General features: G+C 42.9%; 1 pseudogene; it reads right to left on the bottom strand.

The window, feature by feature from the left end:
* Positions 1 to 33,027: 33,027 nt before the first annotated feature.
* Positions 33,028 to 33,727, bottom strand: LOC134574591 (SOSS complex subunit B1-A-like; annotated as a pseudogene).
* Between the last annotated feature and the right edge of the window lie 19,047 nt (positions 33,728 to 52,774).

Genomic DNA, 52,774 nt, shown 5'->3' with positions numbered 1-52,774 from the left:
CGTGCCGTCGTGTAGCCGATTTCAGTTCCAGAGATTTGATGGCACACACCGCTGACCGCGTTCAACAGAATTAAAATGGCCACCGCCACGTATTCGTTTGTCGAATGACGGCCACTTCGACTACTTCAGCACTTCGGCTGTTTTCGAAGTGCCATATAAAAAGTACCAATCCTTTCCCAAAGCATCTAAAGGGCCAGAAACCGTCCATGAGCCCAAATTAATGTTTTAAAAGGGCCATAGTCCTGAGGCAAGAGGGGCAAGCAGGCTTTTCCATAACCCTGGAGAACAGAGCAGTTTGGCACATAGAAAGCCAGTGGCAATTGGTCACACTGGGTTTTTTTTGTTACAGGCTGGTTCCACCCATCCTGACCAAACCTTGAGTTGTTTTTTCAACTTGGGTTATTTATTTTTTTTCATTAATTTTGTTTTTTCATTTTTATTAATCAACATAAAAACTGTTTTAATTTTAAAGGAACACAGTCAGGTCCTCCGGCATTCTCTTGCTGTACACTACCCTTTAAATGTTAACTGTCATCATATTTTTCCATTCTTGTTTTTAAAAGTTTACTCTATTTAATGAAACAACGTTTTCACTTTCTTAAATTATGCATATTGATTTTTGTTGCAAACATTTCAAATTCTATTTATCTGACTGAGCATCCATGTTTATTCAGATTCTACTGATGTCTGACCAACTGCTGCTAAGTTTAACTTTCTTGCTGTTGCAATTGCTCTGTGTGTACCTTCATGCAACAGGCATGCTAGCTTGAGCAGCATTTAGTCAGATAACAGTAGTCCGACAGTAAAGTCTGACTTAACACCACTGCTCATTCTGATAATAAAAATTTTATTTTCTTAACAAAATCAATGTAGATCATTAACCCCTTAAGGTGACATGTCATGATTCCCTTTTATTCCAGAAGTTTGGTCCTTAAGGGGTTAAAAGAAAAAATTACATTTCATTAAATGTAATTAACTTTTTAAGAATTGAGAAGTGACATTCGATGTCAATGCCCTTCCCGGACTGAAGAGCATATTGTTCTGCTGGCTGAAGACTGTTGTTGTCATGGAATGCTAGGAAAAAAATTTAGGTTTCCTTTAATGGCAGTGCTTAGGTAGTGATGGCTAAGGGACACGAGTATTTCTTAAATCACCTTTTGTTAGATACTGAAAAAAATCACATAGTGGAGATAAAATGATTTGAAATATATCTTGTTGTACATCACATAATATTGAAGTAATTTGCCTGTTAAATTTGGACAGTATTACAATTGTATTTCTATTACAGTGAAAACAAATATGCACAAGACTAAACTACAAAGAAATGACCAATGGACATAAAATCCAGAGGACAAAGTAAAGTCCCTATATGAATATAATGTAATTAAAACTAAATTTATTCATGTAGGTTTAAAAAGGAACAGAAATTGAACCAAAAAGACAAAAAAAACCCCCCACTATAAATAAGGAAACTTACAAACCCCAAATAAAGGGGAGCTCATAAGCTCTAAGTAAGAAATGGGGTAGAAGGGGTTAAGGAGCAATGGAGGCTGCTTGTGAAAGGAAGGGTAAGATAGAGACAATTATGAATCCTAATCGTATATAGGTTACAAGGTAGTTGTGAGTAAAAAATATACTACTAGAGAGTTTGAACAATATAATACCTCTAGGATAGTACATCAAGGTAATATATAAAATGTAGCAATGAAATCATATAACCTAAGGATAGCAGAGGGGTATTGCCTCTGAAATACATTATATAGCTAAGTCTTCATTGAACTTGCTAAACAATGAATCGACTTCAAGGTCGCTGTCTGAAAAAATAATGTAATGAAGGCAAAAGGCTAGGTTGATTGTAAAACAGAGACAAGTATAAAGTAAATCAGTCTGTTATCAGGTAGTTGTGTTGAGTAGAAAAAATATACTCACAGAGAGGTTGAACCCAATAGCTTATTTGCTAAGCAGTATAATACCTATGAAATGATGCCTCAAGGGAATATATACAATGTTGCAAAAAATTATATAACCAAAAAATTGCAAATGGACACTGTCTCTAAAGAGAGTTTGTAGTTGAGCCTTCATTAAACTTGCTAAATGTTTAGTCGACGTCAAGATCGCTGTCTGAAAAAATAATGCAAAGAGGGCTAAACGTAAAAGGAAGCAAAAAAATGCTTTAAACAAAAGGCAAACCTTCCATGCTAACTAAAGAATTGCCCTAATAATAAACCCCATTTAGGAGAGTTACCCCTCTAGACATTTCTACCAAAACTTTCACCAGCTAACCATAGTGGTAACAAAAATCGTGCTGTGAGCTGAAAATAAAAATAGAGTAAGCCTGACGCGCATTTCGGCGCTGCTACTACCCCATTTCTTACTTAGAACTTATGAGCTCCCCTTTATTCTGTGTTTGTAAGTTTCCTTTTTTAATGTGTGTTTTTTTTGTCTTTTTGGTTCAATTACTGTTCCTTTTTAAACCTATATAAATAAATTAAGTTTTAATTACCGTATATACTCGAGTATAAGCAGAGTTTTTCAGCACATTTTTTTGTGCTGAAAAACCCCAACTCGGCTTATACTCGAGTTACTGTCTGTATTATGGCAATTTACATTGCCATAATACAGACAGGGGCTGTGGGGGCTGCAGAGCGTTTACTTACCTCTCCTGCAGCTCCTGTCAGCTCCCTTCTCCGCGCCGGTCCGGTCAGCACCTCTGTCAGCTCCCAGTGTAAGTCTCGCGAGAGCCGCGGGGTCAGAGTGCGGCTCTCGCGAGACTTACAGTGTGAGCTGACAGAGGTGCTGACCGGACCGGCGCGGAGGAGGAGGGAGCTGACAGGAGCTGCAGGAGAGGTAAGTAAGAGCTCCCTGCTGCCCCCTCATCCACAGTGCCCATCCACTGGACCACCAGGGAGTGAGAGCCCCCCCTCCCTGCTATGTATCAAGCAGGGAGGGGGGACGAATTTTTTAAAATAATAATAAAAAAAAATAATAATAATAATTAAATAATAATTAAATAAAATAAAAAAGAATAATAAAAAAATATTAAAATAATTAAAAGAAAATAATAATAAAATTGCCCACCCCCCACCAAGGCTCTGCAACACATACACACGCTGCACTCATACACACGCTGCACTCATACACACGCTGCCCTCATACACACGCTGCACTCATACACACGCTGCACTCATACACACGCTGCACTCATACACACGCTGCACTCATACACACGCTGCACTCATACACACGCTGCACTCATACACACGCTGCACTCATACACACACGCTGCACTCATACACACACGCTGCACTCATACACACACACTGCATTCATACACACACTGCATTCATTATATACACACACTGTAAATAAATATTCAATTAATATAATTTTTTTAGGATCTAATTTTATTTAGAAATTTACCAGTAGCTGCTGCATTTCCCACCCTAGTCTTATACTCGAGTCAATAAGTTTTCCCATTTTTTGGGGGTAAAATTAGGGGCCTCAGCTTATATTCGTGTCGGCTTATACTCGAGTATATACGGTACTTTTTATTCATATAGGGACTTTACTTTGTCCACTGGATTTTATGTCCATTGGTCATTTCTTTGTGTTTTATGTATTTCTAGGGTTACCCCCTATTAAGTTCCCTTTACACACTCTAGACCCCTTTAGGGTGTCGTCCCTCTTTTTTTCTTTGTGTTTTTAGTACATGACAAAACTACACACATGTTAACATTGTAATGTGTTTAAGCAATTCACAAAATTCACATACATGAAAATCATGTACATCATATCTTTAAGTTCTGTTTTGTAGTGTCTATGAAAATGTAGTTTCTATGAATATTTTTTGTAAACTGAAATAAGTCTTATATGAGATGTAAAAATTTAAAAATTATATACATTTACTTTGGAAAGAAATATTTAGGGGCATGATCATGAGAAATTATGAGTATGAAATTAAGGCCAGATTAAATCATACATCAGTACGTGCATTTATACGCTTTTCTTTTGTTGCATGCATAAATTAAGAAGACATTTTAGAAAGTGCGGGATTTAGGAATGAAAGAAATAAAGAAGATTTCACAGATAGTAACCTTTTACCAAGTTGATTTCGTAGTGACTCTCTTCATATCACTTTGAAAAGAGTCAATAAGGAGCATATACTTTATGAAAGCACTTTACTGAGTTTTATATGTCTGTGCTTGCACCAAACTGACTGGCAGCAGAGTCAGTATGTGCAATATCCTGACATAAGTCTTGCCTAAATTGGCTATACTAAAAAAAATATTAATTAGATTTTGGGTTTCTATTACGTTGCTATGGTAGGTATGTTGAAGTGGATCATCCGTTTGCTTGTACTGTTGGACCATAGGTCGAAACATAGTCTAAGTTGATGTCTGGCTTACACATGTAGTATGCTTGTCTAAGCCAGACATCAACCATCCAAATGTTTGACATTTTCTAGTTTCTGGGCTCTGATACATAATGCTTTATTAAAATATAATTTGGGATCTTATGTACACACCAGATGGACGACTATCTAAACTGTGACACAAATCCTTGCTACCTCAACAGTAAATACATCATTGACCCACAAGCCCAGCCTCTACGTATTATTATTCACTTGCAATGATAGGTTGGCAAACAAAGTAATAAATTCAGTTGGTTACTAAGAAAATTAATTCTGCCATATTCAGATACCAGAGATTTAGTTAGCATGTAATTGCCTTCAATAGCATGTATGTGTGTTACAGTGCGTTGTTGAAAGGAGTTGAGAAAGCCTTCATACTTCACCTCTTAGCCATATCCATAATGATACAGCACAATCATTAGCAATATTGGGCAATAATAGTTTTCAATGTTGTTTTATCTCTGTGCTTAAAGTGTCACTTGTAGGATTTCTGTGTTTAGATTAATCCTTTCTTGTCCATCTATTTTACTTTATTTTTATTTTTTTAATTTACCTTATTTTTTTTAGTTACTAATACTAAAACAAAAGGACTACGATTTCTTAAAAGGGAGGAAGCGGTGTGATCTTTGGCAGTGGGCGGATGTGATGACATAAAACGCGCATGATGTACGGTGGGGCTTGGCCGAGAAGGCAGCCGTGGGGGAGGATGAAGGTCACTTATTGGTAACCACTCTATACATTACCAGGCCTTGTCTCTAATCTACACAAGGTCGCAAAAAAGGAAGCAGCAGAACTGAGAGGGGAAGGTGTAGGAGTGAGAAAAAGGAGATGTTTGTATTAACAAGAGAGTAACAAGTGCGAGAAGAGGGAAGTGCAAGTGGGAAAGGTAATGTTTAACGCAAAATTGCAAGGGGAAACTATTGCAACCTTGTGTTTCTGATACATGGAACCATGTGCACATATTCCAAATTTCCCACTGTTCATTATTTACACCAGCTAGGTTTCTACGTAATTTGAAACTGCAACTAGCATAGTCGGATTCAATCCATCACTGCATTATATATCCAGATGGTGAAGCTATTAAAAAGTACAAACATGTGGACATCAAATTGGACACCTTTCATTCCCCTACAACGATAAAGAGATAAAATATTTCTAATACAGTTTTGTTTTTTTTACCAAAGGAAAAGTGGGTTACCTCTAGGAAAATTGTATATTGTAAATAGACTTTTTTTTTTATTTGCAACTGGATGAAAGCAATTACAAACTAACATTAAAGGTGTCCAGTTCTCTGAAAGCGGTGCAGCGAGCTTTTGTGATGCTCCCGAAGGACTTGCTGCCCAATTATAACATGGTCTCAAAAAAAGATGGTAAGAAATAAAAGGCACAAAGCCGGAAAAAGTTATGTCTGGATTCTTTACCCCAACATCTAATGAGAGCTCTATGGAGAAAGATGTATCTGAAATTTCATTATTGACAACAGAAATTAAGAAATTAATCAAGTTGGCCCTGACAGAAGAAAACAGTGACAACCTTAAAGATTTTATAAAACAATGCTCAAACTCTCAAATCCAAACAATAATGATGGAGACAAACAATAGCTCTACAGACATTAAGCAGGATAGAAACATCATGAAAGACAGATAGAAACATAGAATGTGACGGCAGATAAGAACCATTCGGCCCATCTAGTCTGCCCAATTTTCTAAATACTTTCAGATTAATGACTGTAGAAGAAAAAATGAAACCACATAAACTTCAAATATAAAAAATATGTTAGAAAATGTGAAACATTTAGAAATAAACACAAAGAAATTGGAGCTCAAGATAAATGATCTGAAAGATAGCACCAGGAGTCAAATATCAAGTTTAAAAATATTTGTCAGGATCCTATCCTGAGAAACAAGACTTTTGTCTCTTTTATTTCTGTTCCTTTAAAACAAGTTCCTGCTCTGATTAATTTCTACCACAAGTGGCCTCACTTGCCTCTAGTTCTGAAAACTCACCTGCTTATCTTTGATTACTTCAGCTACAAAAGGCTACACCCAACTAACCTCATGGCCTTTACATTGAAGTTGGTGATTTACCTGAAACACTTCATATCCTGGCTCCTGTGAACCTGCTCCAGACTTACCTTCAAACCTGCTCCTAACAATAACCTGCTCCACCCTTACGTATACTTCAGACCAGTCTGCCTCTGTTACCAGCCTTCCACTGTTACCAACCTGCCTTTGTTAAAACCCTTCCTGGAAATTGCAGACATTCGTTATTATTTGCAAGTATCCTGTTTTGTGGCATATTGCCTAATTTCTCTTTTCCTTCAAGTTTCATATGTCTAAAATCACTAATAAAGTATCTATAGTCAACCCTGGCATAAGTCTCCTATCTGACCTGCTCAACATCATGACAGAATGTAAAGCCTTAAACCAGAGACCACAGGCTTAACCAACGTTCTAACAATCATTGCTGAAAGTCTCTTAGAACTATGCAAAACTGTTTCTTACTTGCTGCAATCAAGCTCCTGCATGTAACCTGAGATAAAGAAAAAGTTAACCTCACCTTCCAGGAAAAGCAAGAAAAGAGAACCGCTAACCAAACTTGAACTAGAAAAGAGATGACAGGATGATTTATGTTATTATTGTGGTAATACAGGATATCGAATTACGTATTGTCCAAGAAGACCTCCTAAACCTTCTGTAACTGATGACCCAAATCTACAGACCTCCGAAACAATCTCACCAATAACCAAAGACAATAGCTACGATACATCTGATCTCTACGAAGCAGATATACCTACCGATCCTCCCTCAGATGATTCTCAAAAATCTCATGATTCAGATGAGGGATCCATGGAGATGGACTGTGGTGCTCCACCTTCAGATAGCAGGGGTTCAGAGGATGAATTCATGAGCGGTCCAGAACCTATGGCTGCTGCTATATCTATTACTCCCATCATCCAATCCTCAAAAAAGCTGAATACGGCAAAACCTCCATTTGGTGCCCCTGATCTTGAAAAAGCCAGTGATGGTACTATCTTGACAAAGAAAGAACTGAGGGATTCTGAAAACCTTCTTAAAACGATGGGGTATGTGAATGGAAAACCCCCTAAGGACACCTTCAATCAAGTGTCAACCTGCTCTTCTTCACAACCAGTTATCTCAGGTACACTAATGCCCACCTTGAAAAACCTTCTATACCTCTGACTCTCAAATCAGGGTTAATGAAGAGAAATAACGAACCCACGTCTACACTAAGGGTAAAGGAAAATACCGTAACTGAAGAGATACAACCTGTGTGTCAAAGCCTCAAATGGTACTATTGTTCGTCTAAAGGACCTAACCATGTTTGAGGAGTTGTTGAAAAACAAAGAGAAGAAGAAAGCCAAGAGCAAGAAATAATGCTTTCCTGTTTTCATTTTGTTGTTTATTGGTCTGTATGTTCCTTTAACTGACATCCTTTTCAGTTCCTCCAGAGACCTTCGCATCCGGAGTCCGCTCTTTAAGGAGGGGATTGTGTCAGGATCCTATCCTGACAAACAAGACTTTTGTTCCTTTTATTTCTGTTCCTTTAAAACAAGTTCCTGCTCTGATTAATTTCTACCACAAGTGGCCTCACTTGCCTCTAGTTCTGAATACTCACCTGCTTATCTTTGATTACTTCAGCTACAAAAGGCTACACCCAACTAACCTCATGGCCTTTACATTGAAGTTGGTGATTTACCTGAAACACTTCATATCCTGGCTCCTGTGAACCTGCTCCAGACTTACCTTCAAACCTGCTCCTAACAATAACCTGCTCCACCCTTACGTATACTTCAGACCAGTCTGCCTCTGTTACCAGCCTTCCACTGTTACCAGCCTGCCTTTGATACCAACCTGCCTTTGTTACAACCCTACCTAGAAATTACAAACATTCTTTATTATTTGCAAGTTACCTGTTCTGTGGCAAGTATCCTGTTTTGTGGCATATTGCCTAAATTCTGTTTTCCCTCAAGTTTCATAATATGTTTAAGATCACTAATAAAGTACCTGAAGTCAACCCTGGCATAAGTCTCCTATCTGACCTGCTCAAGTTCATGACAATATTCCAGAAGTGGACGATGACAATTAAGAAGGTTTTTCTCATTAGTTTTCTGAAGGATTGATCTCTGAACACTGACACATTTGAATGCAAGATAGAAAGATTAGACTGGCTACAGAAACCAAAAGGAATACCAAAGACAATGCCAAGAGATGTGATGGTTACATTCTTAGTATATGATTTTAAAGAGAAATTGATAGGATAACAATAGGATTGTGACATTCCCAGCACCTTGGTGTTTTTACCTGGATGGATACTTTAATTTGCAGCCAGACACCTTAACACCGATTAATAAAAAGCAGTAATAATACATAGTTTCCGGGCCCACACCCCAAACAAATGGTGTTCCTGGAAAGCTTTCTTCAGAGTCACACTCTGTCCAAAAAAACGATCAGATCTGAAGTGGGTAGCCCGATTTAGATGGACGTTTTCGTCTATCCTCCGATCTGGGGCAGAGTTCCAGGATGCTGGGAGGAAATTCCCAGTCACCGAAAACCACAAGGCCTTTTGTGGGTACATGGAGCTCCCTCAAGTCCAGGGTGTTGTTGTATACCTCACCACCTCCTCTACATAGGCGTGCGCAGCCTATTGCATTAGGGTGTGCACCCTAAAGCACAAACACGCCGCATGTGTATATATTTATTCTATTTTTATTTTTCTATTTTTACTATATATATATATATATATATATATATATGTGTGTGTGTGTGTGTGTGTGTGTGTGCTGCTAGTGTGCTGTGTGAGGGTGGTGTTAGTGGGATGTGTGGGTGAGGGTGCTGGTAGTGTGCTATGTGGGTAAGGGTGTTTGTGTGGGTGCTGTTTGTGTGTGAGGGTGCTGGTAGTGTGCTGTGTGAGGGTGCTGGTAGTGTGCTGTGTGAGGGTGTTTGTGTGTTTGTTAGGGTCCTGTTACTGTGCTGTGTGAGGGTGCTGTTTGTGTCGTGTGCGTTTGTGTGATGGTGCCGTTTGTGTGATGTGTGTGGGTGTTGTGTATTTGTGAGGGTGCTGTTTGTTTGTGTGTGTGTGTGTTTGTGAGGGTGCTGTTAGTGTGCTGTGTGTGAGGGTGTTGTGTGTTTGTAAAGGTGCTGTGTGTGTTTGTGAGGGTGCGGTTAGTGTACTGTGTGTGTGGGCGTGCTGTATGTGTCTATGTGCTGTATGTTGGGAGGGATTGTGGAGGTGGGGGCAGATTAGTAAATATCCCCCCTCCCTACCTTATGTAGAGAGGGGGGATCCTTGCTGCCATGTGCCATCCCTGGTGGTCCAGTGGAGAGTGAACTCTAGCCTGCGGAGCTAGAGTTAACTCTCGCGAGATCTGAGTGTTGCCGTGGCAATGCTCAGATCCCGTGAGAGGAACCTGGCAGAGCTGCTGTCTAGAGCTCCCCGGGTCCTCTCCTGCCTCCCTCCGTGTTGCTGTGGGTTTGTGAGGTAGATCTTTGATCTCCCCGCCAGCCCATGGAGGCTAAGAGCAGAGCCGGCACTCAGATAGCGCCGACTCTGCGTGAGCCGTCAAGGGAGATCCGGACATCTCCAGAGAAGTCCTGGGGAATAAAGTGTGGGAACTCTTTTCCCACCCCCCCCCCTAAAAAAAAATATACACGTGTGTGTGTGTGTATATATATATACTGACACACAGATATATATACGCGTGCACACACATACTCAGACACACACAATTACAGACATACACACACACCCATATACACACATACACTCACACACACACACACATACCCATACACTCAGACACACACACACTCAGACACACAAACACATACATTCACAGACACACACACATACATTCACAGACACACTTACAGACACACACACATACATTCACAGACACACTTACAAACACACACACATACATTCACAGACACACTTACAGACACACACACACACATTCACACACACTTACAGACACACATTCACAGACACACACACATACAATCACAGACATACATTCATAGACACACACACACATGCAAATAATTTTTTTTTTATTACAAAAATGTCCACCCAGCCTCCCTACCTGGAGTGCTGGCGTGGACTTGTCCCTGGGGTCCAGTGGGTCAGATGCCTGTGTCCATCTCAGACGCGGTGAGGGAGCTGTGTGCTCTCTGCTCCCTCTCACCACGCGGGCTGTCTGCTGTAGCTGGGAGCCGGAATATGACGTCATATTCCGGCTCCCAGCATCAGCAAACAGCGCGCGGCGAGAGGGAGCAGACAGCACACAGCTCCCTCACCGCGTCTGAGATGGACACAGGCATGGGGGGGGGGGGAGGGGAATACATGGGGGCCGGAAGGGGGCATTTGGAGGCACTGAGTGGTAGGGGGAAAAGGCAGATAAGAACCATTCGGTTCATCTAGGCTGCCCAATTGTCTAAATACTTTCATTAGTCCCTGGCCTTATCTTATAGTTAGGATAGCCTTAGGCCTATCCCACGCATGCTTAAACTCCTTTACTGTGTTAACCTCTACCACTTCAGCTGGAAGGCTATTCCATGCATCCACTACCCTTTCTGTAAAGTAATACTTCCTGATATTATTTTTAAACCTTTGCCCCTCTAATTTAAGACTACGTCCTCTTGTTGTGGTAGTTTTTTCTTCTTTTAAATAAAGTCTCCTCCTTTACTGTGTTGATTCCCTTTATGTATTTAAATGTTTCTATCATATCCCCTGTAATGGAACGCCTGGCACCCCGACTGGGTACCTTCCGCTGAACGATGCTCCTAGTGCTTCCCGAGGGCTCCAAGCACTCCACCAGACACCATAACTACCGCAGACCCCACGAACTGCTGCAGCTTGGTTGGGGTCTCGCCGTCTTCCACCCACTCTCGACCCAAGACCAGGATCCAGCTTCCAGTAGGTAGACCTCTCTTAAATCCAGAGAGCAGGAACAGGAACAAGAACAGCTCTTACAAGAGCTAGTGATTATACTCTGGGGAGTATAATGATTATAGCAATCCCCAGAGTGCGGTTCTTCAATCCCCCAAACATGATCCAAGACTTCATGAAGGGGTAAAGCAGGTCTGTTTAATGAGCACAAAGGCATTTCTTATATACAGTTTTCCCCACAAGGTTACCACCCACGTGGACCTTGTGAAGCACAGGGCACAAAGTCACAACAGCCAATCAACACAATATTGTACAGTTAGACACTCCCAGCTAATGTACACAAACCCTCCCCTCTGCCTGTGATACAATTACCAAACACAATGGACTAACTCAATTACCACAGGCAGAAAATATCCAGTTTTACCCAGAAGTCCAGAAACACCCCAAAACAACAACAACATATCCCCACAAATTATACATCCCTGGATAGCCCTGATCTGGGTGAACAACATATCCAAAAATCACCCAGATCAGAGCAGTTTTATGGAAGTCATATTTGACCGACCGCAAGCATGGCTTTCATGCCCAAAACAGTTCCACAGATTTAGGCTGTGTGGCCGGTCTAGCTTCTCCTCTATCCTGGAGATAATTGGCTTAAGTGGCTGTGGTAACTTATTATCTCCATGTACAGGAATAATCTCTAAGTCAGAAACTGTTACAAAAACCACATAAAAATACATAACCCTTATAATACAATGTTTAACCTATATGTCCAACATATCCCCAGATAGCTTGGATCTGAGCGCTCAATATGTCCAATGTTAAAAGTGCCCTATAGTACAAGGAAGGGTGGGGTTAGAGAATAGCAAGGGCTGATGGGAGATTGAGGAGGGACAAAGCAGCCAGTTTCAACTGGTCTGGCAGTGTCCCTGGGACAATTCCCTGCTGGAGAAGGGGAAGAGGTACATTTTCCCATGGATTTAAAGGGGCAGAAAAAGTTTTTAAAATCCTATAAGCCCATATAAAGCTTTTAAATGGCAATACATCCCAGGGGCCATAGTCACAGGGCACGAGGCTGGCAAGCTGGCCTCTCCAAACCAGTGTCGAAGATGGTTTCGTCACATCCCCCCCGTCTCGTCTTTCCTCCAAACTATACATGTTAAGTTCCTTTAACCTTTCCTTGTAAGTTGTATCCTGCAATCCATAAACAAGTTTAGTAGCCCTTCTCTGAACTCTCTCTAAAGTATAAATATCCTTCTGGAGACACGGTCTCCAGTACTGCGTACAATACTCCAAGCAAGGTCTCACTTCCCTCTTTCTACTGCTAATACCTCTCCCTAAACAACCAAGCATTCTGCTAGCATTTCCTGCTGCTTTATTACATTGTCTGCCTACCTTTAAGTCATGAGAAATAATCACCCCTAAATCCCTTTTCTCAGATGTTGAGGTTAGGACTCTATCAAATATTCTGTACTCTGCCCTTGGGTTTTTACATCCAAGATGCATTATCTTGCACTTATCCACATTAAATGTCAGTTGCGACAACTCTGACCATTTTCTAGTTTACTTCAATCATTTGCCATTTGGCTTATCCCTCCTGGAACATCAACCCTGTTACATATCTTAGTATCATCAGCGAAAAACATACCTTACCATCAAGACCTTCTGCAATATCACTAATAAAAATATTAAAGAGAATGGGTCCAAGTACAGATCCCTGAGGTACCCCACTGGTGACAAGCCCATACTTTGAATAAACTCCATTGACTACAACCCTCTGTTGCCTGTCACTCAGCCACTGCCTTACCCATTTAACAATATTGGAATCCAAACTTAAAGATTGCAGTTTATTGATAAGTCTTCTATGTGCAACAGTGTCAAAAGCCTTAATGAAATCTCGGTAAGCCATGTCTACTGCACCACCCTGATCTATTATTTTAGTTACACAATCTAAAAAATCAATAAGATTAGTTTGGCTTGATCTCCCTGAAGTAAACCCATGTTGTCTTTGATCTTGAAATCCATGTAATTTTAGATGTTCAACAATCCTATCCTTTAACATGGTTTCCATTACTTTCCCCACTAAGTTGCCCGACTCCTCCCTACTACCTTTCTTGTGAATGGGCACAACATTCGCTAACTTCCAATCTTCTGGGACTACTCCTGTTAATGATTGGTTAAATAAATCTGTTAATGGTTTTGCTAGTACACCATTAAGCTCTTTTAATAACTCTGGGTGTATTCCATCAGGTCCCATTGACTTATTTGTCTTTACTTTTGACAGTTCAAATAAAACCTCTTCCTCTGTAAACTCACGTGTAACAAATTACTTACTTGTCCTTTTTCCCTAACTGAGGCCCCTTTCCTTCATTTTCATCTGTAAATACTGAACAAAAATATTAATTGAGGCAGTCAGGTAGACTAATAGGAAGGTTGCTGGATGGAGAGGCACAACTTTGAGGGGAAAAACATGGGGATTATAGCTCTTTTGAGGGAGGTGGTGGTTGGGAGTCATGTACTAGTCTGGGTGACAAGTTGGTCTGTCACACTGCTCCCACTTGTTCCCTTTTCCGGCTGACACGGTTTGACTGTTTCGGCTAAACTTGGTGATGTCTGGGTTACAGTCTATAGATGACTAACTCGTCTGCCCGGACAACCCATTGGTGTTCCTATTCTGCTTGCCGGGTCTGTAATGAATAGTAAAGTCATATGGCTACAGGGCCAAGCTCCACCTCACCAATTGCACGTAGTCCCCTATGACCAGTTTCAGCCAGATCAATGGGTTGTGGTTTGCAATGAGGGTGAAGGCTTGGGAGTTTGGGAGTTTTTTCAGTGCCCTACGACCAGGTTCAGCCAGATCATTTGTATGTACAATAAAACACTTGTTAGGATCTTGGGCGGCCAGGATGGGGGCATGAATCAGGGCTTGTTTTAGGGACTGGAAGGCTGTTAAACATTCTGGGACTTGTCAGGCTTCAAGGTTAAGCTGGTTTTCCTAATTCCATCTAGGACTGTCCCTACTTGTGCCAGATGGGCCTGTAAGGTGCCTGTACTCTACACAAAAGGGAGTTGTCCCACTTCAGTACTAGAAACCACAGGTGAAGCCCACTGGCTTTCTGAAGCCTCGATTACTCCCAAGCGGAGCATTTTCTGTGGTTCTTTTCGCATCCCTTCCCGGACTGCCTTGGGATGCCTTAAGGACACTTGCCCAGGAGTCTCTACTTTGTGTGCTGCTAAAGAGGTGTACCCTGCCCTGTCTCCCCCTCCCAATGTTCCCTGTTTAGGTCTAGGGGGCATTGTACCCTCCTCCCATACAGTAATTTGAATGGGAAAAACCCAGTGGATTCCAGCCGCACCTCTCAATTGGTGAACAAAAGGTGCAGAAAGAATCTGTCCCACTCCCTGCAAGCAGTTGTGAATGTCCGATGTGTCCAAAGCATCTTCCGTTAAACCGCACGTAGACCGTTCATCTGGGGATGATGGGGAATACTTCTGCAGTTTAGCGTCTTCTGCTATTTTCCTCCCAAACTCGTCCTGGGTATTTCACATCAGGGGGGCTAGCTACTCAGAACATGATCCAGCCTCCGCAGTTCGAGCTTGAAATTGATTGGTGACGGGGTGTACTTCTACGATTCCTTGAAAAGAAAAAGCAGATGTAATGTGTCCCAGATCATTTTTGAGCAGGATCTCGGCCAGGAAGTCCTTTGTTACTGCAACGTTCACAGTTCTGAATCCTGATCTGCTGCTCCCCAGTCCAGATGAATGCGAGTGGTGGGGAGGCGGTATATGGCTCCGCCTGTTATCTGGCCTGCTACTGATGTATAAGAGTTGTAGTGGCACCGGTATCTTGCAGTCCGCAGGTTATCCAGCCATTCACTAGGACCAGTTGTCTGTGGTTGGTGGTTGTTGCTTGAATTGGGTCCACTTTGTGCAATACTTCCCGCGGTTCTTTTGGTCTTGTCCCAAGCTTTAGGTTTCTTAGCTTCCACGCTGCGAGCCGTGGCCTGTGTAGATGGAGATCCTGTCCGGCTCCAGGAGGGTCGATGTAGTTCCAAGGGGCAATTGCTTTGAACATGCCCCACTTGCTTTCACCGAAAACACAGCGGCTCTGTCTTGGATGGTGGAATCGAGGTGATTGCTCAGTATCTGGCCCGGTTTAGGGAGGCTTGTCCAGCAGTTCTGGACTCTGCTAGTGGTGTGGCCCGGAAGGGATTGGTGGTCTACTTTCTAGTCGTCTGTGTACTAGTCCACCGGTCGAGCTGCTTCTGGTAGGGTGAGGAGGTCAGCTGTCTCTCACCCACTTGTTGGGTTAACAACATTGAATAACTGCTCCAAGAGGATCACCTGCAGAATGTCATCCACTAAAGTATTCTTGGCATCTGGTGTCCCAGTGTGTAGAGGCCCGGTGCAGTCTGCAAGCCCATTCAGTATAGAAGTCACGGTCTGTCTTCTTGCGTTCCCAAAACCTTGTCCGGTACGCCTCTAATGTAACGACATTGCAGGCAAGGGCAGCTTCATTAAATCACTCGTAACTGTAGTTCTCACCATCTGGGATAGACCAGAAGTATTCAGCTGCCTTCCCCAATGTTCTTTGGGCACCTTGTGTAGAGTGCATTGGTGTTCAAAATCAACCAGGTACTCGTTGATCTTCTCCTTCTCCGTTTCTTGGAATGACTTGAAGGTGGCGAATGGAATCTTTCTCTACTCTATTTGTGGAGTGGGGCTCCCTCCCAATGGCATCCCGGTCCTTTGTAAGTTCAGCCAACCGAACTTGGTGATCTCGTTTGACTTGAGCGGCTGTGTCTACATCGGATAACACCTTCAGGATCACCTCTGATGGCAGGTTAGGACCTAACAGCGCCAAGCGGGTCCGAATTTCTCTCATTTGCTCCAATTCTTCGTAGACCTCCGAAGATGCGTAGAGGCAGAGCTAGCCCTATGCAGCTCCATAAGCTCCACTATCAAGGCTTTTTGGGGTCTGTTCCTAGCGCTGCATCGACAGCTTTACAACAAGTCTTTCAGCATTGATCTCATCAGCTGGTTATAACTTTTCTCCATTCACTGACTTGGTTACATAGTTACATAGTTATATAGCTGAAAAGAGACTTGCGTCCATCAAGACTTGCTAATCGTCCTTTAAGCTCATTCTCTGGTGTCAGGGAAAGGGACCCATCCCATCGCTGCCACCAAATCTGGTTGTGAACTCGCATGTGCACCCAAGTGTCACCGCCAAGACTCCTTTTCCTCGGGGCAACCAAAGCGTGGGATGATTTCCTTACACAGAATATGAGGGTGAAAAGTGAGCCACCACTTATTCAGTCACCATCAGCCATTTCCCTTTCTTGGGTTTAAATTTGAGGCGGTTTACTTGCAAGGGAATTTGAGTGTCACCGCCAGTACTGTCCTCTTCTTACATGATTATACCTCTCCGCGCATAATGCAGTGTTTATAGCCCAGTTTATAGCTTGTATAGCTGTCTCACCCAAACACTAGTTGAAACTTCGTGAACGGTGAAAAATAATTGGTTTTATTGTTACAAAGGTCACTCTTTTATACCTGGGGCCTCAACAGGAGGCCCTCAGGAGAACAATAGGATTGCAGCATTCCCGGCGCCTGGGTGTCTTTATCTGAATGGATCATATAATTAGCGGCCAGACACCTTGGCATATGATAAAAAGAACTGTAAAAATACATTGTTCACATGCCCACATCCCCAAACAAATGGTGTCCCTGGAAAGCTCTTGTAATGCCCAGTCTGTCCAAAAAGTCCTCTGAAATGGCTTGTCCTATTTAGGTGAAAGTCAAGTTTTCAGTGAGCCGTGGTTATCCTCCAATACTGGGCACCGTTCCAGGTCGCTGTATAGAAATTCCTAGTCACCGAAAAAACACAGCATTTTTCTTGGGTACATAGAGCTCCCTCAAGTCCAGGGTGTCATTGGATGACTCACCACCTCCTCTATCTCCCCTCCAAAAAACTCCATGCTAAATGGTCATTTGACCAGGCGCGCTTGTGAGAAAGTTTTAGCAGATTGCGTTGAGGGCAGAGCCTCACTCTTAATCAAGCCAAGTGGGTGCACTTTGAGCGAGCATCCGACTATTTGGCTGAATTTATGGACAATTAACTCAGTTACAAGGCTCAACCTGCTACCGCAGTATCCTTACCACTCTCAGGGCAATAGTGTGAACTGGCAGATATCAAGCCTGATATTATTGTCCCCTTGAAGGACAGTGTGCACTTTTATGGCCTAGTCGTAGAAGGTTAGGTGAGAGGTGGCTGCTCTTGCCGATCTCACAGCTCCTAGCTGTCAGGGTACCTGGAGTCTCTACCTTTGAGAGAGGTAGAGACTTAGAAGTTTATCCGTCCGGACGCCATGTCTCCTCGGTCTCCCGCGGTTCACTCGGTCTTGCTAACGCCGGCCGCGAGGGAGTCACTTCCTTTTATAACAGGAGGACCGGAGGTAGACGTCATGACGCCAACCCGAAACATCCTGCCACTCAAATCTCGGGAGACGAATCAGGACTCGCCGGAGGCGTGTCCTCTCTCCCTAGCCAGGATACTTAACGGTGGTTCTCTCATTCACACATTGCCCTGTCGTGGTTCTAGTCCGCCTAGTCACACAGTGCTTTGTTATTCACTTGTCTTTTGGTTCTGACCCGGCTTTGTTATTTATTCTCCTGCCTTTCTGTTATCCTTGACCCGGCTTGTCTCTCGCTTACCTGTCCTCTCGTTTCCTCGACCTCGGCTTGTCTCTGACCATTCTATTGTAGTTATACGTTAAGTCCGGCCATTCTAAGGACCGGTATACGTATCTGCTACTCTTTGTACTCTGCGTGTTGGATCCCTGACCCGATCCTGACATTACGACAGGGCCATGGATCCTGCAGGTACAAATTGTCAGCTTGGTTCTCCTGATCCTAGGTTTGACGCCATGGATCATAGGATGGATCAGATGGCTCTAGCACTACAGGCGCTGCTGTCTCGCCCTATTAATCCACCTGAGGAGAGGCGTAATACTTCTGCTTCTTCTGTGGGTTCGGGGTTAGAGGTAGCTACTGTAGGTGCTTCTTCCCGAGTTACCCCACCTGTACGTTATGCTGGTACTCCTGAGAGGTGTCGTGGCTTTTTGAACCAGATCAGTATTCATTTCGAGCTACAGCCTCGTTCATACCCTACTGATAGGGCAAAGGTGGGATTTATTATTACCTTACTCATTGAGAAAGCTCTGAGATGGGCTAATCCGTTGTGGGAGAATGATAATCCATTAGTCTATAACTATAATTCCTTTGTAGCTGCTTTTAAAAGAACTTTTGACCCTCCTGGCAGGAAGGCCAATGCAGCCAGATTACTGTTGCGCCTTAGACAAGACAACCAAACACTTGTGGATTATGCACTAGAGTTCAGGTCTTTGGCGGCAGAGGTAAAATGGAATGAACAAGCCTATATAGACGTATTCTTAAATGGTTTATCTGATGTAATACTTGACGAGGTAGCGACAAGAGAGCTTCCCGAGAACCTGGAGGATTTAATTTCCTTTATCTCTCGTATTGACGAACGTCTAAGGGAGAGACAGAATACTCGAGATAGAACCGCTAAATCTTCCCCTAGATTAGCACCATCGTTTCAAATTTCTGAAACCAAAGATCCACAGGTTTCAGAACCTATGCAGTTAGGCCTTACTCGTCTCTCAGAGGAGGAGAGACAGTACAGGAGAAGAGAGGGACTGTGTATGTATTGTGGGTCCAGAGGTCATGTACGTTTGAGCTGTCCCAGCCGTCCGGGAAACGCTCGCACCTAAGTTTCTCTAGAGGACAGACCTTGGGTGTTTCGATTTTGTCCTCTACTCATAACTACCAAGAACATAGACTCCTATTACCGGTCTCTTTAACTTGGGAGAAGGGAACTTTAGAAACTATGGCATTGATAGACTCCGGCGCTGCTGAGAATTTTATCGACCAAAAGTTTCTCACCAAACACACTATCCCATCCCAGTTAAGGAAGACACCCTTGGCTGTTGAAGCCATTGATGGTAGACCTTTAGTTGAGCCTGTGATTTTCCGGGAGACCACACCTCTTTACTTAACTACTGGTATTCTACACAAGGAGGAAATATCCCTACTACTCATTTCATCCCCTTCTGTTCCCATAGTCCTGGGATACTCCTGGCTTAAGAGACATAACCCCGTTATAGATTGGAAATCAGGGGAAATAGTTTCATGGGGCCAGAATTGTCAAGTGAATTGTTTAAAGAAAGTGTCACCTCTTTGTAGTGTCAACTCACTTAATAACGCTACTGACTCTACCAAAGTACAGATACCGTCCTTGTATCAAGATTTAAAGGCAGTATTTGACAAAAGAAAGGCTGATACCTTACCGCCACATAGGCCTTTTGATTGCAAAATTAATTTACTTTCTGGTACCATGCCCCCCAGGGGTCATGTATACCCTTTGTCCACGAATGAAAACTTAGTTCTAGAAGAGTATATTCGTGAAAACCTAGACAAGGGGTTCATTAGAAGATCCTCCTCTCCTGCTGGGGCTGGATTCTTTTTTGTTAAAAAGAAGGATGGTTCTTTAAGACCTTGCATTGACTACCGAGGCCTTAACAAGATAACCATCAGAAATGTTTATCCGATTCCCTTGATCACCGAGCTTTTTGATCGATTAAAAAATTCTAAAATTTTCACTAAGTTAGACCTTAGAGGTGCTTATAATTTGGTGAGAATCCACGACGGTGACGAGTGGAAAACTGCATTCAATACTCGATATGGGCACTATGAGTATACTGTAATGCCTTTTGGTCTCTGCAATGCTCCGGCAGTATTTCAGGACCTTATTAATGAGGTTCTTAGGGAGTTTCAAGATGACTGTGTAATTGTATACCTTGATGATATTCTTATACATTCCAGGGATATTGAGACTCACCACAGACAAGTCAGAAGGGTTTTACACAAACGTCTTCAGCATGGCTTGTACTGCAAACTAGAGAAATGCAGCTTTGACCAATCCCAAACTACTTTTCTTGGTTATGTGATTTCTGGGGAGGGGTTTGAAATGGATCCGGAGAAGCTCCAATCCATATTAGAGTGGCCTTTACCTCAGGGTCTCAAGGCTATCCAGAGATTCATTGGTTTCTCTAATTACTACAGACGTTTCATTAAGGGATACTCCTCTATCATTGCTCCCATCACCAACATGACCAAACAAGGGGCTGAGACTAAGAATTGGTCTACTGAAGCACTTCTGGCTTTTAAGACACTCAAAGAGCTGTTTGCTTCCGCACCAATTTTAGTTCACCCTGATACTACTCTACCTTTCCTACTCGAAGTTGACGCTTCTGAGACAGGTATAGGTGCTGTTCTGTCCCAAAGGTTGGGTGTAGATAAACCATTACATCCTTGTGGATACTTTTCCAAAAAATTGTCCGGTACTGAAAGCAGATATGACATTGGTGACAGGGAACTACTAGCGGTTATAATGGCCTTGAAGGAGTGGAGACATTTATTGGAGGGTACTTTGCATCCTGTTACTATTTTGACAGATCATAAAAACTTATCCTATATTGGGGAGGCTAAACGACTATCATCTAGACAGGTTCGTTGGTCCATATTTCTCACTCACTTCAACTACGTACTCACATATAGGCCAGGTTCTAAGAATTCTAAAGCCGACGCCTTATCTCGCCAATATGAACCTGCTGCCGTATCTGAGCCGGTTTTGTCCTCTATAGTACCCAAGTGTAACATTATCGCTAACACTACTCTCAAAGTTCATTCCCCGCTACTTGATCAGATAAGGAACTTGCAGCATCTGGCACCTAGACTGACTCCGGCTTCCAGACTTTTCGTTCCCCCTGAACTTCAATTGGAGCTCTTACAGTGTCTTCACGAGAGTAAGGTGGCTGGTCATCCGGGTGTTCGCAAGACGTATTCTTTGATCTCCAAGGATTTCTGGTGGCCGTCGTTACGGAAGGATATTAAGGATTTTATCGGGGTTTGTGTGGTCTGTACTAAAACTAAACTACCGCATACGCTTCCTTGTGGTCTTCTACAACCGCTGGAAATTCCTGACAAACCTTGGTCCTGTGTGGCAATGGACTTTATTGTGGATCTGCCTGTTTCTAAAAAGCACACTGTTATCCTCACCGTAGTCGATAGGTTTACCAAGATGGCACATTTCGTACCTTTGCCTAAACTCCCGACTTCTCCTGAATTGGCGGAAGTCTTTGCTAAAGAGATTTTTCGTTTGCATGGGATTCCTTCGGAGATCACTTCTGATAGAGGCTCCCAATTTGTTTCACGTTTTTGGAGGTCGTTCTGTTCTCAATTAGGCATCAAATTGAATTTTTCGTCCGCCTATCATCCTCAGTCTAACGGAGCTGCTGAACGAACTAACCAGAAGATTGAGCAATACTTACGTTGTTTTGTTTCCGAACACCAGGACGATTGGGTCGGTTTGATTCCTTGGGCAGAGTTTGCGCACAACAATCTTGTTTGTGACTCCACGCATTCAAGTCCCTTCTTCATGAACTATGGCTTTCATCCATCCATTCTTCCCCCGGTTTCTCCTTCCCAAGGAGTGCCGTCGGTTGATGTCCATGTGGCCAATTTGAGGAAGTTGTGGGATCAGACTCGACAGATTCTTCTACACAATTCTGTACTGGTAAAGAAACATGCTGACAAACGTAGAAGGGCGGCTCCGAATTTTGTTCCGGGCGATAGAGTGTGGTTGAGCACTAGGAATATTCGTCTTAAAGTTCCTTCCATGAAATTCGCCCCTCGTTATATTGGTCCCTACAGGATCTTGACTCGAATTAACCCAGTGGCATATCGTCTAGCTCTTCCAGCTACTTTACGCATCCTGAACTCCTTTCACGTGTCATTGTTGAAACCTCTAATCTGTAACAGATTCTCCTCCACAATCGCCCCTCCGCGCCCTGTTCAGGTGGAGGGTCAGGAAGAATATGAGGTTAACTCCATTATTGATTCTCGTGTCTCCCGGGGACGAGTACAATATTTAGTTGACTGGAAGGGATATGGTCCTGAGGAGAGGAGTTGGGTACCACAAGAGGATGTTCATGCTCCTCGTCTTCGCAGGGCATTTCACTCCCGCTTTCCATCTCGCCCCGGCTCCTTCCGCCCGGTGGGCGTATCTGAGGGGGGGGGTACTGTCAGGGTACCTGGAGTCTCTACCTTTGAGAGAGGTAGAGACTTAGAAGTTTATCCGTCCGGACGCCATGTCTCCTCGGTCTCCCGCGGTTCACTCGGTCTTGCTAACGCCGGCCGCGAGGGAGTCACTTCCTTTTATAACAGGAGGACCGGAGGTAGACGTCATGACGCCAACCCGAAACATCCTGCCACTCAAATCTCGGGAGACGAATCAGGACTCGCCGGAGGCGTGTCCTCTCTCCCTAGCCAGGATACTTAACGGTGGTTCTCTCATTCACACATTGCCCTGTCGTGGTTCTAGTCCGCCTAGTCACACAGTGCTTTGTTATTCACTTGTCTTTTGGTTCTGACCCGGCTTTGTTATTTATTCTCCTGCCTTTCTGTTATCCTTGACCCGGCTTGTCTCTCGCTTACCTGTCCTCTCGTTTCCTCGACCTCGGCTTGTCTCTGACCATTCTATTGTAGTTATACGTTAAGTCCGGCCATTCTAAGGACCGGTATACGTATCTGCTACTCTTTGTACTCTGCGTGTTGGATCCCTGACCCGATCCTGACACTAGCATGGTGGTCTTGCTCTTCTACTCCCCCACCCCCTCCCTCTGGACCAGTACAGGTAATCCTGTTCCCCACTAGACAAGCAGCACTCTACTAACCTGCACAACACAGAGCATACTAAGATGGCAGATGCACCTTCTCCTCATGGACAAGGCCCATCAATACTCCAGCACTGTTCCATTGACAGATTCCTGCGTAGGCTAGGTGAAGAGTGAGAGACTGGGAGAGGGGCCTTCTCTGGGCTCAAAGGTTAAAAAAGCAACAGAACCCTCAAGTATTAGCTCACATGAACCGAATGCCACAAGGGGCAGGTCCCCGAAGCATCTTTCTCAAAGGTAGAAGAATACTAACATATGAACCTTCTACGATTTGCCACTTGTGAAGGACTTGATCCTGATGGACATACTGTATTATCTTACAAAATTGCCGACCCCTTGATTTCCCCGCTGATGGTTACAATTTTTAATCATTTGTGAAAACTAGGGATTTTCTAGAGATGTTACAGGCATCTATATGTCGAATCCCTAGAATCGGGAAAGACCCTACCTAGCTTGTTGTCAAATTATGGACCAATTTATCTCATAAATCTGGATAGCAAAATATTTTCAAATATTTTGGCTGAAAGATTGAAAGTAATAATTGTAGATCAGATTCATCCAGACCAGTCTGGTTATATCTCGGGTAGATTGGGTGAAGATAACACTGGTAAATTGTTAGATCTCGGAGATATGTCTAAAAGCTTTTTCGACTGTCTCCTTGGCTTTGGATACCGAGAAGGCTTTCAATAGGGTTAATTGGGATTTTTTATCTGAGACATTGGACACATTTGGGATCCAGGGATTGTTTAGGAACAGTTATATGGCTCTTTATAGTAATCCCAGTGCCAATGTTACCAGTCCATTTCAGAAATCCTTTTTCTTTGGTATTTACAGTGGCATAAGGCAGGGCTGCCCTCTCGCTCCTCTTCTAAATGTACTTTCTATAGAACCTCTAGCAGCAATTGATAAGGTTGGCAGAGGAGATAAAGGGCATTGAAGTTATAAGCAGATGTATAAAGTCATACTGTATGCTGATGACATTCTGCTTACACTTACATCTCCCGAGACCTCGATTCTTGCGGTTTTTAAGAAATACAGCCTCTGTTCTAATTATAAGTTAAATCTACCTAAGAATCAACTTATTTCAAATGAATTGTCATCCAATCAAAAAGTTTTTTTTTAAATTAAGACCGTTTTGCTTCCATATATTACAATTCGCAGCAGTTTTTAGACAAGCCCACAAATCAGTGACACAGTAAAGGTCCCCCATCACAAGTGCCATAAAACAATATGGTCACAGATTTTGGTTACATAGTGATGTAAAAGTGCCGCGCGCGCATTCAAAGTGTCCATAGGAAAGCATTTCTCAATGCTTTCCTATGGACGCTCTGTGCGATGGAGGCGAAATGTGCCTCCAGCGTCGCAGATGCGCCTCTAGTGGCTGTCCAGAAGACAGCCACCAGAGGCTGGCTTAACCCCAAATGTAAACATAGCAGTTTCTTTGAAAATGCTATGTTTGCATCTGAAGGGTTAAAACCTGAGGGACCTGGCACCCAGACCACTTCATTGAGCTGAAGTGGTCTGGGTGACTATAGTGTCCCTTTAAGTATTCACAATGGATACATTTGGTGCTTGAGAAGAATTATTAAAATGCTTGGCCATATTTGCAATCATTGCTAGCATACTAAAAAGATCCATTCAATGTTCACTTTTATTGTACACATATTATGTGTTCAATATGATGTACTTGAATACTTGTGCAAATTACAGCGTCTATTATAAAAATGTGTATCTTAAACAGTATATAAAATCATTGCTTCATTTGTCACAAACAACAGAATTCTACCGTGGGAAATGCCAAACTCTATAGCCATGGGATAGACATGTCGTTTAGTTTTCCTTTGAATTCTATTTCCTTTAGTTAGATACAATACTGAAATAATTGAAGATGTATCCTAGATTACCCAGACGCTGTTCCAAGGCTTACACCAAGGGGTATATTGCAGCAGTTTCACTCTATCTTTAAACTTCCATATGCCTGACTTTCAAAACCCAACTTTTGTAATAGTTTAAGGCTCTCAAGTAACAACTCTACAGTTATCACTCATCAGCACTCTTGGACTGCTAGATTTATTTATTCAAGCTTTCAGCACTTATTTCATTTAATATTTAGTGTACAGAAGTGATAGAAGGATCCTCTGTAACGAATCACCTGGCACCCCGACTGGGTACCTCCGTTGATGGATGCTCAGAGCGCTTCCTGAGGGCTCCAAACACTCCAGACGACACCATAACCACCATAAACTCCTCCAGAGAGCAAGGCAGGAACAAGCTTTTACAAGAGCTTAGTAGTGATTTAGCAAGGGAGTATGACAAGCATAGCAATCTCTTGTAGCAGATTCCCCCAATAGGGGCGGCACTCCAAATTGAGGGTGAAGTAGAACTGAACTTTTATTCAAATACTCTGCTTTTATGCCCATTCTACAACCATAGTACCGCCCACAGGGTTTTGCAAAACAACCAATCAATACGTACAATACATTTAGACACTCCCACACAAAATCCTACCCTCTGCCTGTGATACAATTACCTTACACAATGGGTTAATATAATTATCACAGGCAGAGAAATACAGTTTTTACACATGTACTATAACTTTAAAAATATGCATTCAATCTAAATAAAAATTACATATTATTATTCAGCACACTTTTTTTTAAGATTGACAGAATTGACAGGTATACAAATGTTGCACAAAAGGTATTGTGTGGGCTTATGCAAAAGCCAAAGTGCGAACAGATCAAAAAAAGCATTGTGATACAGAGAGGCATATACAGGTAGTTATCTGGTAATGCAACGTTATGTTTTCGTAAGCGATTCTGTTCTGACAAGTTTCTAAACATTTTAAACAAACCAAAACAAATATAAACAAGTTTGAACGTACGGTCATGTTTCCTCGTTGCGGCACGAGGAACAGTAACTAAAATTTAAGGGGTGAGAGGGGGTGAAACACAGTTCAAGGATAGAGTGTGGTTTGGGGGTTTCCTACTTTGGAATTTCCGGTGGGGTTGTAGGAGGGGTGGTGGGGGGGGTGAGTAGGCGTCCCTGACCTGTGGGTTGTGTGATTTCTCGGTGTTGATTCAAATTGTAATTTTATATTTAAGACTAGCCAAGTCATGTGATTTTACTAAGACAGGGAATCGAGTATAGGTTGAGTAAACTGACTGCCTAATACCTTTCTCAGGTCTGGATTGACCTTCATCCGTGATAAATGTATCACTTTGCGTTTCTCTACTTTAATCCACAGGAGTCGACCGTGATACAGTTCTCGTACATACCAATACCAGTCCCATAACTCACTTTGTGCACAAGGGGTGTATGAGCTGAGCAGGTAGTTGTGATCCCTCATGTACTCATAGAGCGAATAATTATCTTTTACTATCTCGTCTTATCAATTTCTTTTTTTTTTTCCTCTTTAAGTGGCGGTGGAGGGTTCCATGAGCCACAGGTCCCATATTTTATTGCAATGTGTTGTGGTGTCATGAATGAGCGCTGATAAGCTGTCCATTGACCTGGCTTCGTTCATTTTCTTTTTTATGTCCGTGAGTGACGGGATTGTGGGTGCACCCCAGTGGGAGGCTATAGCTCTCCTAGTGGCCAAGGCTAGTTTGGCCAGTAGTTTGTTATGAGCTTGTGGTATACCCTCTAGCGGTTTGGATAGTAGCCACAGCCACGGGTCCCTTGGGATGGTGTTGTGTAGGACTCTTGAGGCCAGGGCTACTATGTTTGTCCAAATTTGTGTGATATACGGGCATTCCCACCACATATGGTAGTATGTTCCTTTTTGGCCGCACCCTTTCCAGCATCTATCCGATGCGGAAAGTCCCATTTGTTTGTGTTTTAGGGGAGTGTGGTACCAGCGCATCAGGGTTTTGTATGCCTGCTCTTTATGCGTTTCGCATATTGTTACCGTCGCTGTGGCTTCCCATATTGCGGACCAGTCTGTGGGGTCTGCGGGGGGTCCCAGATCTCTTTCCCATGCTATGACATACCCTGGTGGTCGGGTCCCTGTCGTTTTGAGCAATTGTGTGTAGGTTGTGGAGATCTGGCTTTTTTGTATGGGGGCATGGATACATGCCTGCTCAAAGGCTGTGGGGGGTGTAAGGCCGGCTTGTTTATATGTGGGGGTATCCAGGAGGTTTTTGATTTGCAGGTAGCGGAAGAAGTCGTGCATGGTGAGTGGTCTGGTTTGAGGTAAGTCCGTGAACGCAATGATTTTTTGGTTCCAGAAGAATTGATATGTCCTTACGAGGTCATTGTCTTCGTAGTGAGCGAAGTCTTTTGGGGTCATGCCCGGTGTGAAGTGTTTGTTTCTCAGGATTGGTGTCAAGGGCGAGGGGTTCATTGTGAGTGGATGTTTTATGGAGAGTTTGTTCCAGAGTGTAATGGAGGTGTCGAGTGCTGGTGTGGTGGGTGGGGGTTGTGGTCTTGCTTGTTTTGGGACCCAAATATAAAGGGAAGGGAAATCTTGGCCAAATAAGTCATGTTCAAGGTCCACCCATCTTTTCAACCCTATGGGGGCGTGCAGTGCCTTAATCTGTGCCAGTTGTGCTGCATTGAAATAATGGAGGAAGTGGGGTAAGCCAAAGCCTCCGGATCGTGTCGGGAGGTAGAGGATGTCTCTTCGTATCCTCCTTCACTCTACTTAAAAAGCTCAGAGAGATGCTGTTTTAATTTCTATTTTCGTCACGCACAAAATATAGACAGGCAGATTTGGCGTTTTATTTCAGCCTAGGTGCCCTCGAAGGCACAGATCAGTGACTCTCCAGTCCGTGCTGGAATTTGAGAACTCTCCTGTTGGCATCAGTAATCATTTAGTTAGACATTTACAACATAGTAATAGTCCTGATGCCACACAGGTTTAACCCCTTAAGGTTACATGACATGTGTGACATGTCATGATTCCCTTTTATTCCAGAAGTTTGGTCCTTAAGGGGTTAAACTTGGATTATACTAGTATTTATCTAATCTTTTTACCAGTATTATCATTTCAGCACACACGCAACTCTCTCAGTCTGTGCTAAAACCCAATGTTTCCTCCTGTTAACGTTAGAATCTCATCCCACTGGACTTTTCACACCATATAAAATAGCAAGAGGAAGATAGACCCATTATCTAAGAACGCAATGACAAGGATTTACTAAGACTACTGTAAGATGAACCTCTATACCGTCTCTGCTAGCAGCAGGACGATTTGGAGTATTGACAAGTTCTATTTTCTACTCCCGACCGCTGGACTTTATATTGCAACATAGTTGCTTTGTGCTGTATCATTTACCTCTAAACAGTAACGGCTAAACGGATGCTGATCAGATTGTATCAATTTAGATTCTACTGCTATACTTACAATAGTATCCATTTCTGTATGTAGACAACCAAACTAATCTACCTCTACAAAAAAAAAATTAAGTAAGGCTGCGCCAATGAAACTTGTAGAGAGTAAAAAGGAAAAATTAATAAATAGTCCAAAATAAAGTCTCACTAGAACAGCAGGGGAAGATCATAAGTACTTGGGAAAACTTCAGGGATGGGTACGTCAGAGTGGCTCAGGATATTCGTATATATAAATGGAGACAAGAAGGAAATATGAAGGCAACCAATAGTGCAATAAGTCAAGATCCAAAAATTAGATATATGTAAAAAGATGGTAATACACTCACATTTAAAGGGTTTGGAGGGATTCTCTTTGTTAGGGTTGCTGCCTGTCCACATATTGTCTGTTGATTAGCGCTAACCTATTGTTGTTTAGTGTGTAATCTACCTCTACACCTACAACTCTCATGTATGTGTATTGAGGCAGCATATTAGCGGTTAATTGATACTCTCTATTTGTATATATATTTGTTCACTGTATTCTAGAATTTTTATTCTATTTACAGTCTTAGGGAAAATGCACCAACTATCAATTTAGATCTCCCCATTACTGATTTTAATTAGTTACCGTTAAAAGTTAACTTTTGTCTTACTTTTTTGGTCTGGGCATCCCTCTCTCTCCTTTTGTTCTTCACACCCAGGATCCATGCCCTTCTTGCCCATTGACCAGACCAATTAACACTATAATCGACTGTAACGGAGCTCCAGTACTCCGACCGAGTACCTCCGCCAAGTCTGCTTCCTTGTAGCTATCAGGGACCCTGAAACACTTCAGACCCAGACGCCGAGGCTTGACTGGGATCACTTAGGGCCTTTTCCACCCTGGACCAAACACCAGACGACACATGATGAAGGTTGAACAGCAACTCTTTTATGAAATCAGCACACATGCAGCAAAACAACTCCTCCTCAGAGGAAAACAAAATGACAGTTAAAAACAGACAGTGTTTGAAAATATGACAGTTATTGGAAGTTGCAGAACTGTGCCAGTACCATTTAAAGGTCCAGAACAGTCTTTTAAAACACCAATAAGTCCAAATGGTATTTCTAACTGGCAAAATCTCCCAGTGACCATAGTCATATGGCAAGAGGCTGGTAATTAGTCCTCTCCAGGCACAAGTGGCGAAGGGCACTTCGTCACACATCTTCCCTCTGGGGGGGAGACTAACCAGGTACCTGACCTTCTGCCGGTTAGTACCTGAGTTAGTCGAGTAGCCCACCCACAACAAACAGTTAACAGAGTTGGCAAAAGCTGAAAAATCAGGACATGATTTCTAAACTGCCACCACTCCCTCATTTTCAGGCCCACCTACACAAATCTTATATCAAAACGTTCAGCTATCATTGCTGCCACTAAAAATGTCCACGGCTAAGCCATAGTCCTGATAGTTTTCACAATATGACCATTTGTTTGCAACTCACGACGTCCATTGACATTCATTGAAACTCCACTCTGCAAAGCTCACATTTGAAGGGCAATTTCTAAACTGCGACTGTGCCTTCATTGTTAATATCTCAGAGACATACTATACATCAAAATGTAGGTCTGGGTCTTGTGATTCTCACAATTTAAAGCTCTTCGCTGTAGGATTTATAGTTTTTCAAATACGACCGTTTGAAGATGGCAACCGCAAACATACTCTGACCTGTGCCAGGCTGCAGCAGCAAGTGATGTCATAGACAGGGCCTTTTGCACCTGCTAATGTTTTTATAACTGTATGTTTTAATGTAACTGTGAAGCACTTAAATGTGCTATATAAATAATAACAGTTACTCCGCCCACTCCAGTTGTAGACTACTGGTGGAGGCAAGAACACTTCACACAATTTCCCCAGAAATTGTAGCTTTTCTAGTTCTATTATATTACATTTACTGCCCCTCTCCATGTCTTCCTCCATTAATTCCATTATATTACATTTACTGCCCCTCTCCATGTATTACACACTGTATCTCTGTATTACACACTGTATCCCTGTATTACACTCAGTATCTCTGTATTACACACAGTATCTCTATATTACACACTGTATCCTTGTATTACACTCAGTATCTCTGTATTATATTGGAAACAAAGGCGGATGTGAGCTCCCCCAAGTCGTTGCCCAAGATCACATCAGCTGGCAAATCCTGCATAATCCCCACCTCCACATTCCCATACCCCACTCCCCAATCCAAATGTACCTTGGCAGTGGGGACTTTGTAAATTGCTCCCCCTGCCACTTGTATGGCCACACAGTCCCCAGTGAGATTTTTCTTTGGAACCAGATGATTCCGGACCAGAGTCAAGGTGGAACCAGAGTCACGTAATCCTTGTATACTCTTTCCCTCCATGTGTACCACCTGGCGGTGCCCCTGTCGGTTGTCTGAGGTGGCTTGTATGGGGTTCACTTCGTGCAGGGTTCCCAGGGGTTCTTCTTGGTAACAGTGTACCGCAGCTCGGTTATGGGGTGGTGGCCCCTGGTTATGCCAGGTTGGTCGGTTCCTGTTCCGTCGGCAATCTCTTTTAATATGTCCTTGCTGGTTGCAGGTATAGCAGCGGGTTGGCGGTCGTGTATTGTACCTGGGAGGGTACGAGTTGTTGCTTACCCCTGGTCGTGGATGGGCCGAAGTGGTCACTGCTGGAAGAGGGGCGGTAGATCCATAAGCGAACCGGTGTTGCCTGTTGTCTGTGACTTGTACCGACATCACATTGTGTAGTATCCCCAGGGGCTCTTCGGTCTGATTAAAAAATATCTCCTGGGTTGCTGGCTCCGCTTGGTAGTGGTGGGCGGCTGCTCTTGGTGCTGGATTCTGCCGTACCTGGCTCCATGCTTGGCGGCTCCGGTTCTGGGTACACTCTCTCGCCATGTGGCCCCATTGTTTGCATGTGTGACAGCGGATAGAAGAACGGTTGTTGTACCTGGGTGGCGGTTGGTAGTTTCCCCCTCCTGGACGAGGTGATGGTGTGGTGGCGGTAGCTGGAAGCGGTGCGGTGGTCCCGGGAGTGGGACGTGACTGCGTCCGTTGTGCCCTCCTGGCATCTTGGTACTCGTCTGACAGTTGTGCTGCTTCGGTTAAGGTACGTGGTTTCCGGTCCCTTAACCAATTCTGCAGGTCTGGGTTTAGTCCTTGAAAGAACTGTTCTAATAACAGCAGTTGCAGCATGTCTTCCACGGTAGTGGCTCGAGCTGCTTGTAGCCATCCCTTGGCAGCCCTGGTCAGACGGTGTGCCCACTCCGTGTGTGAATCTCGGACCTGTTTGCGCAATTCCCGAAACTGTTGACGGTACGCCTCTGGGGTGATAGCATACCTGGTCAGGATGGCCTGCTTTACTTTCTGGTAGTCTCTGCTATCCTCGTCTGGCATGGTGCGGTAGGCTTTTGCTGCCCTGCCCGCTAGCTTACCCACCAACAGGGGTACCTGGTCGGCGGCGTTGATCTCATGTAATTGGCATAACCTCTCAAAGTCATGCAAGTAGCCATCGATGTCTTCGGTCTCCACATAGTTTTTAAAAGCATGGTACGGGATTTTAGGCTTCCCCGGTACTATGTGTGGTGTGGTTAGGGACCCCTCTCTGGACCTCCGGTCTGCCCGCTGCTTTTCCATTATGTATTCGTGGACATCTGCCATAATCCTTTCCAAGGTTTCTATGGGAGGCGTACCTGGGAAAAAGGCCAGTCTGCTTTGGAGTTCTCTTCCAAACTCATTCTGTGTGCTGTCCGTAAGAGGTGCTGCAGCAGCTGCCCGGTCCCCCTCCATGAGTTCCATACGAAATAGCAAATTTCCCAAATGGCTGTAACTGCCGAACAACGGTCTGCTGTGAGGTTTGAATCCCGTCGCTTGCCACCAATTGTAACGGAGCTCCAGTACTCTGACCGAGTACCTCCGCCAAGTCTGCTTCCTTGTAGCTATCAGGGACCCTGAAACACTTCAGACCCAGACGGCAAGGCTTGACTGGGATCACTTAGGGCCTTTTCCACCCTGGACCAAACACCAGACGACACATGGTGAAGGTTAAACAGCAACTCTTTAATGAATCAGCACACATGCAGCAAAACAACTCCTCCTCAGAGGAAAACAAAATGACAGTTAAAAACAGACAGTGTTTGAAAATATGACAGTTATTGGAAGTTGCAGAACTGTGCCAGTACCATTTAAAGGGCCAGAACAGTCTTTTAAAACACCAATAAGTCCAAATGGTATTTCTAACTGGCAAACTCTCCCAGTGACCATAGTCATGTGGCAAGAGGCTGGTAATTAGTCCTCTCCAGGCACAAGTGGCGAAGGGCACTTCGTCACATCGCCCACATTTTTTTTCCAGTTAACAACTCTACAGTTATTCAAAGATCCATCTGAACATGTAACTGCCTGCACCTCTTGTGACTAGTAACTTGTGCAGATATAAATGTGTTTTGATCTGATAAAAGAGTGAAAAGGTTAGACTATCTATCTGGATGCTCTTCACTTGCCCCTTGTAAAAAAAAAAAAAAGGGAAAACTGAGGCTATAAAATGATGTGGGTGAGGGCAGAAATATTGCTATCTTTTTCCTGTTCGACGTGTCTCTTTGCCATTGCTGACTAAGTTGGGAGCTCCTGAGCCTAACTGGTTGGGTTGTTTACGTGTGATCCATCCATTGGAAGGGTGATCAGGTGCTGTGGTTGATCCTGGAGCAGTGTTGCCATTTATGTAAGGTAGGTCAGAGGCTGGTGTAACTGGGCTGCTGGATGAGCTGTAATTTGCTGTTCCCATCACATTCTCTTGCCTGGACCTATTTGCTTTGAGATTGCTGGGCCACATAGTCAGGCTGTGGTTCGCTAAAGTTGGGCATCTCAGAATACACCATGCACTACTCTCCAATCTTTTGCAGGTCACCTCCTTGTCCCGTGTACAGAGTCAAGCAGCCATTGAATACAGAAGCATACCCCTTAGCAAGCTTGATGGTGTCTCCAGGTTGTGTCAGGTTCCCCACATCATCCCAGACAGAAATGTTGATGCTGCCGGTCTTGTCACCTTACAAGTTCTTACTTTATGTCCATCCTTTGTCTTTGTTACTTTGCCTTTTTCAAGGATAAATATAACATTCACTTTTTTTCAGTGTAGGTTTTACATCTTTCACAAAGGTTTCTGTGGTCATATTGGCTCTCTCTTGTCTTTAGAGCTTGTGGTGGACAAATCACATGTATGCAAGTGTACACAAGTACATGCTCAGTAAGGGTTATACACTAAACTAGAACACTTTTTGATCTAAATGTTGCTATTTCCTTGTAATTCTCCACAATTTTTCAGTTTACGGATGTGTGAGATCATGGATTAATGTAAAGATCTTTGCCAGTTCCTGGTTGACAGTCTTGCGTGTGGTATGTCCATTGCCCGCTCGCAACTGCCTCTCCTTGCCCGTGTTCTCTCCCTGATCGCTGCACTTGCGGAAAGTCACTGACACAAGCCATCCAATGACAGTACGGAATATCAAAAAGTACATTTCCAAAAAAGTTCCATTTTAACTGGAATAGATACTGGATCAGTTATCTAGGTGTTAGGTTAAGGTTTGATTTGAATAGTATAATCTCAGATAGCTATGACATATTATTTAAATAATCTCCAGGTTGACAAGATGAAAGAAATAGAAGTTTCATGAATGGGAAGGATTAGTATGGTTAAAGCGTATTTAGTCCACAAAATTATTTTGCTTTTTAGAATGATTCGACTTTGTGTTTCGGGGAAAACACTGGATAATATAACTAAGCTGTTACTTTCTTTTATCTGGAAAACTAAGAGACCTATGATTACACAAAGCATAATTAAAAGAGACAAAACTGGGGGCAGTGGCTTACACACGACCCATGGGGCCCAGGTGCGAAAATTGATCCGTGCCCCCCCCTCTGCGCTTACTCTGCGCGGGCCGGAACACATGACGGCGGGCTACTGGTCGCAGGGCTGCAACCCCTGCGACAGCGGTATGTACGCCAGTGCATGCACATACACACTTAACCCCTTAAGGACACATGACATGTGTGACATGTCATGACTCCCTTTTATTCCAGAAGTTTGGTCCTTAAGGGGTTAAAGGACCACTACAGGCACCCAGATCACATCAGCTCAATGAAGTGGTCTGGGTGCCAGGTGTCTAGTTTTAACCCTGCAGCTGAAAACATAGCAGTTTCAGAGAAACTGCTATGTTTACATTTGGGGTTAATCCAGCCTCTAGTGGCTGTATCACTGACAGCCGCTAGAGGCGCTTCCGCGATTCTCACTGTGAAAATCACAGTGAGAAGACGCTGGCCGTCCATAGGAAAGCATTCAGTAATGCTTTGCTATGGACGGTTTGAATGCGCGCGTGGCTCATGCCGTGCATGCGCATTCAGAGCTAAGAGGCGGATCGGGCCGGAGGGATCCCCAGCACCAAGGAAGTCTGGCGCTGGAGAAAGGTAAGTGATGAAGTGGTTTTAAACACACACACATTCTCACAAACAGACACATACACACAAGCTAACAGATGCACACATTTACTGACAGAGACACACTCAGTGACATACATACATACACACTCACTGACAGACACATACACACTCACAAAACATACTCACTAACAGACATCAAAGAGACTCACTAACAGACACACACAAACTAACACACTCAGTAACAGACACACACAGTAACACACTCACTGACACACAAACTAACACACTCACTGACACTCACTAGCAGACACACACAGTAACACACACACTGACACACAAAAACTAACACACACACACACACATGTTTCTTTAAAATGTAATCCCCCAGCCTCCTTACCTTTGGGAGAGCTGAGGGGATTCCCTGGGGTCCAGTGGTGCTACTGGACAGCCGGTAACCCGGCCTGTCTGGCTGTCCAAAACTGCTAACAGGTTCTCTGGCCGCACTGCTTGCAGACACACCGAAACTCCGAGGCATACCTAAGATGGCCGCTCAGCAAGGGCCAAAGACAACAGGCACAAGCCCTCAACCATACACTCACCCCCTGGAAACCTTCGATCGACTCTGTATGACCCTCTGGTCAGCACTTTGTTACCGCGGAGTGTCCCACAGCCGAGCAGCGAAAATGATCGCCTCATGGATTCGCCCTACCACCCGCCGGCGCCATTACAGGTACCCACTGCGGCCAGGCGGGCGCCAAAAACCGCCACGGCGGGAAGCGACACCATACTACCCGAGCACACACAATCGCTCCCACACACACCGCAGAGGGACCAACGAACATCCCCTACAGCCACACCACTCACTTAGCCAAAGAATCCCGGACCATAGATTCGGCTATTGACCATTGAGGGCATAACAGACCGCCGCGTTGCTGCACAGAGGGAGGCTCGTCACAAGGATGCAGGAGCTGGATCCAAGCCCAAGGGCTCCAAGAACCTAAGCGGCACTACAACCCTGCCACCTAGAGGAATTAGCTGATTTAGCATCTGGGACTGACACATGGACCCCTTAACGACCAGAGCAGCAAAACTGTGTGTCTTACATTACATGCCATGCACCAAGCCTTATGTAGTATGTCTTTCTTCTGTTTTAATTTCCTCTCTAACACCTCTTTACACATTGACTCATAACACAGCAAACACTTTCCTACTGACACTGCAACCAGGGGTGCACTAGCAGCGATCTTAACTGTTTGTTTACCTCGCGTACAATTTAATGTATTGTCATGTCTGCTTAGATACACAGGCTACCAAAGTCTAGCGACCGTACCTAGTTCATTTACATAGCCTAGCTAATATGAGGACTTTCCTTCGTCTATTCTTGTGGTTAGACATGTTTGCAGAGCCTGTTGTTTAGCCTGCTCTAAAACACCATAAAATAGTGCAATGTCCTGCCTTATATCGAAACTTGCCTATGGTAATCTTACTAAAACTAACTCTAAAAATGTGCAGGAACTATTGTATACCTCAATGTACTTACTGTCTGATAAACGCATGGGGACTGCCGTTGGGGTATCATATGCATGGGTGTAGGAACCCCAAAAAATCTGGGGGGGACAGCATTTTTGCTCGCCGGGTATATTCTTATTCAGTAAACTGGGAGTTGTTTATAACGTTAAATTTTGTGTGTGTGTGTGTGTGTGTGTGTGTGTGTGAAAAATCTCACAACAAAAAAAAATATGCAAAAGGAACAGTTCTTTATTTATCAGGTCACAGAAATTAACCAAACGTTTGGCATATATTTCAGTTATTCCACTTAAAACTAGTGGTAATAATACTTTATGTAATGCACTATTGCCTGATTTTAACAAAACAAAAGATCTTGTATAAATACAATTAAATACTATAACTATATAAATAGAAACAATATTCTCAAAATATCTTGTATAAATACAATTAAATACTATAACTATATAAATAGAACCAATATGCTCAAAAGATCTTGTATAAATACAATTTTATAACAAGACACGGAGGCTCATATTGCATATCCCTTTCTTTACTGTTGACAAATAGCAGCAAAGGAAACAAACAGAATGAAAAAAGAATGAACATGTGATAACATAGGCCCCTCCCCCTCAGGTCCCAGTATAACAGGCAGCACTTCCCTTCCATTTCCCTCTTTCTTTGCTGCTCTGACACAAAGATAAGTACATGCCATATTTTCTCCTCATATTTCTCTTATATACTGATTTGTTCATTGATAATTTTCTCTTATTTACTTGTATTGATTTAGTCTTTTTATTTCTAAGGTTAGTATTTGTCTCTTTATACACTAGCCTCAGGGCCCAGACCTCCCCTGCTTATGTAGTCTTGTCTCCTGTCTGTTTCTTCTGCTCGAGCGCCTTTCTGCGCACTCCTTCTTGTTTCATAGTTTTACCGCGTATCTCGCGGGTGCCGCGAATCCCGCGAGATTCCCGGCGGCCATTTTCTGACATCCTGTCCCTACCTCTTAGTGTGTCACTGGTCTGGGCCCTGGTGAGAGCGTTTTTTCCTTGCTTAGTTTGTTTGGGTGACTAACCCATACGTCCTTTATTTTTTCCTATTACCTTGCTAGTTTCCACATCATGCCTAAACCCAGACTATCTGCTGGGTCCGCTCACTCTGGGGAGTCGGATACCCCAGTAATCAGAACTGAGGCCCCTGTCACCTCAGATATTTCGCCTTCTATGGCGGATGGAAATACCCACCCCGGTGGACCACAGTTTCTAGCGCTACAGCGCTCAGTAACAGACGCCATTATGGCTGCTATGGGGTCTATGTCCTCCACCCTCTCCCACACCATTTCACAAGCCCTCTTGCCCCGTCCTTCAGACGAGCAACTCTCGGGCACCTTGACACCCCAGGGAGAGGTGTCTAAAGAGGATTTCAAAAAGGCTGCCCGTAAGTCCAAACACTCCTCTGCCTCCAGAAACACCATGACTGGCGTACCTTCGGTCGCCCCAGAAAGCGTGTCCCATCCACGCAAAAGAGCCTTTCCGCGCCAGGCAGAACGGGCGCGGCTATGGAAATGTGCCAGAGCACAGATTGAGAGCGACACCGACTCAGAAATCGGGTCAAATGAGGAGGCTATGAACGAGTCAGATACCGACTCTGATGCGGATTCCGCCGATGGCGCTCTTGACCTCCTTTCCTCTGCTCAGGCAGAGATGCCCGGAGGCGAGACAGGGACCAGGAACCCCGCGGCTGCGGGGCCCTCCCTCGTGGATCCTTCGGGGGTCCCACTCTTCGACCCGGATGACCTTCACCATCCGAGGTCGGCGGAGTGGCTCCCGGCCGACCACGTTGCCACATACCTGGAAAATTGGGTCAGAAAACCCTTAAGCAAGGCGGCCCGCAACAAATTGAGGGCGGAGTGTCCTAGGCCTCTGGTGCCCAACAAGGTGTGTGACACCCCAGAGGTTGACCCTAAAATGACTCAGTTCCTCACTAAACTGGGCTGGAATCCCCGTAAAGGACTGGAGTCCGCTTTGAAGTCCTGCCAGGACAAGCACCTGGACATATTCGGGCCTTTGGCCAAACTATTTGACTTGGCGGAAGACGCCAGAGCGGAGAACCGCATGGTCGACCCTGAAGACCTTAGAGGTTGGGTCCAGAGAGCAATTTGTATTGCTGGGAGCGTAAATACCTCCCTATCTATTGAAAGGCGTAAAGCCATATTATTCAAAATTGAGCCCAAACTGGCCAACCTCGCCCTTACGGAGGCGGGCAAAGACGCCCAAGGACTCCTCTTCGGAGATTCCTTCATTAAAGATTTAGGGCGTTTTGTGGGAGCATTCACGGCTCTAGACAAGGCCCAGGCCTCCATGAGGCGAGTATTCCAGGGGCGGGTCTCTACCAGGGCCGGCAGACTCAGGAGCCGTCTGTCCGGCCGCAACTACCCCCAATCCCGTGGCACGGGAAGAGGCTCCTTTCAACACTATAACCAGTACCAGGAGACCTCCCGCCCCATGTTTTTTCCATCCCGCGGACGTCAATGGCGATCCAGAGGCCTTCGGGGTAACCCAAGCTCAAGACGACCATACGGTGAGTTGCCTTATACCACACATTTCTTCTCCGGGTTACATAGGGGGCAGACTCCAACATTTTTTCCCAGCCTGGTCACAAATCACTTCAGATCCCTGGGTACTGACCACTATTCGGGGCTTCAATATAGAACTCACCTGCCGCCCCACACACATTCCCCCTCCTCGACCGATCCGCTTTTCCCTCCAGGATCGCGGTCGGATCGACGAAGAACTTTCAACCCTCCGGTTCAAAGGGGCTATCGAACTAGCACCCCCCAACCCTGCGGGCATAATAAGCAATATCTTCCTAGTGGAAAAGAAAGGCGGCCAATTGAGGCCAGTCATAAATTTGCGCCCCCTCAATGCCGTAGTCAGGTACCGCCATTTCAAGATGGAGGGTATTCACCTGCTAAGGGATCTCCTCCTCCACGGAGACTGGCTAACGAAACTAGACCTAAAAGACGCGTACCTGACAGTGCCAATAGCGGAGGCCTCTCTGGACCTCCTACGCTTTTACTGGCGACACGAAACATGGCGGTTCACCTGTCTGCCCTTTGGCCTATCCTCAGCCCCGTGGTGTTTCACAAAGCTTCTACGGCCCGTTATGGCCTGGCTATGCAGTCGAGGAGTTCGACTAATCGTCTACCTAGACGATATTCTCCTCATGGCTCAGGAGCGTTCCACCCTCCTCACACATGTACGACTAGCCATAAACCTCCTGTCACGCTTAGGTTTCATAATCAACTGGGAGAAGTCATGCCTGACCCCCGCCACCCGCTTGGAATTCCTAGGATTCCAAGTGGATTCGGGGGCAGCAACGCTGAGTCTCCCGATATCCAAGATTCGATCCATCCGCAAAGAGTTACGCAGGGCCCTTATCCGGCCCCAGCTCACCTTACGCCAATTGGCACGCCTCATAGGCCTGCTGGCCTCTTCAATCCAGGCCGTGTTCCCAGGCCCACTCCACTACCGAGCGCTACAGCGCCTAAAGATCGCTCACCTAAGAGCCGGGGCATCCTACGCAGACCTGGTCCCTCTGGACAACGAGACGAAAGACGAGTTGCGATGGTGGATTCTCAACCTGTCTGCATGGAATGGCAAAGCCATCTTCGGCTCAATGCCAGAATTCACGATCGACTCGGATGCGAGCCTACACGGTTGGGGAGCCCACTGCGAGGGAATTTCAACTGGGGGCCGGTGGTCGGAGTCCGAAGCCCGACTACATATCAATGCCCTGGAACTTCTGGCAGGCTCCTTCGCCATCCGCAGCTTCGCCAAGGACCGTGCCCTATCATGTATTCGGCTCCGCATGGACAATGTTTCGGCGGTGAGATATGTCAACCACCTGGGTGGTACACAGTCGGCGGTCCTGGCCAGGTTGGCGAAAGACTTTTGGGAATTCTGCCTGGAACGGAACCTGATGGTCTACGCGGAGTACTTACCTGGTCTGCACAACGTCCAGGCGGACTGGGGTTCACGTTATCTTTCAGACACCAGCGACTGGAGATTAGCCAGGAAGGTGTTCTCCAATATATCATTTCTCTGGGGACCATTTACCATAGACCTTTTCGCCTCCCGGCTCAATGCCCAACTCCCACGCTTCTTCAGCTGGAGGCCGGACCCAATGGCGGAGGCAGTGGATGCCTTCCTACAAGACTGGAAGGGAGGCCTCCTCTATGCCTTCCCCCCGTTTTCCATGATCCCTCGCTCACTCCTGCAGGCCCGCAAACACCGGGCGGAGCTAGTCATGGTCACCCCATTCTGGGAAACGCAGTCTTGGTTTCCCCAAATGCTCGAGATGACGTTGGACTATCCTCGACTCCTGCCGGGACACCACGACCTGCTGCAAGACCCGACGGGACGCTATCATCCCCTCCGGCTAGAGGGCTCTCTCCCACTTCTGGCATGGCGAATCTCCGGGGACCCTGGGAAATCCAAGGAGTTTCGGACGCAACTAGACACTTATTGGCAGCAGCATGGGCTCCCGGCACTAGACTGGCATATGGGTCAGCTTGGCGAGCTTGGGCTAGCTGGTGCATGGCTCGGAACGAGGATCCCGTTTCGGCCCCTGTAACAACGATCCTGCAGTTCCTGACGTCTCTCTTCGAAGCCGGTAAGGCTTACAGGACTATTAACCTTTACCATTCGGCTATCTCGGCGATTCACCAAGGTTTCGAGGGCCGCCCCACGGGACAACACCCTCTAGTGTGCCGACTCGTCAAGGGTTCTAGATTTTCAAGGCCGCCCAGGCCCCGCTACTCCACGACCTGGGATGTTTCCGTTGTATTGGCTTTCCTCTCATCCTGGCCCGCTAACGCAGGACTCTCCCTCAAACAGCTGTCCGCCAAATTGGTGTGCCTGCTCTGTCTCATCTCATGCAAGAGAGTCTCGGATGTCAGTGCACTGGACGTCGATGCCAAGTCATACACCCCGGACGGGGTAACTTTTAACATCAGCAGGCGCACTAAGACTTCCATCAAAGCGGTATCCTACCCTAGTTTCCCTGCCTCTCCTTCGCTATGCCCAGTGACCTGCCTTCGTGAATATGAATCTCGCACCGAACCACACCGCTCTACTGCCTCTCATCAGTTGTTCTTATCTTTCCGTCCTCCTTTTCACCCAGTTTCCAGCACTACCTTGTCACGCTGGGTGAAATGGCTGCTGGCCCAAGCGGGCATTGACACTACAGTGTTTGGCGCCCATTCAGTACGAGGGGCATCAGTCTCTTCTATGATGTCGGCGGGCGCCCGCCTAGAAGACATTATGAGAACAGCTGATTGGTCTAGGGAGTCTACCTTCCGAGAATTCTACTTTCGGCCGGCCCCACACACATTCGCTGTGATAATGGATCAGCTTTAAACTTGCAATATGAGCCTCCGTGTCTTGTTATAAAATTGCATGATTTTGCTATTACATGACGAAAAGTCATGATTTTATTAAAGACACGGAGGCGAGTATTGCCCCACCCTTTTTTGTTATTCTTACACGCTGGTAAGTATGTATCTCCCCACCCAAATTACTCATACCACGATACGCCGCATAGTATAGTTTGAGACGGTAAGTGGGGCCGTCCTTAGACTTTGTTGTTTTCAATAATACTGGATATGTTAACATTAATTGTTTTGTGGGAATGTACATACAGGGGTCTTTGTTCTCACTGGTGTAACCTTGTAACGAGTTGCAAGTATCGACTTTAACCTGTTGGCTCCTGTCCTTTATATCTTCACAGCTTAATCCGGCAAGACGTCTAGCAATGGTCCGGTTTATTGGTCTCCTCCCGCTGTCCTCCATCGGTCCTATGGATTCTACGGTCACACTTCCCAGTTTTTGATGTTATACCTTCTTCGGTTTTATGCTATTACCTTGGGACTTTATTCTCACACTACTCTAGTTATGGACATTGTTCTTTGGTCGCATCTGCAGAAAGAGGGAAATGGAAGGGAAGTGCTGCCTGTTATACTGGGACCTGAGGGGGAGGGGCCTATGTTATCACATGTTCATTCTTTTTTCATTCTGTTTGTTTCCTCTGCTGCTATTTGTCAACAGTAAAGAAAGGGATATGCAATACTCGCCTCCGTGTCTTTAATAAAATCATGACTTTTCGTCATGTAATAGCAAAATCATGCAATTAAATACTATAACTATATAAATAGAAACAATTTTCTAACTGCAGACAGAGTGAGACCGTCCAAGCACCACAACCACTGCAGCATACTTCAGCTAACTAGGTGCAAGGTAGCTGTTCCTGTAAATATGTGCCTGCCACTGCCAGCTCACACACTAAAGAACGCAAGTTTTTAAAATCCCAAAACTTTTTTGCGACGATCACAACACATTGCAAATTCCTTTGCTATGGCTTCGATGTCTAGTTTATCCATTATGTCTCTATGGATGTTGCATATAGCAACATGGTTCAAAGTTTCTGGGTCATTGTGGACCTCGACCAGGTTTTTAATCTACGCAGTGCACTAAAACTTCTCTCAGCTTCACAGGAAGAAGCAGGAATAGTTATTAGGATTCTGACAATTTTTTCTACTTGAGAGAAAAAGCATCTTTCTCTGGCAGGCATCTTTCGCAAAATATCTACAACCTCAGAGACTGAGGTGTACTTGTAAACACTTGATAAGGTGGTTATCTGGGCAGAGAGAAGATGATATTCAATCTCTGGATACTGGGGAAGAACATCACTAGCTTGTCCTGTTAACAGATAATGGTCCAGTTTTTCATATACAAGTAAGCCCTCTTGGTCAAAGCGCTGCATTAACTGTGTCAATATAATATCCATTATTTGGAAATACTGAGGACAATAGTATTCCTTCACAGTCTTTGCATGAAATTGTTCAGTTGGCCCATGTTGAAGACGTTTAGGAATATTAGGTTGTCTTGGTACAGTAACCTCTTTTAGCTGGTATTTTACCACGAAATTAATAGTGGTAGCAAGAACTCTTTCAAAGGACGTGTCACATCGTAACTTTTGTATAGCATCATGGGTCCGTTGTACACTTGCTAAAAGTCCTGATATGGTTTGTTCTCTGCCTTGCAAGGCTACATTCAGGCATTCTAAGATCTCCATGACGCTAAGAGAGATTTGAAGACCTAGTAGAGTTTTCCCTTGCCTAAACTGTTGTAGTAGGCCACGTGCACGTGGATTTATATCTCCACTACTTCTGGTATTTGCAATTTCTTCAAGTGTTTTCAAAATCAGCTGGTAATTATCCAGAATTTTTTTCACAGGCTTCACTCTAACAGTCCAGCGTGTTGGGCACAATGGTTTAATATGCAAGACTTTAATAGGCCCTTCAGCTTCACGATGCACAATTTCTGAAAATGTGTTTCTGCATTTCATAGATTGCCCAAAGAGTTTGCCAAGATCTTGCACACACATAAGTGCATCTTCCATTATTGGACATTGATGTGCTGCGGCCTGCATAACTATATTTGCGCAATGTGCACCACAATGGACATAAATGGCAAGTGGTTGTTCCTGCTTGATTAATGCCTGGGCACCATGATATTTACCAGCCATATTTGAAGCTCCATCATCATATGTTTGCCCTCGCAACATTGACATACAAAGCCCATTACGGCATAAAGCATCCTTGACAATCTGTGCGATTGCAGATCCACTTGTTTCATCAACTTGATATAAGCCTATGAAGTCCTCATGTGGGTACAAGTCTTCATCAACATAGCGGATACAGAAACTTTCTTGTTCTTGACCAGACATATCTTGTGTGCCATCAACAATAATTGCAAAGGCATTATTCCCAATCTGTTTCCGAATAAGGCGTAATACGGTGTGAGACAATAACTTCAAAATCTAATTTTGAATGTCGGGACTCATGTATTCTGCTTTGTGTGATATCCAATTTTTTAGATAAGACACATCATCTGCTCGTGCAAGCAGAAACTGTTTAAAATTGCCATCATTGTCTTCATGGCCACGAAGAGGGAGACCTTGTTTTGCCAACAGGGCTATTGTTTGTACTATCTTGATGAGACACAGCCATGCATCATTCTGTTGCTGTTGAATTTGTAGTGAAAGCTGAGTATTAATGGGTTGCGAATCTTTATGATGCAATAGTTGCTTCAGAGAATATGTATGAGCAGAACAACTCTGATGTTTTTTAAACTTTTCAATAGCTTTTTTCCAATTTTTAAAGCCTACACACACAAATGCTGGCTCAGTGTTCTTTTCGAGTTGAGTCAGATTCAGGACAGCTGCTTTAGCACAGTAGAAACATAGTACCCCTTCAAGAGTAAAAACTATAGTGCAGCCATGGAAAGCTTTGGAACCAGCACTCTTGAAAATGTAGAACACGCTTCTTTGCTTTTTGCGTTACTATGGTCTGAGCTGGAATTGTTTTGTAGTCTGGTTGATTTGGTACCACTGCCGCTCGTAATGTTTTCTCATCATCAGCTGGAAGAGAAATGCATTTTCCTTTCGTGTAGGTTTTAGATTTACTATGAACATCTTCTACAGTTTTGATTGTAGGACCACAAGCATGGTCTTCCTCACTATCACTACTTGAGTCACTCATGAGGCCAACTGCTTCTAAAGACACTGTCTCAGCATATTCCTTTTCTGGCTCAACAAAATGATGCCTGACTGGTGATTCAGTGATCTCTTTTTGTTGACATGCTTCTGAGCTTGATGAGGATGTATTTGCTTTACTAGGCTTTGTAAAAAAACTTGCGGATATCCATTCTGACTTTGTTCACTCTGACTTTTTTTTTAATTCTTTATTTTTGTTGTGCAGATGGGTACATACAGGCTTGTGTTGTCACGACAGAAGGACAAGCAAGAGTAAAACATACAGTGTAACATGGTGTTCAGAGCAATTGCACACATTTTATGGTTATGGTATATAAGTAAACAAGCTGAAATTCACGTGTCTATACAAGCATTCTATGTATTAAGATGACCAGTAATGTAATGGGGATACAGTGAATGTGAGATTTAGAATCCCCTGGAGACACCCCCATTGATCACAAAATTTGAAAGTTCACATGAATAAGAAGCCCATGTAACGTTAAATGGCTAAGGAGGGTAAATGCTATGACAATCAGAGTAAGGCTGTGATGAAACCTGTCTGATTAATTAAATCCCATTCGTGAGTCAGCCAATACCCCTCGGTGGCTCAACAGCGTGTTGGTTCTGTGAAATATGCATCGGGCACAGAGATCCAGAAATGCAGGCCTTCCATGTGGGGAGATTTTTCAGGCCCCGCAGTGCTGTGGTGTACAGGGAATGTAGCCATGTCGCAGCCGGTTTACCCGCAGGTTGTGCATCACTCCATGGGGAGCATAACATCAGCCGAAGCAGAGAGTGGGGCAGACGCTTGAGGTCTCGACCAGCTGCTGATCCCAGAGTCAGTGGTGTAAGCCTGGATGCTGTCGGGAGGTGCCGCTCGCTCTGGTGCACTTTTCTGGACTTCCTCGCCTTGTGAACCAGCGGCCTGCGGTGGCGGCGTGGTTGCGCTGGCTTAGGTAAGGGATCACTCGATTCTGGTACCTTAGCCTGTAGCATCCTGAGGTCTAATTTCCTCCAGAAGTCAGCAAAGATGTGGTCTAGCTTGGACTTGTAGTCAGGCTGCTGATAGCCGCGGTCAGGAAGGCACGTGGCTTCCGCCATGTTGATTGTCTCCCTGTCGGTTGCCTGCTTATTCGGCAACATCTGTTGGGCCCTTCCTACTGGGTAGCCTCCCAGGGGTGGACCGGGATCAACCCCACCGGTCCAAAGGGGGGGGGAAACGGGGCACTGCTTGTAGTTGCTGGGGCTCAGGATGCACCGGACCAAGAGATTGGCCGCCTCTCCCGTCCGGTTTGCCATTCCAGGCCGCACTGCTGTAGACGTCGAGACATCCAAAATTGTAGCGGTCAGCCCCTCCACGTTGGAGCAGCTTGGTCAGGGTAAGTGGAATATAGGTAAAATTAGCTTTTGGAGGAGTGTAGAGTAAAATATCCCACTCCAATTGTGGTCGTACGAGGAGCTCACATAAAACTCGACCAGCTCCCATGGAGGTCAAGCCCCGCCCCCCTCAAACTGACTTTTAAGCATAAAGCTAAGGTTCTAGAAAAGACAAATTATAAAGAAGAATGATAATACTGAATGATAACAAAAGATTTAAGAATAACATGAACTTTTTAATTTCTCTACAATAATTTGTTTATTATATCTAGCCCATTTTCTGACATAGTATCTTTAACCTAGTGCGTGTTCCAGAATTACTGCTAGTTGCCCCCCCCCCCGGCAGCCGGCATACGTGACTTAGGCAGTCTGGAACTGTTCTAGGCATAAAATACATCTGTCATCTTAGCACACAGCGCACTGGTGACAGATGTAATTACATTCTCCCTTGCAGGTAGCGCTCCCAGTGCTAGCTTTCCCCTCCCTCCCTCCCACCTCACTTATGCAAATCCGTGTCTCAAGCCAATAAATCAAACTATTAAAGGACCACTCTAGACACCCAGACCACTTCAGCTTAATGAAGTGGTCTGGGTGCCAGGTCCAGCTAGGGTTAACTAATTGTTTTATAAACATAGCAGTTTCAGAGAAACTGCTATGTTTATAAATCGGTTAATCCAGCCCTCAAAGCCTCTAGTGGCTGTCTCTTTGACAGCCGCTAGAGGCGCTTGCGTGATTCTCACTGTGAAAATCACAGTGAGAGCACGCAAGCGTCCATAGGAAAGCATTGATAATGCTTTCCTATGAGACCGGCTGAATGCGCGCGCAGCTCTTGCCGCGCGTGCACATTCATCCGAATGGGAGGAGAGGAGGAGGATCGGAGGAGAAGAGCTCCCCGCCCGGGGCTGGAATAAAGGTAAGTTTTAACCCCTTTCCTCTCCCCAGAGCCAGGCTCCCCCCACCCTCAGGGCACTATAGTGCCAGGAAAACGAGTATGTTTTCCTGGCACTATAGTGGTCCTTTAAAGCAATCCAGAGAGGGTAATCTGAAGAGCACTATCCAGCAGTAAAAATCAACCCACATAGCATTAGTAAAAATCAACAAATCAAGCAATGCTGTGCTGAAATGTTAGTTGATTTTTACTGATGCTCTGATAGCATCAGTAAAAATGAACCGACATATAGCAGTAGTAAAAATAAACCGACATATAGCATTAGTAAAAATAAACCCACATGGCATCAGTAAAAATTAACCGGTATAGCAGCAGTAAAAATAAACTGGTATAGCAGTAGTAAAAATTAACCGGTATAGCAGTAGTAAAAATAAACTGGTATAGCAGCAGTAAAAATAAACCCACATGGCATCAGTAAAAATTAACCGGTATAGCAGCAGTAAAAATAAACTGGTATAGCAGTAGTAAAAATAAACTGGTATAGCAGTAGTAAAAATAAACTGGTATAGCAGTAGTAAAAATAAACCGACATATAGCAGCAGTAAAAATAAACCCACATGGCAACAGTAAAAATTAACCGGTATAGCAGCAGTAAAAATAAACTGGTATAGCAGCAGTAAAAATAAACCCACATGGCATTAGTAAAAATTAACCGGTATAGCAGCAGTAAAAATAAACCCACATGGCATTAGTAAAAATTAACCGGTATAGCAGCAGTAAAAATAAACCCACATGGCATCAATAAAAATAAACCGGTATAGCAGTAGTAAAACTAAACTGGTATAGCAGTAGTAAAAATGAACCTAAAAAAACAAAGTATGGGCTAAACTGCATTGTGTTTTACAGTCACAGGGGAGAAAAATGCTATATAATATAATGTTTTTTTTTATATTGTTAGAATAGGGGCCACCAGTCTTGAGAAGCAACAGGAATTACCATGCTACATAAAACAGTATAATATTGCTAATATTTACACATTATTAATTAACACAATTATTGCTAATATTTACACATTATTTAATTAACACAATTATTGCTAATATTTACACATTATTAATTAACACAATTATTGCTAATATTTACACATTATTAATTAACACAATTATTGCTAATATTTACACATTATTTAATTAACACAATTATTGCTAATATTTACACATTATTTAATTAACACAATTATTGCTAATATTTACACATTATTTAATTGACACAATTATTGCTAATATTTACACATTATTTAATTAACACAATTATTGCTAATATTTACACATTATTTAACACAATTATTTCTAATATTTACACATTATTTAATTAACACAATTATTGCTAATATTTACACATTATTAATTAACACAATTATTGCTAATATTTACACATTATTAATTAACACAATTATTGCTAATATTTACACATTATTAATTAACACAATTATTGCTAATATTTACACATTATTAATTAACACAATTATTGCTAATATTTCCACATTATTTAATTAACACAATTATTGCTAATATTTCCACATTATTTAATTAACACAATTATTGCTAATATTTACACATTATTTAATTAACACAATTATTTCTAATATTTACACATTATTTAATTAACACAATTATTGCTAATATTTACACATTATTTAACACAATTATTGCTAATATTTACACATTATTTAATTAACACAATTATTGCTAATATTTACACATTATTTAACACAATTATTGCTAATATTTACACATTATTTAATTAACACAATTATTGCTAATATTTACACATTATTAATTAACACAATTATTGCTAATATTTACACATTATTAATTAACACAATTATTGCTAATATTTACACATTATTAATTAACACAATTATTGCTAATATTTACACATTATTTAATTAACACAATTATTGCTAATATTTCCACATTATTTAATTAACACAATTATTGCTAATATTTACACATTATTTAATTAACACAATTATTGCTAATATTTCCACATTATTTAATTAACACAATTATTGCTAATATTTACACATTATTTAATTAACACAATTATTTCTAATATTTACACATTATTTAATTAACACAATTATTGCTAATATTTACACATTATTTAACACAATTATTGCTAATATTTACACATTATTTAATTAACACAATTATTGCTAATATTTACACATTATTAATTAACACAATTATTGCTAATATTTACACATTATTAATTAACACAATTATTGCTAATATTTACACATTATTAATTAACACAATTATTGCTAATATTTACACATTATTTAATTAACACAATTATTGCTAATATTTCCACATTATTTAATTAACACAATTATTGCTAATATTTACACATTATTTAATTAACACAATTATTGCTAATATTTACACATTATTTAATTAACACAATTATTGCTAATATTTACACATTATTTAATTAACACAATTATTGCTAATATTTACACATTATTTAATAGACACAATTATTGCTAATATTTACACATTATTTAACACAATTATTGCTAATATTTACACATTATTTAATTAACACAATTCTTGCTAATATTTACACATTATTTAATTAACACAATTATTGCTAATATTTACACATTATTTAATTAACACAATTATTGCTAATATTTACACATTATTAATTAACACAATTATTGCTAATATTTACACATTATTAATTAACACAATTATTGCTAATATTTACACATTATTTAATTAACACAATTATTGCTAATATTTACACATTATTTAATTAACACAATTATTGCTAATATTTACACATTATTTAATTGACACAATTATTGCTAATATTTACACATTATTTAATTGACACAATTATTGCTAATATTTACACATTATTTAATTGACACAATTATTGCTAATATTTACACATTATTTAATTGACACAGCAACATTATAAACATTACTTACCCAGGCTGTGTCTCTGTGGTCCCAGCAGTGCAGGTGAGGCAGCAGGTTTTGAAATAACAATAAATCCAGAATGTAGCGCTTATATGACAAAAAAAAAAAAATTATTATTCACCTTTTAGAATTTTGGAGCAATAATCCACTATCAAATCGGTTCATAACAAGCAAAGAGCTATGAACCCAGCTCTGGTATGAATGGCTTCTGGGTCCGTACAGGCGACCCACCCCTATTCGTGTTGTAAAACAGGAGGTCTGGAAAATATGAAAAGTACACCCAATTGCGCAGTATTGTTTAAAATGTTTCAAAGAAAATTATGTACTTGTCCCAAGTGAATACTCACAAGTCAGGAGTCAGGATATACTGACTCACTTTCACAGCGTTGTGCAGATTAGGGACTGCACTCCCTGATGAATGATGCTGGGAACCAGGATCCGTAAAAACAAATCGATTTATTACAAAGAATATAATATATAACAAATAAATAAAATAGCTACAATGAGCTCTAAAAACAATCCGGGACGCGTTTCGCCACAGCGTGGCTTCTTAAATACCGGGTATAATCGATAAGTGTCCTAAGGTTCCCTATACAAGTTTAAATAACTGAAAACGGCGGGCAAACACATCATGCACAATAATCGTCACACGTCAGTACCACCCACAGGTACGACGTGTGCGGTCCAAGTCTCTTTTTGATATCAGGTAACTTCCACAGCACTGAAATGGTTAAGTTCATTGTCCTCTTCGTGTCTATGTTGGTAGCTCCTTGTGGCAAGCTGTGTACATCCATTACTGTTCATCAGACTTCAGGCTCGTCATTTTTTTCTTCTTTTTAAAAAGCCGGGGTTTTTTTAATTAAATGTCCGCATTTGCTTAATTTGTAGGGAGTATCAACATATAGAGGAGAAAAAATAAAACAAAAGAGCAGTATCAATTGCCTTATCATTAAATTCTGTAAACCTTAATTTCTAACACTAGTGTGTCTTATTTGTTCCAGTTTTAAATGGACAATTCATTTTCATTTTAGTGCAGATAATATTAGTTGTATGTGAGTCCAATTTGAATCACATAAGTTACATTTACAAAGTTAGCAATAAAGTACAAAACTGTAACCTTGTAGTCTTTAATTGGTTAATGTTATTCCAGTAAATGTTATTGCATCTCCGTCCGAGCGAGTGATTACAGGGAAAAGGGAAAAACGGAACGGAATGAAAACACTGAATATAATTCCTGTAGTTTCATGATTAATATCATTTACCCTATGTGGTGATTGGAAACATTTGATGATTAAATGAGTGGACAGTACAGCAATAATTAGAAACAATTAGAATAATTAAATAAATGAACCGGACTACAAATCTAATCTTTTTAATTGCCCTTTTAATGATTTATGCGATTCCTTGAGAAAGGCAGATTTAAAATGATTTGATAAATCAGACTGTGATTCCGTCCTTGCTTGTTGTTTAATGTTAAGGTACCGTTATCCTATGTTTAATATGATGAAATCAAGTCCCAAGGGTATTCTTAATAATCCTATTAAGGGAAAGGCATCCTAACACAACGAATAAACTGTTGATAATAGTATTATTGAATAAATAAATTGTGCAAAAATGATTAAAAATAATTTGGATAATTGAATGAATAAACAAACTGAAAATCTGTCCTTTTTAATTACCCTTGTAGTGATTTCTTATGCAAGCAGATTTTAAATGATTCGATAAATGAAACCGGATTGCAATTTCGTCCTTATTTGTTATTTAATGTTTAAATTACCGTTCTCCTATGTTTAATATAAAGAAATCAGGTCCCAAGGGTATTCTGAATAATCCTATTAAGTGGAAGATGTCCTGACACAACGAATAAACTGTTGATAATAGTGTTATTAAATAAATGAACCTGTGCAAAAATAATTAAAAACAATTTAGATAATTGAATGGATAAATCGGACTACAAATCTGTCCTTTTTAATTGCCCTTGTAGTGGTTTCTTATGCCAGGCAGATTTTAAATAATTCAATAAATAGACCGGACTGAAATTTCGTCCTTACTTGTTATTTAATGTTTGAGTTACCATTATCCTATGTTTAGTGTAAAGAAATTAGGTCCCAAGGATACTTTAACCCCTTAAGGACACATGACATGTGTGACATGTCATGATTCCCTTTTATTCCAGAAGTTTGGTCCTTAAGGGGTTAAATAATCCTATTGGGGGAAGGTGTCCTGACACAACGAATACTATTAATAATAGTGTTATCATGAATTGATCTATAAGTGCATATTACTTATATATAGTTATCCATTATGTCGGCATCCATTTACATTTTTTAGATCTATTATTCGTACAATTACTATCAGGGTAAATGAGAAAAATGAAAATTAGGTGCTGCAACTGCGGTACCAGTTTTTCAGACCTCTATAAGAACATATGTGGTAACTCCATACCAAAATGTAGTGGAAATATGAAAAATCCTAATCTTTTCCGTTCTAAAATCATATACAGAATAGATATTTAAAAAGG

Source organism: Pelobates fuscus, chromosome 10 (genome assembly GCF_036172605.1).
Source record: "Pelobates fuscus isolate aPelFus1 chromosome 10, aPelFus1.pri, whole genome shotgun sequence".
In the NCBI taxonomy this organism is placed as follows: domain Eukaryota; kingdom Metazoa; phylum Chordata; class Amphibia; order Anura; family Pelobatidae; genus Pelobates; species Pelobates fuscus.
Note: the sequence above shows the minus strand (reverse complement) of the source record. Positions and strands in the feature narration are given on the sequence as shown.